This window comes from Glycine soja, chromosome 14, assembly GCF_004193775.1.
Source record: "Glycine soja cultivar W05 chromosome 14, ASM419377v2, whole genome shotgun sequence".
In the NCBI taxonomy this organism is placed as follows: Eukaryota; Viridiplantae; Streptophyta; class Magnoliopsida; order Fabales; family Fabaceae; genus Glycine; species Glycine soja.
Genome location: NC_041015.1, coordinates 42,912,107 through 42,984,195, shown reverse-complemented (window position 1 = coordinate 42,984,195; position 72,089 = coordinate 42,912,107). Strand labels below are relative to the sequence as shown.

The window sequence follows — 72,089 nt, the reverse complement described above, 5'->3', positions numbered from 1 at the left end:
CATCTGTCATAGTAACGTTGATGAAAGCACCAGTGTTAGGGCTGGTCTTCGAGACCCAGCAAGTCTCCCTGAAGAAGATGAGTAAGAGAGAGAGAGAAGATAAGAGAGAGAAATACAAGAGAGAGGAAAAAGAGAATTTGTTATTGCTTGCCCTTAACAGCGTGTTTTACATCCTTTATAGTTGGTTACAATGGAACACTCCTAACGGCTATAACAGTATCCTAACTGCTAGGTAGTTATTCGTCATATGCTTCCAATGGTTGAGAGTTTGAAGCTGCTCTTTCCATGCATGGCTTAGCTCTTCAGCACATAATCCTTCAGACGCGCGGGGATATTAACTTGCCTCTTGGGCTTTGCTGTTTGAGACTCTTTTCTGCTATTCTCACCGTTAGGTATATCAGATGGCTTAGCTCTTCAGCACATAATCCTTCAGACGCGCGGGGATATTAACTTGCCTCTTGGGCTTTGCTGTTTGAGACTCTTTTCTGCTATTCTCACCGTTAGGTGTATCAGATTATAATTTAATTTAAACATCAAGAGACAAGGAGAAGAAAAGTTTTGTTTGTTGGTGTGCAAGTCTTCTGATCTTTCATTTATTTGCATAATCATCCTCATATAGCTAACTACTAACTAGTTTTTCCGACTTTGTTGATTGAATATTGAGTTCTGCTTAAGCTACATGTTATGTTCACACCCATTTTTAATTTGCATACTGTACAAATCCTTGTTGCTACTCCTGGAAGGCTTAGAGATCATACTAAGAATACTGCTAGTTTTGCAACTAGGCTGATAGGTGTGAGGGTCTTGGTTCTTGATGAGCGGAATCCAAGAGGGCTAGAGCACTAACCGAGTAGTCAGAACAAAAATAAAAGCCCTCCTCATTCAAAGACGATTTTTGAAAACAATCATCTTTAAAATGTTTCTTATATTTATAAAAATGTAACCGCTTAAAAAATAACAACAAATTTGAAAGAACCGTTGTTAAGCTTCAATTGTTGAAACTATTTTATTTTTTTTTTAGTAGTGAGGGTATAGAGTAACCTAAGATAAGGAAAGTACATGAAGAATTAATTAATACTAATTGATGTTTAGAACATCTCCGGTGCTCTTCAATCTTCATATTAGTATCTCTTAAGGGAGTTCATACATGTAACTTCAATTTTAAAACAACTAAATAAATTTTCACTCTAACGAGAATTCCTATCAATAAGTTATTTTTTATTTTTTTATAGGCAAATAATAATTTGCCTAACGCACCAATCTCACCGCCTTCTCTCTCTCTCTCTTTAACATTTCATATTTACTCTCATACCTGTACACATACAAATGTTAAGTGATCCATAAGGAATAATTGTTTGCATAAATAACTCTCTCCAATATTAAATAACTTATAAAATATTGCTAAACAATCTATTGGAGATTTTCTTAAACATTCAAATTAAGTATAATTGAAGTTCTCTCTCAGTTATACCTTTATATAATATCCCATTACTACGGGTCCATCAAGATCTAGATATTTGATAAGAATATTTGTTTAAATTCAATTACAACTATTAAATATTCTTTATTCTATATCCATTATTAATTAACCTTAATATATCCGTGGCTTTTGGACTCTCAAAAAACATCTAATTAATACTTGTCATTTTTCAATATCTTTCTTCTTATTATATTACATTATTTATTATATTTATATTTTTTCACTTTTTTTTAACTCTAACTATCTGTCGAATAAATTGTTTGAAAATTAATTTTGATATTCATATGAAAACACTTGCCCACTTATTTTTTTTAAAATCTTAAATGTAGATTTAGACAAGTGTTTTTATTACATAAAAACGTACTTTATGTAAAACTAACACTTCATTTTTTTTTTGTTGAGACTACAAATACTATAAAACCATTACACAACAAACCTTTTCCTCGAACTACATACTTTCTAATTGTCAAAAAAAAAAAGAAGAAAAAAAAAACTACATACTTCTGGTTACTACTCAGTCAATATTCCTAACTTTAACAACTTTATACTAATAATACTAATCGATGACGTTAGGACATTATACTGTTTATATTTTTTTGTGATTTTTATAATATATATATATATATATATATATATATATTAATTTATTAATTAATATTATAATAATACCGGCTAACACTTTATTTTTCTGTAATAAAGCATATATAGTGCGAAACAAAAATTAAATATTTTAGTGCAGAAAAAGATATGACGTCATCGAAGAGATGAACTAAAGGTTTTTTTGTAAATACACTCTCCTGTTTTTTCTCAATATACACCACTTTGCAATTGCAATTTAATTTCTAATCTACACTACTTTGGATTTTGTGTTTTGATTCACACCATTTTGCAAATGAACGTGACCAAAATGAGATCTGACAAACTTAAATGAACGTGAATATACCCTCTCCTTTTTTTTAATTTAAAATATTATAAAATATAAATATTATATTATATAATTTTTTAATTGGTTTTAAAATTAATTATTCGTTAAATTAAATTTTATAATTTTTTATTTTTTAAAGAAAATGATATTATTAAATATAATTATTTTTATTTTATTATTTAATTTACTTAACATATTTTTTAGGTGAATATTTTTTATTTAAAATCTGAATTTTCTAATATAATTATTTTTAATAAAATTATATTACTAAATATAATTAGTTTTCTTATATCATTAGATTTAATTAAAAATTATAAGACTTTTTGTTTGACAATTTATTTATAGAAGAACATTATATTGCATTATCAATAAAATACTTAAATAATTACACTTGACTAAGGAAAAACTTAAGATGGAGATATATGGGGACAATTGTTTCTGTTATGACCATGTTGTCGACAAATTCCATATTTTTTTCTACTTTCCTGTTCATTTTCTTCTCCGTCCATTTCAGTAAAAATGCGAGTTGAAACGGAACGACCCTTTGCAGTCCTCTTTCTGTTGGATCAAGTGGCCTCAGAATAATTAAGAAGGGGGGTTGAATTAATTATTAATGTACCTTGACTAATTAAAACTTATCCTTCTTAATGTTACTAGATTCAATCAGGCTTTTACTACAAAGTTAAGAAAGTAAAGAACAGTAATTGAAACTTAACCAAAAGTAAAAGCGATAATTAAAAGTGCACAACGGAAATTAAAGAGTGTAGGGAAGAAGAAGACAAACACAACTGGTTCGGCAACAACCCGTGCCTACATCCAGTCCCCAAGCAACCACCGGTTCTTGAGATTTCTTTCAACCTTGTAAAAACCTTTACAAGCAAAGATCCACAAGGGATGTACCCTCCCTTGTTCTCTTTGAACAACCAAGTGGATGTACCCTCCACTTGAACTGATCCACAAGAGATGTACCCTCTCTTGTTCTCAATTTCAACAACCCAAGTAGATGTACCCTCTACTTGTACCACAAAGGATGTACCCTCCAATGTGTTAAGACAAAGAATTCTCAGGCGGTTAGTCCTTTGAATCTTTGTAAGGGGAAACAAAAGATATCTCAGGCGGTTAGTCCTTTGAAATCTTTTGTTTAAGGGAAAGGGAAGAATCAAAAGAATTCTCAGACTGAGTCCTTTGAATTCTCTTGGAAAGGGAGAAGGGAGACACAAAAGAATTCAGGCGGTTAGTCCCTTGTTCTTTTGGAAAAGGGAGAAGAGAGACACAAAAAGAATTCAGGCGATTAGTCCTTGTTGAATTCTTTTTGGCAAAGAGAGAAGAGAATGAAAAGATATAGCACACTTTTATTTTCTGCAGAAGAACAAGGTTTGGAAAATAGAAAACTTAGAAAGCTTTTGGCAAAGGAAGAAGAAGAAAGATGAGAAGCAAAGGTTTCAAGATCTCTCAAAAGTTGTTCAAGAAGTTCAAGTTTTTCACTGAATGCAAGTCAAGGTCTTGCTTTTATAGACTCTTCATGTCTGGTCAAGAAAACCATTGGAAGAGTTATAACCTTGAGAAAATCTTGAGAAAACCATTGGAAGAGTTACATCTCTTGACTTTTTATTCAAAACTTGTTACTGGTAATCGATTACCATAACCATGTAATCAATTACACAATGCATTTTATGAAAAGATTTGACTCTTCACAATAGAATTTGAATTTCAACGTTCAGATACACTGGTAACCGATTACCAATATATTGTAATCGATTACACCATTTAAAAATCATTTGGAACGTTGCAAATTCAGTTAAAACTTTTTGAAATCAAATTTTATCATTGGTAATTGATTACAGGAAACTAGTAATCGATTACCAGAGAGTAAATACCCTGGTAACTCAGAAAAATTTGAGAAAATTCTTTTTCTAAAACAAAACTGTACTATGTTTGGTTTTTGAAAAATCCTTTTCAATACTTCCCTTGTGAAGTCTTGACTTGTTGCTTCTTGATTTCTTCTCTTGAATCATGAATTCATCTTCTCTTGAATCTTGATTCTTCTTGATGTCTTTTCTTGAATCTTGAAATCAATCTTGATCTTGAACTTGTTGACTCAATCTTGACATCATTCTTTTGGGCTTTTTGTCATCGTCAAAACTACTTGTTTCATACTTGATTCATCATCATGAAGCTTGCTTCTACACTTTCTCCTTGGATCAGGACTCCACTGATTTCGTTCATATTCTTGTCACACTGATTTGTGTGGCAGTAAACCAAAGGAGTTCTCGTAGACGTGCAAAATGTCACTACTACAAAATCTACAATTAACATCGTTAAGTTAACATCGATTTTTGCTAAAATCGATGTCAACAAAAACGTGATGGCAAAATGGTAAATAATGAGACTTTATTAACATCGGTTTTGAAGAAGACCGATGTTAAGATAAATGTCGTGGCATAATTTATGAATATTGGGTATACGTTAACATCGGAATTGAAAAAAACTGATGTTAACGAAGTGACTTTAACATCGGTTCTGGAAAAATCGATGTTAACATTAATTAGTTAACATCGGGTTTTCAGAAAACTGATGATGTTAACGTTAACATGAATTTGTTAACATCGGTTTTTTTATTGAAAACCGATGTTAAACTTATAATTTAAATTATATTAGACGCCACCTATTTTGCTCATGCTTTCTTCTTCTCTGTGCATGTACCCTCTGCATCCTAAGGTTGTTTTTCATCGAAGCTTATTGTTCTCCATTGAGCTAAAGATCGTGACAACTCACCTTTTGGTTGTCCATCTGCAACTTACCTAGGTACGTTTGACTCCCAAGTAGGTTTTTCTGTTTCTGCAACTTAGCTAGGTTTCATTGCCAAGTAGGTGTGTTTGTTTCGGGTTAACCCAAGTAGGTTTCATCTGTAACTTACCTAGCTAGGTTTTTTTCGTGGTTAACCCAAGTAGGTTTTTTGGTTTCTGCTGCCAGTGTCGTGCTGACCTGAGGTACGCTTCACTACCATTGTTGCTGTCATTGTTGTTGTTGGGTTCGAGGTAAGATTGATGTCTTCATTGTCTAATAGTCAGTGTATTTTTCTCTTAAATAGTCATTGGATTTTTCTAATCTTGCATCATGTTAGACTTTTGGTTTCTGCTAGTAGTGTCGTGGTGATTGTCGTATCGTTCCACTGGCGCCATCAACCTCCAAGGCTCGAACCACCGTCCTTCCACTCAACTGCGTAGTTGCACTCGTCAGCTCAAGCTACCACCGCAGCACGTCTCAGCCGCCGCCAGTTAACAAGGTATGAGCTCTACCTTAGTTTATTGCTCTTCTTAGTAAGTTCTTAATCAGTGCGGTGGGTTTGATACTATTTTCTTTGGGACAACCATTTTTGGACCTTAATCGGTTCTCTTCTTAGTGATAGTAACTTAATATATGTGGTGATGATGCATTGTGAGTTTGTGACCACTGTAATTTGCTTGACTAAAATGTTTGAAGTTTTGGGTATTGTTTTGTGCTTGATTCTTAGTCTGAGATGAGTGTCTAATAGTAGTGCATTGCGACCTCTCTAATTTGCTTTTAACTTCTTTATTCTGTTTATCCCATAGTCAGTATTCACAATTGTTTACCTTCTCCCAATTTGTGTGCATTTCTAGTTTCTAAGGTACTAATAGAAACTTCTTTTTTTGTGCATATTCAGAATTGTTATTGACAATCTTTTTCTTTTTTTGTTTCCTTAACTGTATGACATGTGCACATTCTGATGTTTTAACTCATGGATGTCATTAGGAAGTTTGAACTTGAAGAATAAGCTTATGGAATTATATTAATTTCTGATGGCACTAATTTGCAAGACTGAGAGTAGCATCTCAGAGTGGCCTTTAGTTCCAGTAGAAGAATTGTTTTCTCTGGTTGGCATTAATAAAATCATTTACGGTGCTCATTTTTCTACTATTTCCTAGATTAGATATTGTTTTCTATCTTTTTTTCTCCTTGGTGTTTATCACTATCCCAATTTCCAATTAGCTTTATTTCATTGTACAACTCAGGTTCATTGTATGTTAAGAAATTGAGATAATTACCCTTATTTGTAAGTGTATTCTATTAACAATCTCTGTATACATATCATTTAACTGAGTGTGTGTAAGTGTGTATTGACCATTCAAGAATATTCACACGAAATCAATCTTATTTTTATCTTCAACTATATTTTTCACGCCTCACTTAGGTTCTTGGCAAATGGTTTTTAAGAGTGGTAGCAGGCAGATATGTAAAGACACTAAAATGCTTTATTTTGTTTCCTTAGATGTTTTCTGCTTTTGTTCTCCAATTTTGCAGGCATTATGTGACATAGAAGCTATCTACACATTTGAAGGCACGTATGACATAAACACCTTGGTTACAGGCAGGGAAACTACTGGTATTTTATTTGCTTTAAACCAGTTGCTCAAAAAAGTAGGCTGTGAAAGTGTAAAAATGTGTTCCTCTATGGACTGACTTCATTGGTTTATGTTTTTATTTATAATAATGAATTAAATAACAATTCATAAGCATTAAATAATCATTCAAATGTGTGAATAACAAAGAAGGGAAATGAAAATTAATGATCTTGGGATATTCTTCCAGTCCATATCCATCCTTTGAGTTTTGATAACTTGTACATGCTGAATGTTTGAACTTTGAAACTGCTGCTTTAGCATTAGGCATTGTGTTGAGGAAAGGACCAAAAAGACCCCTAAGGGAGAAATTTTCTTTGATGCAATGTCAAAGTGAGTGGGACATTGAAAAGTAATTTTCAAGGTTCCACATCCTATACATCCATCAAAGTTATTCACTAGAAATTAGAAAACATGTCTTAATATCACAAAAGAAAAATAAATAATCCTTAGGTATCTACTACCTACTTACTATGGTAAATATAGCAACCAATTGAAATCTGTGGTAGCTGCTTGAGTAAAGAGAACCTGGAGTGCTTTCCTCTATCTCAAGAGGTACAAATATATTGATGTTTTTATCCTCTAGATAAAAGTATGCATTGCATGGCCTTGTTTTGTTCATCATTGTTCAATGGCCACCAAAGAAACTTCAAATAAAGAGAAACAACATTATAGGCAATGAACACGCTCACTGCCGAATGCACACCACCCATCATGATGATGCTAAAAGGTTAAATGCCTATGTATCCATCCTCCAAGTCACTTCAGGTAGATATTTTATTAAACTATAGTAGTACCAGTGGTACTATAGTTACATAACATGAGATATTTTAAGTACATGCATAAACAGTCTGGCAGTTTGAAGGAGACTAAAGTATTGAGTACAGTAAGTTCAATTTTGATTCTAAGTTAGAGAAAATTAGTTAATTTGGCAACAATGCCGAGCAGGCTCCTAGCTAGGTGAATAGGCATGATTACGACATGTACTTAAAAAGACATGTTTTTTGAACACTTGAATCCAGCTAGGAATGTTACTGCTAGTGACGACAATTGAAAGGTTTAGTTAATCTATGGGACTAATTTGATTGTTTCAATTTTGACACCGTGGAATTCTATGGAATAGTGGAAGTGGGGTAGTGAAAATTAGCATTTTGTCCCAGCTAAGCAGTTTTCTTTTGCTGGTTTCTCATGTCGTAATTCTATTGGTGGTGACTTTGGACAGTGTGTAGGAACTATATAAATCTTGGCTAGTTTTCTGTTTTAATAAGACACAACCAAAACCAAAAGAATATGAATAATTGAATATATTTATTGTGCAAAATTTCCCATCCTCCATTTTCTGACTAACCAAAACAATGACAATGAAGATATATACTTTCCAAACCGAATTATTCAGACACTCAGTGCAAAAATTGGTTCCTGGTGCTATGTGCTGTGCATATGGCATTACAAAGATGGCAGCAACAATGCCTAAACTAAGCCCGCTAAAATCTGACCATTAGACATGTACAATGAAATCCCATGTTTTTTGGGGAATCAAATATGGGCAACATTAACCAATCAACCACTCCACTAAACCAATCTATGAGTACGATGCACAAAAAACTAGCACCTTACACAAATAGAAATTGCAAAAATTAAAAGATAAATCTAGGTATTTGTTGATGCTGAAAACCTAAAGCCCAAACCCATTCCATCTTTCCTTCAAATCATGGCTACCTGCATGTGTGTAACAGACAAATTTCATGTACAAATATTTTTCTTATGCCAAACTAGATAGATCAATTTATCTGCAAAATATTTCACTGACTTTTTTCTTCCACTGAATTTTTAGGTGACCACCACTATTCTTCCACGGACTTCTTTCTCATCAGTGATTCATATGCTGATAAATTGGTTGTGATTCATATAAGGCAGCTTCTTTTTTTGTATTAGGTGATGATCATTTCTCCAATATCAATGATGTATATATTTTAATTTGTGTATACTTGACAAATGAGAATTGATTTGAACTATAGCTGAGTTTTGTTATATATATATAATATAGAACATACTTGTATCGAAGCATGATATGTCACTGTTGTCTAGTAAAATTGATGTTGTCTGAAAAACTTGATGTTTGATCACACGCACACACACACACACACGCACCCATGCACACACGCACCCACGCACACACCCACCCACACACACACATACACACACCCACACACACACCCACACCCACCCACCCACCCCCACCCACACACACCCACCCACCCACCCACACACACACACACACACACACACATACACACACACACTTTGGCTCAAATATTAAATGATGAAAAGACTTTTTCTTGTTCAAACATGACTCGTAAGCCATGTGAGGTGCTGAGTGACTTTGGCTCAAATATTAAATGATGAAAAGACTGTTTCTTGTTCAAACATGACTCGTGTAGGGGACTACACAGTTTGCTATTATATAGTGAAGATTTTTTTGTCTCCTTACCATCGTAGCATGATAATGAGTCATCAACTCTTATCTCACATGCTGCAACTGATTTATGTCATTCAGACTCTGACCTGGCACCTTTTACAGCTTCATTACATGTCAATAACTGAAGCAAGCATTTGTTTGTCTCCAATCTTCACTACTGTCCATGTTCTCACCCATGATTAATTTGTCATTGCCATCAAGAATGGTTACTATCTGTATTTGGTCTTAATTTTGGGTCAGAATGGATACATGCAGCTCCTAAGCTTACCAATCTCATTAACTCCTTCAAATTGTACTCTCCATTTAGTCCCATTTCTGCTAATGCCTCAAGTGGCCTTCTCACCTCAAATTCATCAACCTTGTTTACCAATAGCACCTCAAGTTGCCTAAAATCCACAACCTTAAGTCCACTTACAATCTTAAGCACCACTACACACACACACACACACACACACACACACACACACACACACACACACACACACACACACACACACACATAGAGAGAGAGAGAGAGAGAGAGAGAGAGAGAAACACACACATAGAGACACACATACACAGATATTTCCTATTTTGGACCCTCAGGATGTTGTAGAAATTTTTAAAATTTATTCTGATCAGTTAAACTAATATTTATTTATTTTTGTGTAAATATGTCAGCTGGGTTGGTTTGATTCTTTTTTTTAAAAAACAATCAAGACCTTTTCTTGGAAAACTGGGTTGCTCGTTTCATAGACATACCCTAAGGACTAACCACAAAAATTGGCTGGCTTGACCTAAAAAGCTTAGGAAGTATTTTTAGGAAATTAATTGGTAAAATAGAGCATGTGGGAAAATTACTTTTATTGAGAATCTGAGTTTGGTAAAAGTTATGTTGTTCCTTGGACCTTGAAAAGTGTCTAGTACTTTTGTTGATTTTTAGAAAATTCATCTACTATTTTTCAAAAAATTTGAAAATCTAATTTTCTGGCAAGAGAGTCTTTGGAGACCACCTTCTCACTAACTTGTTAATAAACTTAACAAGATTACTTACCTCTTGACAAGATCATTGGGCAATGCTTCATCAGTGAAAACCCAGTCCTTGTAAACAACAGCAGACATTTCCAAAGCGGTAGCTACCCCACAAAAATGTTTTCTCTATAATACACAGTCACACACTAATGACTGGACCAATTAAAAATATTATGACAACTGGAACTGAACTATGCTATGGCATTATTACCAGTTTTCAATTTAGCAATGATCACATAGTTTATCTAAGATTCATTGTGGTTTGGTTGATATTTTTAAGTAGTGCCTTAAACAATTTTGGTAGCTTTTGTTATGGACCAAATGTGTTTAGTAGCTTTTGTGAGCTCATAGTTTATGCTAATGGTTTCTATTTACTGTTAGAGGCTATCAAGTACCCCCAGTGCTTTGTTGTAGTAATATGTTGCATTGTTATATATACACTAGGTTTGTTGTGTTCCCCTGTTGGAGTAGTGTTGATTGGACCTGCATTAATCTATTTAGGTTTTGCTGATTTCAATTGGTCTGTGTTAGTATAGAAGAAAGCAAACATGCCATTAGTTTATTTGATGCTTGCATGCACATACACAATTTCCAAAACCGAATCTGTGGACAAAGTTTATATAAATTTCTTTGTAAATATTTATAAGATAAAATGAATTGATTTTAGTTTGTGTTGGTGCCTAGCTATGATGTGATTCATTGGGTTAGTGAAAATTGATTTGGCAGGGTCTGAGCAGAAAGCTAGTACATATATTGTCTGCGTTACTTTTTCTAGTTTCTTGTCCAATTTTTAGGTATCCCATTTCTTCAATTGTTGAATCTTTTATGGTGCTTGTTTATTGTCTTGGATACTGTATATACACTATGGCTTTGTCATTACAAAATATGCTTGCTTTGGTAGAATATAACATGCCAAAACCTATTCATTTTGTTAAAGTAGACTATAACATATATAGTTGTCTTCCTTTGAATGAGAATGTCTTTTGCTATTAATCGAAATCTCATTAGCATATTTTTCAAACTTGAGTTGACTCCTAGAACTTACAGCTTTACAATCTTGTGTTGATTGACCTCAACACACACACACACACAAACCCTAATGACACACACACTCATCATACAAACACACACACTCATCACACACACACACACACTCATCATACAAACAAACACACACACACACACAAGTTTGATAACAAATTTGTTCAATTATACATGCAGAAATTTCTTCAATTCTGACTTATTAGCTGTGACAAGGTAGCTGGCCTCTTCACAAGGTACTTACCTAACTTTAACTTGAATTCTACAGTAGTGGTGACGACTTACTAATATTAGTGAAAACAAATTTTCCAAGTGTACCTTAGTTAATTTGTTTAGAGTTGTAAAAAATGAATAATTTTTAACTTGAGTTATTCCTATTTTAAATTTTCAAATATGCTTCCATGATTGTCTTTGTATGAGGATTATCTTCTTTTTTATATAAATTTTGGGAAGTTGAACAGTAGTTAGTTTAATGTTGGTATTTTATGGGCAGTGTAGTTATTTAAGGGTACTTGTTAGTGTTTTAGGGGAATAAGAAAGGCAAGTCTAGTCTTTATCAAACGCCTAAATAGAAACTCAAGCCCTTCTTCAAGATCTTGAGTATGAGACTCGACTTTCTCCAATTAGTTTTGCAGCTTATTCATGCTTTCAAATTTACTTGTCTTGGCAAACATGTAGGGATAGAAATAGGGCAGAGCACTATCTATGGCCTATCCTACATCAAGCCCAAGGCAAATAATCTTAGAATGTTGAAGTCATTTTTGCCCATCATAAGCCTGATTTCTCATCTTCCATAAATTGCAGCAGGCACAATGCCCCCAACAAATGTTAGTCGTGGCGTTGATTTTTTTCCTTTGACCATAGTAGCAAAAAGCTTTTAAAACTACAGTAAAACATCTGGTAGTGAAAAAGAATAATCAATCTCATCATCCAATTGGTGTTATAGGTTGCAGTGAGTAATCTTTGATTCAAGCTGGGCTAGTTGTTCTTCCTCCCAAGAAAACAATGCTCTACTCCAGTCCCAGTTCCAATTCCAAACTCTTTTTTGATTTCATCTAGACCATAAAGTATCTTTATTTGTTGAGATACTGAATAATCTAGAAAACATATCCTTCAATATCTCTTTATCTATCCATTTCTATTCCCAGAATTTTGTTGACAAAACTACCTAGTCTTGGGCACCACAGCCTTAAATCCACAGCTCCTAACCTTAATTAAAATCCACTCCCTCAGGTTGCTCATATTGTTGATTACATGATGTCCATGCTCATTCCATGACCTCAATCGGGACCTATGCTAGCCAGTTGTGCACTTGCCCTTTTATTAGTTTTGGGCAAGCAATGCAATGCTAGAGTTACCACCCACAACACTCGTTTACAGTTGAGACATATGGTGAAAATGAATTGCAGATAGAGAAGTGGATTGCTGAGTGTACCTTCAGCTTTTTCAGCTGGCTATTCATTTTTTGCAAGTGACACTTCCCTTTCTCTAACCTATTAATGTGTTCCTTGAACCGCTGAATTTTCTGAGTAACCAATTTCCATTACTTGGTTCTCAAAAAATAATGACTTAGGAACACTGAAATGTTGACACCCCCCAAAATTCATCTGTTGATGATGATGTTGTTGCGCCTAATGTTGGTGTATGTTAATAGTTGTAGGAATTTGCATTTGCAACCAATGTTCCTACTGTGAAGGCATGACCATTGGATCCATTCCCATCAGGTCCTAATGATGAGTATCACCACCAATAACAACATTAACATTGTGATCTTGCTGATCTCCTACATTGATCACACCTGCAGGAGCTAGAAAATTTTCTAGGTTTTCCCCCAAACTAAGTTGTTGCTTCAAGGGGGTGTCCATGGACCGGCTCACCTGTTCTTAAAGAACAAACTTCCTCCAAGACTCACTAATACTATCATTATTAGTTTTGTTGCTCAATGTGCCATTATTCAAACTACCATTGCTACCAAGAATAAATGAATTATTATGATCAGATGAAGGGTCTTGAAGAAGTTGTTCATCTCTGATCAGTTGAGATCACATTTTTCTGAACCTCATCCAAATTCATACTATGGAGAGGCTTCCCTATGTTTCCCAACTGATAATGGCTCTGAACCTCATCATGAAGGGTGAGGAGGCTATAATATGAGCCTTTTCTAACCATAGGTGGATACTGTGGACCCTGTGTTCTACTAGGCTATAATATCAGCCAACTTATCATGTTCTTGTGAATGACTTGTTCATCCCATTCCTCATGCAGATAGAGAAGTGAAGATGCAAGTCATTTCACTATGCTATACCTATGATGGTCTGACACACACACACACACACACACACACATAAACCGTAATCACACACACACACACACACCCTGATGAGACACACACACACAAACCCTAATCACACACACAAACCCCAATCACAAACACACACACATACCCTCGTCACACACACACACACAAACCCTAAGCACAAACACACACACCCTCATGACACACACAGAGACACGCACACAAACCCTAATCACGCCCCCACACACACAAACCCTAATCACAAACACACACACATTCCCTCATCACACACACACGCACACACCCTCATTAAAAATGCACACACATACACACACCCCCTCATGACACACACACAAACCCTAATCATACACACACACACACACACACACACACTTAGTCAACCTTACTTCCGACCTAGTCAACCTCCCTTAGCTTTCTTGTATGTCATGAATGTAATATGCTATACAAACAACTGTTGATGTCGATATTTGTCTGTAATCGAAATTTAGATTTTGTATGTTCTTGTACGTCATCAATGTAATTTGCTATATAAACAATTATTGTTCATGCTGAGTGAACCTTAGATTCCCATTTGAGACTGAATGCAATGATTCTTGCGGACAGTTTGCATTAGTCATTGTATTTAGTCTTGAATTTTACATTTGGACAGTTTGGGAAGACTGGTATTTTTATGTTAGATTCATTCGTTAAGGTTATTATTATTTTCATTAATTTGATGAAATTTCGATACAATGCATTTCAAGTTGTTCTCTGAGTGCATACTTGATAATCGGGAAATTAATTTCATCGATATCATGTCGTGTACTTGGAGACCAATGCGAAATGCTGTCGAAATTTAGTCAAATTTTTTAAAATAATGCTAACCCTGACGTTTGAAGCTAACATAAAAGATAGTCTTCCTAAATGGGATAGGGCCACACTTATAAATAAATAAAAAAGTGAGATTTTCATGCATGGAATTGCTTAGATGGATCAAAGTTCGATGAATCAAAGTCGCATGAGCCCAGAATATGAGGATGGCGTCGAGTAGTTCTTGCAATTTGCTTTAGAAAGAGGTCGACCGAATGAAGAAGGAAAATATTATTGTCCTTGCATCAACTATTTCAATGGAAGATGCCAACTACTGGACGACGTACGGGAGCATTTATTGTGTGATGGGATTAAGAAGAATTACACAACGTGGATATGGCATGGTGAAGTGATAGACATGCAGAGTGGGTCTCAATCTGAACCGTTTGATGTAGAAATGGGAGATCGCTTGGAAGACATGATTCGTGACCTTGGACAAGAGTCTTTTTAGCAAGCACACGCCTCTGTGTATGAAGGATTGCAGAGTGATTCAAAGAAGCCTTTGTATACGGGGTGCAAGAATTCCTTAACCCTATTTTCTGTGGTGTTAAGCCTAGTTAATGTGAAGGCCAGGTATGGGTGGAGTGACAAAAGTTTCACCTCATTGCTTGAGGTAGTTCACAATCTACTTCCAGAGGACAACACGCTGCCTAAAACTTACTATAAGGCGGAAAAAATATTGTGTCTGATGGGTATGGAGTATCAGAAGATTCATGCTTGCCCCAATGATTGCATACTGTACAGGCATGAATTCCAAGAAATGTCCAAATGCCCTATCTGTGGGACTTCACGATACAAAGTGAAGGATGAAGAGGAAAGTAGTTCTGATGAAAACTCAAACAAGGGCCCTACAGCGAAGGTTTTGTGGTATCTTCCAATCATTCCAAGGTTTAAGCGTCTTTTTGCTAACGAGGACAATGCAAAAGACCTTACATGGCATGCAAATGGAAGGATTTCTGATGGAATGGTGCGTCATCCGGTTGATTGCTCGCAGTGGAAGAAGATTGATGGTTTGTATCTGGATTTCGAGAAAGAGTCAATAAATCTTAGACTTGGATTAACCATTGGTGGAATGAATCCATATGGCACCTTAAGCACTCAACACAGTTCATGGCCAGTTCTGCTAGTAATTTACAATTTGCCTCCTTGGTTGTGCATGAAGCGAAAATACATGATGTTGTCTATGATAATATTGGGCCCAAGACAGCCAGGAAATGACATTGATGTTTATCTAAGTCCATTTGTTGAAGACTTGAGAAAGTTGTGGGACGACGGGGTTTTAGTGTTTGATGCGTTTCGCAAGGAGACGTTTCAAATGCGTGCAATGCTTTTTTGTACCATTAATGACTTTCCAGCATATAGGAATCTCATCGATTACAGTGTTAAGGGTCATCATGCATGCCCCATTTGTGAAGAAAACACAAGCTACATACAATTAAAACATGGAAGAAATATAGTCTATTGTAGGCATCGCCGTTTTCTAACACCCAATCATCCTTACAGATGATTGAAAAAATCTTTTAATGGAAGTCAAGAGCACGATATTGCGCCAATACCGTTGACTGGTGAGCAGGTATACCAGCGGGTTCAATAGCTGAATACTGTATTTGGAAAGACCCAAAATAAGGATAAAAGTAAGACTTGCATATGGAAGAAGAGGTCCATTTTCTTTGATCTTCTGTACTGGTCTGATCTAGACATCAGACATTGTATTGATGTTATGCATGTCGAGAAAAATGTATGTGACAGTGTGATTGGGATGCTCCTTAACATTCAGGGCAAGATGAAGGATGGCTTAAATACCCATCAAGATCTAGCTGAGATGGGGATACGATCACAGCTGCATCCAAGGTCTGATGGGAAGAAAATTTACTTGCCCCCAGCTTGTCATACTTTGTCCAAAAAGAAGAAGATAAGTTTTTGTCAGTGTCTTCATCAGGTGAAGGTTCCACAAGGATACTCTTCAAATATTAAGAGTCTTGTGCAGTTGAAGGAGCTTAAGCTTGTAGGGTTAAAGTCTCACGATTGTCATGTGTTGATGCAACAATTGTTAGCTGTGGCTATACGAGACATATTTCCAAACAAAGTTAGGTTAGCCATAACTCGCCTATGCTTTTTCTTCCATGCCATATGTAGCAAAGTCGTTGATCCTGTCAAGTTTGATGAGCTGGAAAATGAGGCTACAATTATATTGTGCCAGTTGGAGATGTATTTTCCCCATGCCTTCTTTGACATCATGATTCACTTCATTGTGCATCTCATCAGAGAAATCAAATGTTGTGGTCCTATTTATTTGTGGTGGATGTACCCGGTTTAGCGATACATGAAGATCTTAAAAGGGTATACGAAGAATCTATATCATCCAGAAGCATCTATTGTTGAAAGGTACATTGCAAAAGAAGCCATTGAATTTTGTTCAAAATATATTGAGAAGGCTAAACCTGTTGGCCTTCCTGAGTCTTGACATGATGACAGAGTGGCTGGTAAGGGTTCAAGAGGACTGCATGTGATCACTCCAAGTCTAGAAGATTTGTTACAAGCTCACTTGTATGTCTTGAACAACAGTAATGAAGTTTTGCCATACATACTTAAGCATGAAGCTTATGTCAGACAGAATAATCCAAAAATGTCAAAGAATTGGGTGTTGAAAAAGCATAACAAGACTTTCTGTGATTGGTTTAAAGATACAATCTTTGCAGATGAAAATGCTTCAGAAAATTTAAGAAAGCTAGCAGATGGGCCTAAAAGAAATGTTTTAACTTGGCAAGGATACGACACAAACAAGTATTTATTTACACAAAAGCACAAGATGAAAAAAGTACAATGCAAAACAGCGAGGTCACCCTAAGGGCTAAATCTCAACACTTCACAAGTGTGCATGACGCCAATCCCTGTGTAGCTTCCATCCTTTACTTTGGGTTCATTGATGAAATTTGGGAGCTTAACTATGTCAAATTTACTGTTTATGTTTTCAAATGTAAATGGGTTGACAACAACACCGGTGTGTACACCGATGATATAGGATTTATGTTGGTAGACCTAAAGAAAATTGGTTACTACAATGACCCTTTCATCATGGCAGAACAAGCTAGATAAGTATTTTACGTGCAAGACCCTTGTGATGAAAGGTGGTGCGTGGTTTTACAGGGCAAAACAATTGGTGTTAATGTAGAAGATGATGATTCATACATGGACACCTATGTTAGTCCTTTGTCCACACAAATCACTCCTAACATTGTCGGAGAAGAAGAAGCTGACAACGTTCATGCTAATCGTAATGATCATGATGAAGGAAAATTAATTAACATCGTCTAATGTAAATTTGTATTTATATATTTCATTTTGATACATTCATTTACATAAGTCATACAATTGTTTTTTGTAATGTTTATTAATCTGTGTTGCTTGTTGCAGGAAGTAGCTACCGAGGTGGTTCAAAATTCAGTATCCACGTGAAGCATCAGCTTTGTTTATTGAGGTGAAATCTGAAGACCAATGTATTTATCCCATTTTATAGTGTTATACATAGGATGTGCAAACAAATCAATGAAATTTCAAATACACACTATACAGAATCAACATTTATATATACATGCCTCACTACATCATAATTCTAAAATCTTCAAAGTTTGCCACACAATACCCTTTATCATGCAGCTTTATCTGATAAATTTTATACGTGTGAAGTTTGTTTGCTTTTTTTTAAGTCACCATCTTCATCATCTTTGTTCTTGACATTATTCTCTGAACCACCCTCAGTTTTCATTTGTGAATTCTGTATGCTTTGTTCTTTGTCCTTATCTTCAAATTTACTCACTTCATTATAGTTGCTTTTGATGTTATTCTCTGCACTACCCTCATTTGTGGCACTAACTTCTTCATTTGATAATTTTTCCTTGTGTGTTTCAATTCACCCTTCGTTGCCCTTATCTTCTTACTGTTGATTTATAATTCACTAGCTGCAGCATCTTTGATCTCATCATTTGGTAGGCCAACTTCAGTTTTATGTTTCTAAATTTTCCATATTTTAAGTTTTTTCAATCTCTTCACAACCTTTATTTTCAACGGGAACAGATTCCCTATCAGATAAAGGATCATGGCTTCTCCACCAGCCTCGCCTCCTCCTCCTCCTCCTTTTCCTCCTCCTTTTTCGGAAGCATCAGCTTCGCTGTCTTCCATGAAGCGACACGGAAAGCCTCACATCTACGATCCTTGTCTACTAGACCAGATGGTGCTGAGAGACCAGTGGTCCACGTTGATCCTGCTACTGGCAAAGCCGACGATCCCCACAGGAATAAATTAAGAACATATTTTGGGATTGTGGCGCATGATAAGGTGGACATGACGTACAAGAACTGGAAGGAGGTCCCTACTTCTTAGAAGGACTTGATTTGGGAGGATATTCAGGATTTTTTCTTTTCTTATTTGATGTTCTTTAATTAATAGCCAAAAAATACATTATTGTAACAAATAAACCTTATTTGTTATTGTCAGGCGGAATTTGAAATCCCAGAAGCTTCTGACAGTAGGACGAAAAAAAAGTTACTTCAGACTGTTGGTGAGAGATGAAAGCAGTTTAAATCAAACCTCACGAAGAAATGGGCCCTTGAAGCCGATCAGGACGGTGTGGACGACACTGTTTGTGAGAAATACGACATAAGCAAGGAAAAATGGGCCCAGTTTTGCCAGACTCGCAGAGACCCTTCTTGGGAGGTATGTACATTGTCATTTAATGTGTTGTTAAAAAAACATTAACTTGTTATAATTCATTCTAGCAATTTGAAACATTATTGTTTTATTTTTGCAGGATGTGCGGAAAAAGGCATAGGCAATCCAGAAACAGAACACTGCCCCCCATGTCTTGTCTCGTGGGGGTTATGAATATTTGGAGCAGAAACTCCTGGCTGAGAAGACCAAGAAGAAGCTGGAGAAAGCTGGACAGTCAGGAAGCATTGATGGCATCATCGACCCTCCATCCCCCGTCAAACGCCACGTGAAGTGGAAGATGGTCCGCGTGAAGACAATAGGGGAGATGACGACTGAGGCCGCAAAGGAAATCGCTGAGAAGATCGTAAGTAATTTCCAACTAACCATTAGAATTATATTTCAATATTTTGTGAATTTCATGTACAACTGTGTCTTTTCTATGCAGGATTCCTTTGAGGAGCGGGCGACACAGGGATCCTTCATCCCTTATGGGCATCAGGATGTTCTCACCGCTGCTATTAGACGTCCAGAGCACCCTGGACATGTCCGTGCTGCTGGATTCGGTGTCACCATCAAGCAATACTTCGGATCGGCTCCATGGACGTCCCGCAGCTCTTCCTCCCTGCCTCTTGAAGAATTACAGCAGCTGACCTAGTAAATCAGGGACCAGCTAGAGGAGTCGATCACAGAAAAAGTGACTCGACAACTGATGGCATCGTTCAGCCAGATGCAGTCCCAGTTTCAGTCTTAGATGCAATCTCAGGGACTTGCACTGCCTCCAGAGCCTCTGGTTGGTCCCTCAGGTCCTCGAGTAAGCCCAAAGGAGAGTTGTGTTGATCCCTCAGGAAACGATCCTGAGACGGGTGACTCAGATAGGTGCGGCTTGTACATCGAAGCAAATCCTGCCCGCCTGGTTACCCTGGGGAAAGTTTATGAGGGATCCACTATTGTTCATAACACTCCTTTGTTGCTTGGCCAAGTAAAGGTAGGTGCGAAGGAGGTTAAAGATCCAAATGCTGCAGTTCCTGTACCCACTGATGAGGTTTCCTTAGTTGGGCAGACAATTCACACCTTCCTTGCTTGGCCGACACATCTGGTCAAGTCTTTATCACAACAGGTACTTTATTCTTACTATATGTTTCTTCTTTTTCAATTACTTCATTCAGTGTGCCTCAAATTATCCCCTTTAACTTTATTTCATGAACAGCCTGTTGTGTCTTCGGCAAAACCACCTGAAAAGTCGGATCCAGAGGTCGATGATCTGCTTTATCTGATGACATTGACCATCCCAGAGCTTTTCTTGAGGCCTTACCAGGTTACATGGGATGCCACCATGTTCAAGGCCTTTAATCCAGACTTTCCGCTCTACATAAAGCACAAAGACCTCTCCGAAATCGCACACGGTGGTCAATGTCTCAGCATATCAGTGTTATAGTTGTGGATTCTATAAGTCATTTTCGATTACTTTTAATTACCTAAGTTATTGCTTTCAATTCATACATATTTAACTTTGACTTAACATAAACAGGCATCTGACTAAAACAAGTATGCGAGCGGGGAATTTTGATATCTATGGATTCCTCGAGCCACAGTTCATTCAGAGGTTTGGGCAATCGCAGTTTGAGACTGGAAGTTACACAAAGAGTTGGATTCAGAGTTCAAAATGTGATGTCTACCTTGGAGCCTACCTGAATGAGTAAGTCACACAAAATAACTGAATTTAATTAATGTTTACTAATATACTAACCCATATTCCTCCCCACTGCAGCAGACACTAGCAGATGGTGGTCATCATGCCCAAGGAACACATAGTTGTCTGGTTTTGTTCATTGCATAACAAGTCAGACAACTACTGACGTGAATCTTACGGGGCGGAACGTTTGATACAGGATTGTTGATGGAGAGGGATGCCACTTTCAGAGATGGAAGATAAGTCACAGTGACGCCACAAGGAATCAACCTTGATAAGTCAGAATTTGGTTCAACAGGAACCCTGAGAGAAGCTTTCCACATATTTGAAAAGAATTCCAAAAGTGTCTTCATTCATTTTCACGAAAATATATATAGTTCACCAAACCCTAAAAATGAAAATTGGTGCAGCTGAAAAGGAATAGGTTTCAACCACAACCACAAATTTATTTATTTAATTGCAATAATTAAATAATAAAATAAAAATAAAAAATAAAAATAATGGAGACATGGGCCTTCAATCATCATCAATGGCAGCTATACAAATAACTAGCCTTATCTCTGTGACATGTTGGGCCTATTTAAGTCTGCCTCTAGTCATGGGCCCTTCAAGTGCTTCATGGTCCTTGCCCTTAGTTGTGTCCTCATCACTGTGTTGGGCCTTTTTAAGTATGCCTCTGGTCATGGGCCCTTCAAGTGCTTCATGGTCCTTGCCCTTTGTTGTGTCTTCATCAACTACCTTAAGGGGATCATTAACAAGTCAGTGTTATTTTCAATGCATTTGCATTCAAATACCTCAACAACACCACTTTTTAATTGTTACTCACCTGGAACAGTGCTTTAAAAGGTGTTGATGATGCTCTACAGCATAAATCAAAGGCTCCTGCTAGGTGAATTGTCATCAAGGTACGTCATTTACATATAACTTCCACTTATATATACTTCTTATGTGTCTGTACACTAATTGTTTAATTAATATCCAAATTTCATTATTTATTTAGTGTAATAGACAAAAAGGAAGTACTGAGTGCGGCTATTATGTCATGCACTAGATGTCCACCATCATTTTAGGAAGTTTCAGGAATAACTGGGAAGCGGTACGTTTATTTCAAACAAATTCAATTTTTTTATAATTTGTATTACATTATTAACTTATTATCATTTATTTCATGATGCAGTATTTTAACGATCCTAGACCATTGGAGCCAAAGAGATTAAAGACGTTGTGGATCCAGTGGGCACAGTATTATCTCCGAGTTAGAGCTCAGAGCTAGGATTTAGGGACATTAAGTTTAGCTTAGTTTACTTTGGTTTAACATTTTTGACATTTCCTATGTAATTTGAACATTGAATTCATTTGTTGATAGTTGTTCATAATAAATCAATTATTCAATGTTTATTGTGATTAAAATTGCTTGAAAGCATAATAAAATGTTTATTTGCTGTGAATTGGGTCTGAAATTGCATTTTACAGGTACAATTTTGGGTTTATTGTAAAAACAGAAAGTTTATATACAAAAAAACTTGAAAACAACATCGGTTATTAACAAAAACTGATGTTAATATAGTAAACAAAATCTGTTATTTACAAAAACCGATGTCAACATGCACCTTAACATTGATTTTTCAAAAAATCGATGTTGGTTATTTCTAATAACATCGGTTATTTATAAATAACCGATGTTAATGTACAAACGTTAACATCGGTTATTTATAAATAACTGATGTTAATATACAAACTTTAACATCGATTATTTATAAATAACCGATGTTATATATAACTAACTACAACAAACTAATTGTATAGATAATGGACGTTCACATCGATTATACATGAAAAACCAATGTTAATATAATACTTAACATCGGTTTTCTATAGAAAAACGATGTTAATATATTACATTAACATCAGTTTTATAGAAAATCGTTGTCAACGTTCATCATGCATACACTTATTTTGTTGTAGTTCTTGGTATATAACATCGGTTATTTTGAAAATTGATGTTAGAATTTTTATGTTAACATCGGTTTTTCAAACCTGATGTTAACAATATTACATTCAACATCGGTACTTTCAGCGTTGGTTTTAAAACCGATGTAGAATGCCGTAAATAACCGATGTTGAAAGTGTATTTTCCAATAGTGTGTGTTGAAAAGTGAATAGCATCGGCACATAGTTCATGGGATCAATATTGACAGATTTACAGACAGTCATGACGTGAGAACACGGTAAGTATTTAGTCTGATATTCACCACAATCACACTTTTGGGATTGTAACATTACTCTAAACCTTCAAGGTGGTCTGGGTGTTTGAAGTGGAGATTGAGTCTCTATTATAATAAAAGTGTGATTGTGTCTGTCGAGTTCATTTACAATGTGGGTATTAGATTCTTGTTGACTGCTATTCATTGCATCAAAGACGACTTCAGAATACTGTGAGCTGGAGTTGATCATTGCCTGAGTTTGTCGACTTCTAATAGCGAAGAGTTGTGTAGTCTTGAAATATGTCTCCTCAACCAATGATGACACTGGCAAATGTCTTGTGTTTTTTAACATGGAATTAACAGACTCAGACAAATTGGTAGTCATATGTCCTCAATGTTTCCCCTCATCGAAGCATTGTACCCAATTTTGTTTGGTTAATTGATCAAGCCATTCAGCTGCACTTGGCTTATTCGCACGGATATCCCCAAGATGTCGCCAGTGCATCTTCTCAGTGTATGAGTAACCTGTAAATACTCAATCAATCTATTATGTTATAAAATTTGATTGAAAGTAAAATTTAAAGAATAAAATTTTATACAATTTGCACACATCTTTAAAAAAAATAAATGTTGCATCAGTAAAACTGACATGACATGGACAACTCAATTTTTTTTTCACTCTGATAATTATAATGGACTTCTGCTCCATCAATTACCAAGGATAAATCACTGTCAAAATTGACAACAATCGGCAATTTGCACATGTCTCTAAAAAAATTAATGTCACACTAGTAAAAATTGACATGACGTAGACAACTCAATTTTTTTCACTCAGTTATTTTTTTCACTCTGCAATTTGCACATTATGGACCCTTGTAAATATGCTTAAGTGTTCATTTACCTGTTCATCTAAATGCATATTTAACTAGTGACTCACCCAATTATAACCAAATTCTATAAATACCACTACAGCTAAAGACATTCGTAACAATTTCAAATTTTCATCTCAATCCCTACCACAATATGTCACCTAACTGCATATGTTTGTGTTTACTACGATGGTCAAATTTGCAATACTAATGAGGGCACTATCTTCATTAGTAACAACACAACAACTTTCATGGTTAACAAGGTCATAACCTTTACACAATTGCTTGAACTTGTTCACCAAAAACTAAACATTGACCCACAACAACATATCCAACATCTCCACTTTGGATGCCCTATATTTGAGTCAGGACAATGTTATATGTACACATCTTTTATTCTGCGAGATGATGTTGATGTTTGACAAATGTTCAACATTTTTTACAACAACCCATCACTACCGTTTGTGGAGTTATTTGTCATAATCTATGACAATAATAACCCACCAACCAACCAACATGACTCAACCTCCAATCTTGAGGACTTATCAGATGAATACGAGAATTGTTGGGTCAAAAACCATGATAGTGATACTGACTCCTCTTCCGGGCCTAAACGAAGTAATATGTCTCCATCGCACGAAACAATATTCAAACGGGATTGGTAATCTATGGATCATTCATGTCTTAGTTATTTCTACTTTGAAGTTTTCATGTAGTGTTTCTGTGTTTAGTTATCACTTTACGTATTAAAATAATTGTTTTCTTTAAATTTAAATTAGCAATTTTCAGTTTACCCACTTTTACTGCAATAGGTGACATGGTAGCATAACTGTCAAAATTCACAACACTTTGCAATTTACACTACACTCTTTCTAAAAATTAAATGTCTCACCAACAAAACTAACATGAAATGGACAACTCATAATCTATTTTTTCACTCTGAAAATCATCATGGATGTTTGTTGCATTAATTACATCAGAAAGATCACAGTCCAAATTGACAACACTTTACAATTTGCACTAGTCTATAAAAAATTAAATGTCTCACCAGCAAAACTAACATGAGATAGACAACTCATAATCTCATTTTTCACTCTTAAAATCATCATGGACATCTGTTGCATTAGTTACATAGGAAAATCACTATTCAAATTGACAACACTTTGCAATTTGCACTAGTCTCTAAAAAAATTAAATGCCTCACTAGCATAACTGACATGAAATGGATAACTCATAATCTTTCTTTTCACTCTGAAATTATAATGGACGTCTGCTACATCAGTTACTAGGGAAAAAGAAACATTAGATTCCAATACACACCAACGTGGCAAAATGCTCATACAACTATAAATAACACAAAACACGCTTAATAGAAACACACAATTTCACACAACATACCTTCATAAACCAAATTCAATCTTATCACTATATCAGTTTTGGGAGAAACAAGCAACCAGACCATTGCTAACTTCATATTAGCCTTCACTTTTCCAAATGGATCAATCACTCACAACCAAACTGGTGTTTATTTTCAAAGTCCCACTCTGACACCAATGTGAGTTCCTAATGACTGTTCTTTTGATACACTCAAGTGTAGAATGCACAACACCCTTCAACTAACCAACGATCAATTAGTGGATGAAATATACTACCAACAATCATTCATAGATGCAGGTCAACAATATTTTTTTCAATCTCTACAGTTGAAAAATGATGATGATGTTTACACAATGTTAATGTGCAATGAGCAATACTCGTGTGTTGGTCCTATAGAATTATTATGTACCACCATTAGAACACCAGATGTTATACTCAACCTGTTTCAATCAACTATCACTCCTACTCATGATGCAATTATGTATTACAATGGGAAGTGGAACATACCACGTCAAGGTGCGTTTTTGGGTTACCCCTTTATTGGAACAAATCCAATAAGATTTGGCATTCCTTCGAGATGTAGCATGGACAAACTCAAGCATTTAATCAAGTAAGTTGCACCTATAGGGATTTCCCCTTATGGAATTCATGAATCACAATTGGTTAGACGATTGTTCTTTCGACAACCAGGTCATGCTAAGTATTCAGAAAATTTAATTGAACATGAAATAACAGAACTGAAAAATGAGGAAGACGTGCTAAAGGTGTTAGCACAATTAACTATTGGAAACGATTCCGCACAATAGAAATTTTGGTTACTTTTAACAAACCAGTAATCGAAATAGAATAAGACATGTATCCTGCATAACATATTTCACATCATCATTAGTCAAACTAGCATAATATATTTTTAGAAAAGAATAAAGAATTTTAAATGAGATTAAGTCTCAAATTGATAATTATTTTTATAATCAATTTAAAAAATTGAAACTTGTATAAATACTTTGAAATCTATTGAGTGTTAAAGGTCCTAATTACTGTAAAAAAAAAAAAAAAACCCTTTTGTTCTTTTGTGGCACCAATGATATTGTTTGTTGATTGTTACAAATATTATACTTTACTTTTCTATAGGAGTAGTTCTCCCTTTGACAAGATAGGTTGTTGTTTTGTTGTTTTCTTTAATTTAATTACACAAATATACTTTAACTTTAACCATCAGGTGTACACTACTAAAAAATACATTTTTAACATCGTCATTTTAACATCAGTTTTTATGAAAAATGATGTAAAAAAATTATGTGACATTTTTGTTAATAATTTGAACTTGTTAACATCGGTTTTCTAAAAATCAATGTTGCTCACATATGTTAACATCGGTTTTCTAGAAAACCGATGTTGCTAACAAGATGCTAACATCGATTTAAAATACAATGATGTTGCTAATAGGATGCTAACATCGGCTTCTAGAAAACCGATGCTGCTAACTACAAATGTTGCACACTCTCTCTCGTTTATTAAGATAAAATGACTTTGATTCATTTGATAAACACTCTCGCTGCTCCGCTTCGTTCTTTTTCTCCTCCGTCGTTTTTCCGCAATGACATTCTTCTCTTCATTCTTCTGCTACCCCGAAACCAATGCTTTTTTCAAACCCTAAGTTCCTTGTTTCCTCCTCCTTCTTCACCCCAAACCCTCCAAAAACCCCTCAGAGGTGCGTCTTCACGGCCTTGCCAATCCCCTCCAAAAACCCAAACTTTAGGTCCCAATTTTGGAACTTGGGCCTCACCTTCAAGCTCTCTACGCCCCAAACACCTTCGATGACGGCGAGAGGCACGGAGGGCAACGTGATGGGGCTGTTGCTGAGGGAGAGGATTGTGTTCCTCGGAAGCAGCATCGACGACTTTGTGGCTAATGCTATCATGAGCCAGTTGCTATTGTTGGATGCCCAAGACCCCACTAAGGATATCAGGCTCTTTATTAATTCCACTAGTGGCTCTCTCAAGTTAGACGAGGTTTTTGACTTGTTGTGTTGTTTGAGTTCCTTTTTTTGAAATGGTATATCAAATGTATATGATAAAGGGAGTGAATTGGGCATAGAAGAGTAAAGGGTAAGTGGTAACCAAATATTTAATTGATTATACTACTACTTGAAGCTTGCTTTGAATGAAGTGACATAAAACATCAACAGGTTCATTCAATTGAACAAGGAAGAGTTCTATGGTTAATTTGGGATGGTCTTTATTTATGCTTCTTATGGATTTCTGATAGTGTTTTGGTATATCTAAAACCCTTCATTGGGTCGTTGACAGTGAAAGTCCTTTTGTTTTCATGCCTGTAGTTTATACTATTCAATATTTATACAATTCGATGGTTTTCAAATGTTGATGATATTATTCCTCTCATTTTAGTTGGGGCATTGCAAGGTCTTTCCTGGTTTCTACTGAAGTGCTTTTCTTAGTGGTAGCTTTTGCATTTTGAGTTTGCCGTTTTAGGAGGAGATATTGTCCCCTGAATAAGAACTTTTAGTCTACAAATGAAAAAAAAAAAAGTCCTTAATGAATTTTTAGGAGAAGTTTCATATAGATCCATAGTTTTAGAAAGGAAATTTCCTACCGACAGGCCAAATAGAATTTGAGTTAAATTACATTTAAGATAATGGGAAATACTATGAAGGACACTTGTTTTGTTTTTCTCTTCTAATCATTAGTTTGGCATCCTAATAAACTAAAGTTCATAAAAGAAATTGAAAATTTCCAACACCCACTAACCCTCACCGGCTTTGTCCTTTGCACTCCAGAAGATATGGCCCTTCGCCGTGAAAAAGGGCTATGTTATAACTGCAATGAAAAATGGAACCCCTCACACAAATGTCAGGGACACATTCTATTACTCATTGTAGAACCAAATGATCTCGAGCCCACCCTTGACCCCCCCCCCCCCATCACTAGACCCACCAGATCCCACCTTTGACACTCAACCACTTCAAAACCTTCCACATATTAGCCTTAATGCCCTCTCTGGTCTGTCCACACCTGCAACCTTTTGTGTCCATGGTTTTATTCATCAAACTTGACTCACTGTCCTCATTGATAATGGGAGTACCCATAGCTTCGTACAACCTCAAATTGCCAAATTTCTGAGCCTACCCACAACGGACATTTCACCCCCTCAAAGTTATGGTTGGCAACAACTCTATCCTCAAATGTTGACAACGTTGCCCTTCTCCTATAGAGCCACACCTTTATGGTGAACCTTCACATTCTACCCATCAGTGGCGCAAATGTGGTATTAGGTGTAGACTAGTTAAAGGAATTGGGCTCAATAGTCACTAACTACACCTCCCTTTCCATGAAGTTTACCCATATGGGCCGCCTAATGGAGTTGTGCGCTGACGTTGTGTTTGGGCCTCTCAATGCTTCGACAAAACAAATCAGAAAGATGATCCACAATGGATCCACCTCCTCCTTTTTCCATCTGGCCCTCCAACCCACCACCACTCCAAACCCGTGCTAGGAACCACCCCACCCCATACCCGAAATCCAACAGCTCATTACCAAATTTGCCCCCATCTTTCTCACCCCACAGACCTTCCTCCACCTTACCATATAATGCATTGTATACCTCTCATCCCTTCCGCAAGTCCCATCAATTTTCACCCATATTAATACCCTTACTTTTAGAAATCCAAAATTGAGAAGTAGGTACCATAATTGCTCCAATCAGGTTTGATTCATGTCATCCATAGCCCCTTCTCCTCTCCGATACTATTACTAAAGAAGAAGGACAGTTGCTGGCGGATGTGTGTCGATTATTGAGCACTCAACGCCATTACAATTCGCGATCGTTTCCAATGTCAACTATAGACGAGTTATTGGAAGACCTTGGCAAGGCTTCCTGGTTCACCAAGTTGGACCTTCGTCAAGGTTTCCATCAAATTCTGATGGTTGAAGAAGACATTTCCAAAACGGGCTTCCGAACAAATCATGAGCACTACGAATACCATGTTATGCCTTTTGGATTGTGTAATGCCCCTTCTACTTTTCAAGCTACTATGAATGCTCGCCTTTAGCCATTCCTTCGTCGTTTTGGGGTCGTGTTCTTCGATGATATACTTGTCTACAACGAGTCTTTATCGGAACACCTCAAACACTTAGACAGGCTATTACAAACATTGTTGCAGGGTAAGTTCTATCTGAAGCACTCTAAATGTCTATTTGCCCAACACCAACTGGAATATCTGAGTCACATTATTTCCGACAAAGAGATTGAACCATGCCCATCAAAAATCACAACTATGATACATTGGCCGCCACCTGCTTCCCAAAAATACCTTCGTGCCTTCTTGGGTCTCACAGGCTTTTACAGATGCTTTATTAAATGATACGCGACCACGACGGAGTAGCATTGTTGTAGGGACACGACATAGGTGTGGTGGCGAGCCATGGTATTGGGAACAATCGTGAAAGGATTGTCTGGTAACATTTCTTTGTTTCATATTATCTGATTTGCTAAATGAATGAATGGTTTAGTGTGTTTTGATATATATATATATATATATATATATATATATATATATATATATATATATATATATATATAGAGAGAGAGAGAGAGAGAGAGAGAGAGAGAGAGAGAGAGAGAGAGAGAGAGAGAGAGAGAGAGAGAGAGAGAGAGAGAGAGAGAGAGAGAGAGAGAGAGAGAGAGAGAGAGAGAGAGAGAGAGAGAGAGAGGTTAAGTGAAGTTGAAAGGTCAACTTTATCCAATTGGTTTTGAAGGGTAAAAAGGTCTACTAAAAGTGGAGACACAAAACAGTAATCCAATTGGATATCCGCTTTATCTATTGGTATAAATATATGTTCGGATATAATTTGGTACACATCTTTACTTTAAAAGTTCAAATAATGTGCATATCGATATCCAATCAGGATGGATATTCCTCGTTCATGGTTCGAAGCAATACCCATAAGTATGGGATTATTTTTCATGTTTTTACTCTTGACTTTTTTTTTTTAGTGTATGACATGAGAGGTTGAATATGAATAGTGATATTTATATACAGTTTTATAACAACATTTCATTAATATTTATTATTTTTTCATTTTATATATCATTATATTATTTATCATATACTTACATTTCTTTCTCTCTTCTCTTCTCTCTATCACTCTCTAGGAGTCATATAACACTGAAGTGTCTATTGATTTTGTCCATTTAAAAAATATATACTTGTAATTTTAATGAATTATATATTCTAGTATACATATTTTTATAATTTAAATGTTTTCCCTTCATTTATTCACTCATCTTATTTTATGTTTTCATTATTTTTCTTCTTATCGGAAAAAATTCCAGTATAAAATAAATTTCCTTTCTAAAATAAAACTTTTAATAATAGCATTCTATCACTTTGTTTGGACAAAATTCTTAATAAGTATTTAATATGGGGAAAAGATAAAAAAAAAACCTTTTTTATAAGTTAAAATTAACTCATACACTTTAAATTAAATTAATTTTTTTCCCAAAAAGTTTAGATATATAAGGTGATATTAACTTTAAGTGACAAATTTAAAACATTTTATCTTTTTATTTTTTTTCTATACAAGTACTTCTTAAAAAAAATTAAATGGAGCCTAAATTAATTTGAGAAATTATGAGAAACAATTAATTTACATTTTAGAATTATAAATAATTATTTTGACATAATGTATTATTTGATATTTTATTTATGCGATTCTAAAGACCAAACTGATAATTATTGTGCATGACTAAAATGACTATTGTTTGTGGGTTTTAGGAACTAAAATAAAAAATTATAACCGTACCCATAATTTTAGGAAATAATTTAGTGAATTATTCCAACTTTACACGTGTACAACATATAGGACATGCTTCTGCGTAGATTTATCTTTTTTCGTGAACAAATTAATTACATGTTTGTTTGTTTCTGTGTGTCCCTGTAAGTTGGTGGCATCATTGAAATGTATGTAAACTCAGTGATAACTACCCCATGTCACGGGGGGATCTTGCCCATCAACTCATGGACCACGGCAAGTCTACGCGTATTCCAGGGACATTTGGTGTTTTCCATTCCTGTTCCCTTCAGGAACAAAGACATTATTAATTAGCACACATTTAACATAAGGGGACCAATGGAATGAATTTTCTGCCACAAAGATTTTCACAAGATAAGATAATTCGAGTATTTTTAGCATGAAATGGATAAAATTTTTAAAATTTGTGAAAATCTATTCAGAAAAAATTAATTAACATAAAATTTTGACCCAATAAGGCTAACACGAACAAAGAAAAATATATTTGCTGAATAAGTATTTATCTCGGTTATAAGTAGCTATTTTTTCCAATTGTTGGGATCAAATAGGATCTAACCGTTTGAACTCGTAAACTCTGTTGTTGGTACTTCTGATACCGGTTTTAATATATATATATATATATATATATATATATATATATATATATATATATATATATATATATATATATATATATTCCTTTTGCCGATAGAAAAAAGTAATAACCATATAATAATAATTATCATTATTATTATTGTAAAAAGTATAAAATAATGTTTGTTCTCTCTTTCAAGTGACTGGCATTGAATAAAACCCCAAATTTGGACTGGTATGTAATTGCCTAATTGGTAGACAATGACTTGAAGAAATTTACTATAATTAGGCGTATGATACCTTCTCCTATCATTGTCTAAGATATTTAAGAAATTCAAGTATTGTTGACAGAATTTTCGCCACTAATGACAATGTTCGTCACGAATATTGATGTTATTAAAATCTCGGTGACAAATTTTTAAAAATTACATATAAATAGTTGTCCCTATTGTTAAGTTTTTTTTTTCTGTAAATAAATAGTACTTTAAATATATGATTATGGGTTTTGGAACTGATTTTTAATTTATTAAATGAGAAACAAAATAGACGCAATTTATTAAGCTTTTTATGGATCTTAATTAGTGTTTACAGTCCAATAAGCCATAAGCCCATAAGGCAATAGAAATGCTTCAGCTTGGTGATCAGAGGATTGGATCGAGGGGTCCTTGTCAAGCTCTCATGTTGTGGTTCCATCATTTTTAGTTAAGATAGGGAATGAGTTATCTCTGCTTGTATTTGATTGAATACTATTAGGGAAAATGATTTCCCAACCCTTTTTTATGTATTTTGTGTTTAATTTTATGATTGGATCAATTGTAGAGTTGTCTTAATGCATGTTTGCCCTTGTATGTTCTTCGAAATTGAATTATACAAATTGATGGTTTGACTGAGTTAAATTTATGCTTGTAATGTACGTATGTTATTATTCATATTGATTGGAGTAGTTAGGAATTAGTTTTGATAACCTTGAAGGTTATGACACCTAGTGTGAAAATTCTAGTATTGATTGATGTTGATTCATGAGTTAGGACATACTATGAAAGTTGGATAACCCTGACTTGTCACCAAAAGTCATTACTCTTGTGTGAAGGTGCTATATATATCGAAGGCATCAAGCATCAATATCGATGGCGATTCTTATTGAATTGGCATTGAACTTTGGGATGTTTTCAAGCTAGATTGGTAACACGAGTCTTAACTGATATGATAAGTGTGTCTAAGTGAATGTTAAATTGGCGCTTCCAAATACAATTCATTGCATATTTATCTTAATATTAATATTGATGTAGTTGTTGATAAGTGTGCCTAAGTGAATCGTATTTACCTATCTCATTCAAAACTGTTATGAAGATGGATTAACAATAGTTAGTTAACTAAGCTCTAGCCTTGTAACAGAAATCTGTTATAACCTATTAGTTGTGTGATACCCATTTTCTGTAACTAGAATTGGTGTATATAAGTCTCAGCTGATGTAATTCTTGTAGGACATATTCTTTAGATTCATTGTGATCAAATACAAAACTCTGAGTGCAAGTGAGGAGAGGCTATTGTAAACTTCCCTAGAAGTCTTGCTGTTGTATGTTGTGTAATTGTGATCAAATAATGAAGACAGAATCGGCTACAATGTGGATGTAGGGGTCTCAATTGCCCTGAACCACGATAATTTTCTTGCTGTTTTGCTCTTTCTTTACCACCTCTGTTCTTAGCTTTCTTGCTGTGTGCGCTTGCATATCATCATTTTTGCAGTAATATCATCGAAGCAATACAACAATTGGTATCAAGAGCCAGGTTCTTGAAGGGATCTTGCGATGGGGACAAGGTTTGATGTGGAGAAGTTCACAGGGGAAAATGATTTCAACCTGTGGAGGATCAAGATGCAAGCTCTTCTTGTTCATCAAGGGCTTGATGATGCACTACAAGGAGCCTCCAAGCTTCCATCTACACTGTCAGACAAAGAGAAGAAACATTTGCTCAGTAAAGCTCACAGCACAATCATTCTTTCTCTTGGTGATGAGGTTCTTCAAGAGGTAGCTGAGGAGAAATCTGCAGCAGGGATTTGGCTGAAACTTGAGAGCTTGTATATGACCAAATCCCTAACTAACAAGTTGTACCTGAAGAAAAGACTACATCAGCTGAAGATGGAAGAAGGTTCTTCAATCAAAGAACATGTTTCTTTGTTCACAAAGGCAGTTCTTGATCTGAAAAGTGTAGATGTGAGGATAGACAAGGAAGATCAAGCAGTAATGTTATTATGTTCTCTTCCATCATCCTTTGAAAATTTGGTGGACACTATGCTTTTTGGGAGAGATACACTCACCTTGGAGGAGGTTAAAGCTACCCTGAATTCTTGAGAATTAAAGAAAAAGATAACTGAAAATAAAGGTGAAGGTGGAGATCCCGAGGCATTGATGGCTAGAGGAAGATCAGAAAAGAGGGATTCAAAGAGCAAGAACAAGAGGAGGTCCAAATCCAAGAACAAGAAGGCCTGCTACTACTGCAAGAAAGAGGGTCATTTCAGAAAAGAATGCCCTGAAAGGAAGAAGAAGAACAATGGTAAATACAATGATGAATCTGATATAGCAGTGGTGGCTGATGGATATGAAAGTGTTGAAGTGCTCTCCATCTCAACTGAAAAGCACAGTGAGGAATGGATTCTAGACTCAAGTTGCTCATTCCATATGACACCCAATCTGGAATGGTTCAACTCCTATAAGGAGATAGATGGAGGGAAGGTTCTCATGGGAAACAATATGGCATGTAATGTCATTGGCATTGGAACTATTAAATTGAAAATGCAAGATGGATCTGTAAAGCTGCTCCCTGATGTGAGGCATGTTCCGGAGCTTAAAAGGAACCTGCTAGATCAATCTGGATGTTCATTCAAAGGAGAAGGTGGAACTTTATAGGTATTCAAAGGTTCATTACAAATAATGAAGGGTACAAGGAAGAATGGCCTTTTCAAACTGCAAGGTAACACTATCTTGAACTCAGCTGGCCTAGTTTCTATCTCTGAACCAAATGCTTCCAAGCTTTGGCATTATAGATTAGGTCATGTGAGTGAGAAAGGGCTAGAAGAACTACATAAACAAGGATTGATCGGTAATGGGAATTATCAAAAGCTAAGTTTTTGTTAACATTGTGTATATGGAAAACAAAAGAGAGTTAGTTTCCATAATGCAACTCACACAACTCAGGGTATCCTAGATTATGTACACTCTGATGTTTGGGGGCCAGCCAGGGTACCTTCATTAGGAGGAGTAAAATATTTCATAACTTTCATTGATGATTGGTCTAGGAAAGTTTGGACTTGTTCGTTGAAACATGAAAATCAAGCTTTTAAGTGTTTCAAACAATGGAAATTGCTTGTTGAGAATTAAACTGGTAGGCATGTGAAGCTGTTCAGAACTGATAATGGCCTTGAATACTTAAGTGAGGAATTCAATGAATTTTGCAAAAACAATGGAATAAGAAGGCACAAAACTATTAGATTGACCCCTCAGCAAAATGGCCTTGCTGAAAGGATGAACAGGACCATTTTGGAGAGGGTGAGATGTATGTTGTCTAATGCAAAATTGGCAAAGAGTTTTTGGGGAGAGGCTGTGAATACAGCATGTTATCTAATAAACAGATGTCCTTCAAGTGCAATTGAATTCAAAACACCAGAGGAAAGATGGACAGGAAAAGCTCCAAGCTATGAAAACTTAAGAATTTTTGGATGCACTGTATATGTTCATTCTAATGAAGGCAAACTTGAACCTAGAGCTAAGAAGGGAATCTTCTTAGGTTATCCGGAAGGAGTGAAGGGATATAAAGTGTGGTTATTGGATCCTGCAGGTCCCAAATCTATTATCAACAGGGATGTCTTGCTTGGAGAAGAAGACATGATAGCAGATTATCAACAGAAGTCTGATTCAGTTCAAAAGGGTGTTCAAGCTGAGCAAAACAAACACTCTGATCAAGGAATTAGGTTGGAGGTGGAGAAGCTTGCACAAACATCAAGTCCAGTAGAGGACAGAAATGAAGCATCTCATGATGAACCTATGATTTCATCAATTCTTGAACTTGTTGATACTTCATATAACCTGGTCAGAGACAGACAAAAAAGGCAGATTAAAGCTCCTGTAAGATTGGGTTATGCTGATCTCATAGCTTATGCTTTGAGTATAGAAATTGATGATCAAGGCTCAGAACCAATTTCTTACAAAGATGCAATTTCCAGAATCGACAGTGATCAGTGGAGATCAGCAATGCAAGATGAGTTTGACTCTTTAATGAAGAATGATACTTGGAAACTTGTTGAAAAGCCAGCAAAGCAGAAAGTTGTAGGGTGTAAATGGATTTTCAAAAGGAAACCAGAAGAAACAGGAATGGATAGCTACAGATACAAAGCAAGGCTTGTGGCTAGGGGTTTCACACAAAGAGAAGGAATTGACTATAATGAGATTTTTTCTCCAGTTGTGAAGCATACAAGCATCAGAATCATCTTGGCACTAGTTGCAGTTCACAACCTTGAATTAGAGCAAATGGATGTAAAAATAGCTTTTTTACATGGGAATCTAGAAGAAACAATCTATATGAGTCAACCTGAAGGATATGAGGTAAAAGGGAAAGAGGAGATGGTATGTTTGCTGAAGAAATCTCTGTATGGACTGAAACAGTCCCCAAGGCAGTGGTACAAAAGACTTGACTCTTCTGTAGTGTCAAATGGTTTCAGCAGAAGTTCCTATGACAGTTGTGTCTACTTCAGAAGGTTGAAGCCTGATTGTTTTATCTACTTATTGCTCTATGTAGATGACATGTTGATTGCAAGTGCAAATATGGAAGCCATCAAAGAATTGAAGAATCTGTTGCAATCCGAGTTTGAAATGAAGGATTTAGGGGTTGCAAGGAGAATACTGGAATGGATATTATCAGGAAAAGAAATGAAGGTCTGTTATATCTATCTCAGTCAAGCTATGTGCAGAAACTATTGAGAAGGTTCAATATGCTTGATTCAAAACCTGTATCAACACCTATTGCTGGACATTTTAAATTGTCAATCACTCATTCTCCACAAACAGAAGATGAAATCAAAGATATGAGTAGAATCCCCTACTCGAATGCTACAGGTTCACTTATGTACGCTATGGTCTGTACAAGATCAGATTTAGCATACTCTGCTAGCATTGTAAGTAGATTCATGGAAAATCCTGGAAAACAACACTGGAGTGCCATAAAGTGGATCTTAAGATATCTAAAGGGTTCAAAGTCTGTTGGTCTGGTTTATGGAAGAAATTCAGAAAGAATCAATGGTCTGTCAGGCTATGTTGATGCTGATTATGCAGGTGACATTGACAAAAGAAGGTCCTTAACAGGATACTTATTCACTTTGTATGGAAGTGTCATAAGTTGGAAGGCTAATTTGCAATCAGTTGTGGCTCTATCTACCACTGAGGCAGAGTATATAGCTCTCACTGAAGCTAGAAAGGAAGCCATATGGCTTAAAGGTCTTGTTCATGAGCTCGAAGGAAAGATTGGTCCTATTGAAGTATGGTGTGATAGTCAAAGCGCAATTGATCTCTCTAAAAACCAAGTTTTTCATGAGAGGACAAAGCATATTGACATTAGGATGCATTACATCCGAGACATCATAGCACAAGGTGAAGTTGAAGTGAGGAAAGTGGCTGGAGCAAACAATCCTGCAGACATGTTGACAAAAGTAGTTCCATGTTCAAAGTTTACTCATTGTTTAAACTTAGTGAACATTGGAACTTGTGACACTTGAAGTCTCTGTAAGAGACTGGAGGAAGGAGAGCTTGCTGGTCCTAATATTGAAGATCCAAGGTGGAGATTGTTATGAAGATGGATCAACAATAGTTAGTTAGCTAAGCTCTAGCCTTGTAACAGAAATCTGTTGTAACCTATTACATGTGTGATACCCATTTTCTGTAACTAGAATTGGTGTATATAAGTCTCAGCTGATGTAATTCTTGTAGGACATATTCTTTAGATTTATTGTGATCAAATACAAAACTCTGAGTGCAAGTGAGGAGAGGCTATTGTAAACTTCCCTAGAAGTCTTGCTGCTGTATGTTGTGTAATTGTGATCAAATAATGAAGACAGAATCAGCTACAGTGTGGATGTAGGGGTCTCAATTGCCCTGAACCACGATAATTTTCTTGTTGTTTTGCTCTTTCTTTACCACCTCTGTTCTTAACTTTCTTGCTGTGTGCACTTGCATATCACCATTTCTGCAGTAATATCATCGAAGCAATACAACAAAAACCTTTTATGTAAATCTTTTTCAAGGTAAAGGTCACAATTGATATACATGTAAAAGCAATTCAAAATTATAAAGTTGGCTTCATGATTGAAATGAGAAGGAAATAGGGAGAGGTTCGGAGTTCAAAATTTTCTTCCACTAATAAAAATCAGTAAATTAATAATTAACATTAACTAATAAAAAAACATGTAAAATCAATGTTGAAGTCAGAAAGGATTTATAAGAATATTCTAAGATGGGTCAAAGTAAATTATGTATGACTGAGAAATCTCTCAACAAATTAACAATTAACATTAACTAATAAAAAAACATGTAAAATCAATTCAATAGTCAAAAAGGATTTATAAGGATATTGTAAGATGGGTGAAAGTGGATTATGCATGGCTCAAATCCTCTCATAAAAAATATGTTTTTTTTTTAAACATTGTACTTCGTAATTACTCTTGATCAAGCTTTGTGATTCCGTGTTATAGGTGTATTTAATTTGCCTTGCCACTAAGTCATTTGTCGAAAATTTAAGTTGCAGTCATTTTACATGGACCTTTGGGTTGACACTGTACTAATTTGAGTTTAGGTAATAAACCAAGATGTTTGGAGTGGCACATACGAGTTATCAAATTCAAAACATACTTGTATTTTGTAAAGTAAATCAGAAGTAAACAAAGATAATACTTTTACAAATTTTAGACTTAATTATATTTTCAATCTTCACATGTGATTTTCGTTCTCTTAACTTCAATTACTTGAATTTAATTCTTACAGTTTCTCAATTCTTAAAATTAATAGGAATTTAAAAGTGTGACATGACGTTAATTTGTAAAAATTGAAAGGAAAAAGTACATAAACACGTAAATAGAAAATAAAAATTAATTTTACATTTTGACATGATATTTTTTATTTAAATATTTATACATTTTTATTTTGTAATATCACATCATATTTTCATTACATTATTTATTAAACACAATTTTTAATAATTTAAAATACATTTTTCTTTAATTTTTATAATTGAAAATATAAAAATTAAATATACCAAAACTAAAACTATATAAAGAAATTAAAGTATAGAAACTAGAAGTATTTTTTTAATTATAATATGAAGTATTCATTAGCTTTATATAAATTGTTATTAGAAAATTTAATTGAACCATTTTTTAAAAGTCTCTCCCAAGCACATATTTTTCATCCACCGATACGTCTCGTATCTCAAAATTTACTTAACCAAATCAGTATCATGCTAAGGATAACAGAAAACTCCCTTCCCACATAGATGGAGAACTTGCCAATGAACTACGTATCATTCTTGTACTCTAGTGTTTTTTATTTTGTCTCTTCTTTTGCCAATTGGGATATTGCATGAAAGGTTGAAAATGAACAGTGATATTTAGACACGTTTTTATAACAACATTCCATTTACACAAGTTATTTCTTTATTTTTCTTTGTCCTGTATCATTATATCATTTACCATACTAACATCCCAACCACAAAATCCCTGTTGCCAAATGCAAATCACCACCTTGAGGCATTCTCGATTACATTATTTTTCATCTATTTATCTTAAACTACGTAACTTTTGAGTAAAATTAAACCTTTTTATCTATTTTTTTTTTTTTGAAAATTAAAATCAAGACTTATGAGTTCTGAGTAACTTGTTTTAAAAATAAAAATTTTAGTGAAAAGGAAAAAGATAATACGTCAGTGAAGAAAAGAACTAGACGACGTGGAGAAACGCCTCCGTAAGCAATCCCTCTCTATATGAATACCCCAAACCTCTCTCCCCTTTTGAAGACCAACTAATTCCTTAGCTTTTCTCTCTGTAACTCACAATGGCTGCTAGCACCAAAAACGGCGACGTTAGTGACTGCGGCGGGGACCTCAAGCCCCCTCTCCCGTTGGACTTCTCCAGCGACGAAGACGATGAAAACGACGACGTTTCATATCTGAATGAGTTGATACAAAAAGCGAGAACGGAGATTGAGGACTCGGTTCTGGACCCGCACAACGAGGGAATCCCGGACAAGTGGGTCCCACGGATTGCCTCCCTGGTGCGGCTCACAGGGAAGCACCCCTTCAACGCGGAGCCCCCACTCCCACTCCTCATGCACCACGGCTTCATCACCCCAGCGCCACTCCACTACGTCCGCAACCACGGTCCAGTCCCCAAAGCAAATTGGGAAGACTGGACCGTGGAAGTAACCGGTTTGGTCAAGCGACCAAACCGGTTTAGCATGAAAAACCTTGTGAAGGATTTCCATCACCGCGAGTTTCCCGCCACGCTCGTCTGCTCGGGGAACCGCCGCAAGGAGCTGAACATCATGAAGCCCACCTCCGGCTCCAGCAACACCGCCGGCAGCGCCTCCACCTCCGTGTGGCGCGGCATCCCGCTGCGCCACGTGCTGCGCCGCTGCGGGATCCTCGCACGTGCTAAGGGCGCGCTGCACGTGTGCTTCGAGGGCGCCGAGGATCTCCCCGGCGGCGGAGGGTCCAAGTACGGAACCAGCATCTCCAGGGACCTCGCCATGGACCCCACGCGTGATGTCATCCTCGCATACATGCAAAACGGCGAGCACATTCCGCCGGATCACGGGTTCCCCGTGCGCCTGATTATTCCAGGGTTCATCGGTGGAAGAATGGTGAAGTGGCTCAAACGCATTGTCGTTTGCGAGCATGAGTCCGATAATCATTATCATTACAAGGATAACAAAATGCTCCCTTCTCACGTCGATGCAGATCTTGCCAATGAAGAAGGTATCTTTCTTTGTACTCACGCGGCTTTCAATTTTTTTACGTTGAATATGAGCAGTGATTATAGACATTCATATATATATATATATATGAATATTATACATTAAAAATGTTTTAATAACCTCGATCTAATTTTTTTTGTGTGTGTGAAGGTTAACCTTCATTTTTTCGAAGTATTGACCTCTGTTACAAAGAAAGATAAATTAGAAACCTTTTACAAAAGTTCAGATAAATAAGCTGACACTAATTTAAGCAAGAAATTTAACTCATTTTATCATTTGATTTATTTATTTTCTTTAAGTACTTCTTAAAAGAATTGTTTAAATAGAACCTAAATTAATTTGATAAAAATATGACTACTAATTAATTTAGTTTTTAGAATTATTAAAACATTTTGGCATTATCAAGCATTTGTTATTTTATTTGAAAGAATAAAATGATAGATTATTATGTGACTAATTAAAATAACTACGGTTTGTTGATTTAAAGAATCAAAATAATATTTATTTATAATTTTAAACACTGTGCTCATAATTTAGGAGATGATTTAGTGAATTATTCCAACTTTGCATGTGTAGTCTGTCATATGACATGTTTCTTCCTACGAAATTTTCATGGACACAAACTATAATTACATTCTATTTTGGTGTGTCCCTGCAGGTTGGTGGTACAAGCAGGAGTATAAGATCAACGAGTTGAGTATAAACTCAGTGATAACTACGCCTTCTCACGAGGAGATCTTGTCCATCAACTCATATACTACGCAGAGGCCTTATGAACTCAGAGGCTACGCATATTCCGGTGAGTTTTGGTGTTTTTCATTCCTGTTCCTTTCAGGAACAAGTACAGTAATTAATATTAGCACCATTTAACATAAGGGAACTGATAGAGTGAATTATCCGCCACAAAACTTTCACAGGATAAGATGTTACGAATATTTTCAACATTAAATATATAACTTTTTATTAAAATTTGTGAAAATTTATTAAGAATATATATATATATATATATATATATATATATATATATATATATATTACTATATTATTAATATGGAATATTCATGAACCTGATAAATTTTAGACAAATTTTTTTAATCATATTTTTATTTACTAATCATATTGGCTGAACAAGTATTAACCTAATAATAATAATGATAACGAGTAGAATAATGTGTCTGCTCTCTCTTTCAAGTGACTGGCACCGAACAAAACCCTAAATTTGGATTGGTGTTGCGGCTGTAAGATGCAATTGGTAGACAGTGGATGTAAAGTGACTGAGAGTGTGGTTGTACGTGTGCAGGTGCTGGAAGAAAAGTGACTCGTGTTGAGGTAACATTTGATGGTGGAGAAACGTGGCACGTGTGCACATTGGACCATACTGAGAAACCAAACAAATATGGCAAGTATTGGTGCTGGTGCTTCTGGTCTTTGGAAGTGGAGGTGATAGACCTGCTTGGGACCAATGAGATTGCTGTTCGAGCTTGGGATGAAGGCCTCAACACCCAGCCTGAACACCTCAATTGGAATCTTATGGTACCTACACATCTCTGAGAAACTTCGATCATTTTACAAACTATGTACAAAATATGTTTAATTTCTGTATTCTTTTTTCCTTTGTTAAATAATCAAGACTAGGATATAGTGATAAATATTTTTAATGGTTTTGGTGAATTGTGACAAAATGTTTGGTGATTAATAGATTTTTGTCTGTTTGGTTAAAGGTTTTATATAACTCAAGTATGAGTTATTATATTGTTGCTTCTATTTTAATTGTTTTTTTTTATATAATATAAGCTCAATGGAGGCAAGATAAATTAATTCATGGAGAAAATGACAATTGATTATTTTTAATATCTATTGATAGTGTAATAATAATCACATTATTTTACTGATTCACTACATTTTTTTTAATTTAAAGCCCTTGTTGATTTTTTTGTAATACATAAAGGAAGTCCAACAAAGCTTTTTGTGTTACATTAATTTGGGTATGCAATGATGTGTAGGGCATGATGAACAACTGCTGGTATAGAGTGAAAACAAATGTGGGCAAGCCTGCCAAGGGTGAGATTGGCATATTGTTTGAACATCCAGCTCAACCAGGAAACCAACCAGGTGGGTGGATGGGAAAGGAAAGACATTTGGAAAAATCACTAGAGAAATTACCAAGCATCAAAAGGAGTGGTTCCACTCCATCCATGAACATAACCTCAAAAAGGTTCTCTATTTCTGAAGTCAAAAAGCACTGCACCTCTGACTCTACTTGGATCATCGTCCATGGCCATGTCTACGACTGCACCCGCTTCCTCAAAGACCACCCCGGTGGCGTTGATAGCATCCTCATAAATGCCGGCACCGACTGCACCGAAGAGTTTGACGCCATCCATTCTGACAAAGCAAGGAGATTGCTCGAAGATTTTCGAATTGGCGAGCTCATGACCACAGGTAATATACATAGGTTGCAGATTTCTAATTAGCATTTTAGGAGAACTTTTTTTTTCCTTCATTTTTTATTAATTAAAATTTATTAAGAAATTATAAGATGAGTTTGACGTGATGGGCTTTTATCCTTTCAGTCGATTAGAAATATCTTTAATATAACTTTTCAAATTATAAAAATCAACGAGCATATCTTACACACCAGATATTTTACATAAATGTATCTTTTATTTTTATAAAATTATACGAGTGAGTTTTTAAAATAGGAGAACTATCATACTATTTAGAACTATCATAATCTAAACGAATTTTACGTGTAAGTATTAGTCATGTAAGTATTAGTCAGAACTATAAAATGTGGTGGTGATTCTAAACTAATTAATAATTTTTTATTAAAATATAAAATGAGATTTACATAACTTTGAAAAATCACTTTTTTTAAAATAATTTAAAACATAAAATGTGATAAAAAAAAAAAAAGATAATGTAATAAGTAAATTTGTGTTGATGGCTTTCTCTATATTCAATATGCAAATTTGCCAATTTTTTCTTTAGTATGGTCAAATTTATTCAATTTTGATTCAAAAAGTATCAACCTCCTTAAATTTCTCTAGCATCATTTTATTATTTGTAATTTTGTTTTGGTAGAAATTTCATTTTACTTCATTATGTAGAGATTTATATGACCTATTAATTCTGCATGAATAGACTACACCTCAGACTCAGAGCCTGACAACTCTATGCATGGCGATTCTGAATCCACCCATTTGGCCCCTATCAAGGAGATCACCACACCAAGACCACAACGCAAGGTTGCACTTAACTCACGTGAGAAAATCTCATGCAAGCTTGTGTCGAAGACCTACATTTCCCATAACACGAGGCTCTTTCGTTTTGCGTTGCCCTCGGAGGACCAGCTCTTGGGTTTACCCGTGGGAAAGCACATTTTCTTGTACGCCACCATTGGTGACAAGCTATGCATACGAGCCTACACTCCAACAAGTAGTGTGGACGAAGTGGGGTTCTTTGACCTTCTTATCAAGGTGTACTTCAAAGGCGTGCACCCCAAGTACCCAAATGGAGGACTCATGTCCCAACATTTGGATTCTCTCTCCATTGGGTCTATGTTGGACGTGAAGGGCCCGTTGGGCCACATAGAGTACACCGGAAGAGGCAACTTCATGGTTCATGGTAAACAAAAATTTGCAAAGAGACTAGCTATGTTGGCTGGTGGGACCGGGATCACACCCATTTACCAAGTGGCACAAGCAATTTTGAAGGACCCAGAAGACCACACTGAAATGCATCTAGTGTATGCTAACCACGCCGAGGATGATATATTGTTGAGGGAGGAGTTGGATGCGTGGGCAAAGACACATTGTGATCGGTTCAAAGTGTGGTACGTGGTGGGAATTGCAAAGGAAGGGTGGCAATACAGTGTGGGACGCATCACAGAGAGTATTATGAGGGAGCACCTTCCAAAATCATCGAGCGATGCCTTGGCTTTAACGTGTGGGCCACCACCCATGATTGAGTTTGCGGTGCAACCTAACTTGGAGAAGATGGGGTACGATATCAAGAACGACCTGCTTGTGTTTTAGGGCACAAAGAAGTAGATTACTATATTATGTTGACTATCTATGCATGTGTATTTTTATTGTTGTTTGTGTATCACCAATTGTTAGAGCATTGCTTGTTTCATTATTTGTAATGGTGAAAGAAAGAACAACTGATGTCTATATATAAACCATATTATCCTTTTTTTTTCTGTTTTAGCACCATTTTTGGTATTCTTTATCGGTAGTTTTAAATCCAAAATTGATTTGTGGATATCTTATATACTATTTGACATCTAGTTAAATATATATGATTTGATATGATATGAAGTGAAAAACAAAAATAAATAATATGTGTTGATAAAATGTTTATAACAATAGAGTGTACTAATATAATTGTTCTTTCAAATATTATACTGAGTAAATATCTTTGCATTATCGGAGTTTTATATTGTCATTCATTAAAAAATTGTAATGTATATGATAATTTATTAACTTTTATAATAATTACTTTTATAAATATGTGAATATTTTTTTTAAGTTTTACGTGTAAAATTCTATTCTATAAAAAAATGTAAAATTCTTTACATAACAATGCATAATCAATTCAACTCTTACACTTTATTTTATCTTTAAGTTTTCTGTTAGATTGGATTAGTTGCTGTATTGTTGCTTTTCTTTAATTTACACGAATATGGTTTAATCATCAGTGTGGAGTAGTTAATTCAACTAATCGGGTTACCCATGTGATGCACATGCTATTTTTTAATAGTTTATATTTAATAGCAATTAAATATAAAATATAATTTTATATGAGTTACACTAAAAATTAATTTTATCTGTATGTTCATTAATTTAAGAATTATAAAAGAAATTTAATGCAAAGAAACTTATAATATTTTTAGTATGAATGTTTTTAACCTAAAACGTTATTGTTTCCACAATTCTGTTAAGGATCTATTTGGATAAAGTTCTTCATAACTACTTAAAGGAAATAAAATACAAAGCTAGTTCATAAATTAAAATCAATTGATGTATCTAGCTTTTATAAAAGTACTTTTTTTGTATTGTGGAGGGTCAAGCCCAAAAGTTTATAAAAGCACTTTAATTTCATATAACTTCTCCAAAAATTAAGATGTATAAGTTGATTTTAGCTTATGCAAAAATTCTAATATAATATTGTGCCTTGGAACTTCTTTAGAAACATTTTCGGCAAAGAGAGAGAAAACAACATTATAGTTGCTTCTAAATTTAAAAGCTCCACTAATAACCTTAGAATACTACAATTTATAAAATAAAATGTTCACCTCTCATCCCTTTTGGAAACATTCACATTTAAAGTTGTCTTTCGTAAATAGAGAAATTAAGAATAAGAAACCATTTACTTAAATGTGGAAGAAGTGAAATTATAAATCAGTTAGTAAATAGAATTTAATATTCTTCAAGATCGATTTAAATTTCTTATATACAAAGGTCATTATATTTTCTTCGCTAATTATAAGATATAGTCAACAAATTCTTTTGTTTCTTATTATAAGATTTTATTTTATCTTTACTGTGTACTATTTTTTTTTACAAAAATATCCTTATTAATTTGAATCTATAACTAAATGTTACTCTTAATTGTCACATTCTTCCTCTTATAAAGATTGGAAAAGATGAATAGATTTTCTTAAATATTAAGAACAAATTGTATAAAAAAAATATTATGATTAAAGATAAATTTAATGTTAATATCTAAATTAATTAATTTTATTAATAAACGTAATTTAGTCAATTATGTTTAATTTTCTTCCATAAAAATCTTACTCATGATTTAAGTCTCTTAAAATAATGTACAATATATGCCACATTCAAAAAATATGTATACCCTATTAATTCACCCCTTGATTAATTAAAGATAAGATTCAATAACGAGGATTAATATACATATCAGAAATAATTAGGAATAATCATATACCGTGATCCACAATATAAAATCCATTTCTATTTAAGAAAACCTTTTCAATCAGCTTTATCATCAAATCAATTATATATGGATTGATCAAATCCAGACTTTTTTAAATAAATAAAAAATATATTTTATCTTTGAATAATCATTCAAACTACTATTACCACTTTTATTAGCCATTACATGATTAATATCTACAGTCATTTGCTGTAATGGATTTTAACTATTTAAAAAACTTACCATATCATATTGCCTCTTTTCATAGTATATATTTACTATAAATATATTCTTTTATCAAGGAGGTAACCTACTGATTAATCAATCAATTCTCAAATGCTGCCACTGAGTTCTAATGGCTTATGGATTTATCCATTTTAATTTTACATTCGTAACTTTATAATAATACAACATATTTTTTTGTTATTTTACCCATATTAACAGCTTTATCATGTCTAATGTACTTGCTAATTAATATTTCCGTTGAATAGGTACAACTTAATTGGGACTATATATTGTGATTGCCTTTTGGTTAGAAAAATTAATATACCGGGATTGTCTCTTCATATGACTCATTGATTACAAAAATATATTAGGTTTCATTTTTCCAATTAGATTGTTATTTATAAGACATTCTTGTTTATTTTGCTTGATTGTATGAACCTTATTTCCCTTTAAATTTCATCAAATTATATATCTAAGAAAATACAGAAGACTTTGACCATAGACATCATTGCTAATTTACGAAGGAAAAAGGTAGAATTATGAAAAGAAGACTAACAATGTAGGATAACCAAATAAAAGAAATATAAATTCATATTAATCATTATCATAATAAAACAAAACACTAGTCGATAATATTACAAAATGAAAAATATAATAGGGAATACCCCAATTTTCTTAAAAAATCGTAACTGAATGAGCGATTTTAAAATAAATAATATTTATATGCTATTATGGGCGGAGACTTGCGAGAATGTTTTTAGACAGATAATAATTATGTTGTTAATCAAACGTATTATGACAATTAAATGGATAAATTTGCTCCATAAAATTTGCAATTATCGATAAGAATCGTTTTCGTAATCAATATAGACGAGTAATAGGAGATTATATGCAGCATGACATACTAAGCATTAAATTTCGTAATTAAATGAGCAATTTTAATAAAAGAAAGTTGATTTTGCATGAATACTTAATGGTTTATGTGATTCTATTCGAGATTATGGTGGGATTAAATTTCGTAATTAAATGGACGATTTTAATGTAAGAAAATTGGTTTTGCATGGATACTTAATGATTACGTGATTCTAATGAAGATTATGGACGGAATTTATCACGCAAAATAGGCGGAGAAAAATCTGTACAGAACTTCTTCTTCACTTTAATATTAAGATATTTCAATATAGATTAAAAATAGTTAAGGAAAGGTTTACTAATTCAGATAAGTTGTGTATTTTGTCTATAAATTGTCAAAATGCTCACACATATATAGTTAAAATGAATTAAATTTACTCTAAAAAGAATGAATATTAATAATTCATATGAAAAAACATAATTTGATGAGAGAAGTAATCGTAAACTCAAGTTGTAAAATGTTTTAATATAAAATTAATGTTAACGTTAATAATTTAAGTTAATACTTAATAGTCAATACATGATGATAAATTATAATTTTTTTTTTAACTAGAATAGAATATTTATGTTTCTGCGGGTTTTTTTAATTGCAACCGCAGATATATGGTTCCTCCTAACAAGACCTTTGTATTTACGTGGGTTGGTCTTTTTTTGGCACACTTGTGGTTTGATTACATGTGCAATGTCTCTATAGTGGTACAAACTTTACATTTCGGTTTCTATATTTTAAAAATTATTTATTTTTATTTTTATACATATTAATTTAAACCCCTTTTAATCTTTATAAATTTAAACAATAGAGACTAAAAAACAAATATGTATAAAGACTAAAAAATTGAAAATAATATATGTAAGAATTAGAATGAATATATTTTAATTATAATAACTAAAATATAAACTTGTATAATTATACAAGCCTAAATGAATAATTAACTCAAAATTCTTTTACAAGTGCGAAATTAGATTGAATCATACGTATACCAGGAGGGGACTGCTGCTGCTGACTAGATGGTAACTAATGGCCATAGGTTACCGTGGGGGACACAGTGGTTCAATATTAAGCCACCCAATGAATGTAAACATTTGTTGTGTTGTGTTGTGGGCAGATTTTGTGTGGGAATTACTTTCCCACGTAGATATCGTGGATATATATTGGCTTTATGGGTCGATCCACTGTTCTTTTATCAACAAACAAAGTTCTTTACCTTCCAAAAAGAACTACAATAAAATATTGCTTCCGCTAAAATAAAAAAATAAAAAAATTACATATGGACAGAATAAAAATGGACTTTACTTAAAGAAATCATTATCATTGTGAGGACAATTGAGAAATCCCTTCCCACGTGATGCAGAACATGCCAACGAAGAAGCTATCTTTCTTGCACTCTAGCTTTTAAAATTTTATCTATTGTTTTGCCAAGAGATATTGCGCGAGAGGTTGAAAATGAACAGTATAAACTGATAATATTTCACACGTTTTTATATCAAAACTCCATTAAAGCATCGTGCGAGATTAAAAAAAAAAAACAAGATAATGTGAGTAGAGATTTTCCTTAACTAGTATTCTACTACTTCAAGATTAGTTTTATGACTTCTCAGTGTTGAAATATTTTGTAGTTAGAAAAATAAATAAATAATTTATTGGAGAAAAAGATGTGACGTAACTGAAGAAAAAATCTAAACGAGGTAGGTTTTCGTAAGTAAGTCATTCCTCATCTTTCACATGCCCCTTCCTCGCTCTATATAAATACCCTAACCCTAAACCACTCCCTTCGAAAACTAACTTATTTCCCTCTCACAATGGCGGCTTCCATTAGCAACCGTCAATACGGCAGCCACATAAACGACGTCGTTGGCAGAAACAAGCCGCCTCCGCCGTTGGATTTCGACACGGACTTCTCTTCCGACGAGGAAAACGACTACGCTTCATACCTCAAAGAGCTGAACCAGCTGATACAAAAAGGGAACGCCGAAATGGAGGACTCCATTCTGGACCCGCGCCATGAGGGCACCGCGGACGAGTGGGTCCCGCGTAATGCCTCCATGGTGCGGCTCACGGGGAAGTACCCCTTCAATGCGGAGGCCCCACTCCCGCGCCTCATGCACCATGGCTTCATCACCCCGGTTCCACTCCACTATGTGCGGAGCCACGGTTCAGTCGTCAAGGGCAAATTTGAAGACTGGACCGTGGAAGTGACCGGGCTGGTAAAAAATCCAACTCGCCTCACACTGGAAACCCTTTTGAAGAGTTTTCCCCAGCGCGAGTTTCCTGCTACACTCGTGTGCGCGGGGAACCGCCGCAAGGAGCAGAACATGGTGAAGCAGAGCAACGGCTTCAACTGGGGCTGCGGCGGCACCTCCACAACTCTCTGGCGCGGCGTCCCCCTCCGCCACGTCCTTCGCCACTGCGGCATCCTCTCGCATTCCAAGGGCGCGCACTACGTGAACTTCGAGGGCGCTGAGGATCTCCCCGGAGGCGGTGGATGCAAGTACGGAACAAGTATCACGAGAGAAGCCGCCATGGACCCCTCCCGTGACATCATCATCGCGTACATGCAAAACGGCGAGCTTCTAGCGCCGGATCACGGGTACCCCGTGCGCATGATTATTCCGGGGTTTATAGGTGGAAGAATGGTGAAGTGGCTCAAACGCATTGTCGTTTCTGAGCATGAGTCGGAGAGTTATTACCATTATAAGGATAACAGAGTGCTTCCTTCGCAAGTTGACTCAGAGCATGCCGATGCAGAAGGTATGTTTCTTTTTTTGTCGTACTCTAGTAGGTTTTGGTTTTGTTACTTAGTTTGCCCTAGGGATATTGCATGGGAGGTTGAGAATGGACAGTGATATTTAGACACGTTTGTTTGTTACTTAGTTTGCCAATGAAGAAGGTATCTTTCTTTGTTCTGTTGTGGCTTTTGGGTTTTAATTTTGTTACTTAGCTTGGCGAGGGATATTGCATGAGGTGGAAAATCAATAATGATATTTAGGCAGTGATATACAGACACGTTTTTTAATACTTATTATTTGTTTATCATATCAGATTATATTGTATCTTATTATATTATCTATCATCCATACTTTTTCTATATATTTTTTAATATATTTATAATTTATTTTTTTTTCTTTTTCTTTATTTTCTTCACTTAATTATGTTAATTTATATTTACATTCTTTTCTTTTTTCTGTCAGAACAAAATATATAAACTTGTAAAATATTTTCTTTCTAACATACAACCATTAATAGTAATATACTAACACTTTGTTTGAAAAAAAAATTCTTAATAAGCATTTAATGAGGGAAAAAAGAAAGAACAAAACTAATTAATATTTCATAAATTAAAATTAATTTATGCATCTTAACTTCTGACAAGTTAAATTAGAAAAATTTCTACTAAAAAACTTAAGTGTGACAAATTTAATTCATTTTTCTTTTTTTTTCCTTCTTAAAAAAGTTATTTCTATAGTTTTTCTACAATAATGTTTTTACAATTTTAAATTAAACAATGTACTCATAAGTTTAGGAAATAATTTAGTGAACTATTCCAACTTAGAGATGTGTGTAACATATAACATGTTTCTTCCAAGGAATTTTTTCATGGCACAAATTAATTACATGTTTGATATTTTTGGTGTGTCCCTGCAGGTTGGTGGTATAAGCCGGAATATATCATCAACGAGTTGAACATAAACTCAGTGATAACGACGCCGTGTCACCAGGAGATCTTGCCCATCAACTCATGGACTACGCAGAGGCCCTATCTCCTGAGAGGCTACGCATATACCGGTTAATTTGGTGTTTTTCATTCTTGTTACTTTGAGGAACCAGTAATATTATATTATTATATTAACACCATTTAATAAGCGTAAGGGAACTAGTGGAGTGAATTATCCGCCACAAAATTTTCACAAGATAAGATAACACGAGTATTTTTAACATTAAATCAATAAAATTTTATTTAAATTTTGGAAAATCTATTTAGAAAAAAAAAGATAAAGTATTGACACAATAAGACTAACATGAAGGGAGAAAAAGTAAAATATATTGGCTGAACATGTATTAACCAAATAAATAATAATAATAATATAATTTATTATTAGTATTAGTGTTCGTGAAAAGTAGAATAATGTTTGGTCTCTCTTTCAAGTGGCTGACACTAAATAAAACCATAATTGGTAATGAAATTATGGCTGTAATTAACATGCAATTGGTAGACAGTAACTTGAAAAAAGAGAACTGTGTTTATCTTTGGATGTAAAGTGAGAGTGTCATTGTACATGCAGGTGGTGGAAGAAAACTGACACGTGTGGAAGTAACACTGGACGTTGGAAAAACGTGGCGCTTGTGCAAATTGGACCGTACTGAGAAACCCAACAAATATGGCAAGTATTGGTGTTGGTGCTTCTGGTCTTTGGAGGTGGAGGTGATGGACTTGCTTGGGACCAAGGAGATTGCAGTTCGAGCTTGGGATGAAGGCCTCAACACCCAGCCTGAACACCTCATTTGGAATGTTATGGTACGAACATACCTCTGCCAATGTTGATTGAGTTATTTTTACTGTGGAACGGTCTCTGTACCAGTGCTCTTTTACAAATTATATATGAACTATTTATTCTGTTACCAAATTTCATTAAAATGTATTGATAGTGTAATCATCACATTATTTCAGTTATTCACTAATCAACCATTCTTATTTTAGATGTTTGTTGATTTTTTTAAGGTTTAATTATCAATTTAATTTTTAATTTTTTTATCTTATCATACTTATATATTTTTTATCACATCATAAATTTTATTATAATTATATTTTTCTTTTTTTTCTTTTTTTTTAAGTATTAGATAACATATTAGATGTTGATCAAGCATTTTCCTTTTATAAATTATACACGAACTATTTATTCTGTTAACAAATTTCTTTAAAATGTACTAGTATTGATAGTATAATCATCACATTATTTCAGTTATTCACTGTACATATCCATTCTTATATAAAATCCTTGTTAATATTTTTAGGGTAAAGTACATTTTTTATCTCTTTAAAATATGTGAAATCTCGAAATTGTTCTCTTCAAATATTTTTTTTCTCATCTCAGTTCCTTTAAAGTTTTAACAATATTATTGTTCGTCCAGTATATTAATTCTATCAATGATTCTGCCGACTTGATATAAGATTGAACATTCTGTTTAAATAATTTGTACAACAAGTTAAAATGTTGGCCTAACATAATAGATATGCTGAGAGTTTTAAGTTTTAACATACTAGATAAACAATGTTAAAATTTTAGAGAGATCAAAATGGGACGCAAATTTTTGGAGGAACCAATTACAAATTTCAAGGGACCAAAAAGTATTTTCCCGCTTCTTTTCACAAGTAAAGCAATTCTAATGAATCCTTTTGTGTTATGTTTTGGGAATGCAATAATGTGTAGGGTATGATGAACAACTGCTGGTTCAGGGTGAAAACAAATGTAGCCAAGCCCCACAAGGGTGAGATTGGCATAGTGTTTGAACACCCTACCCAACCAGCAAACCAACCAGGTGGTTGGATGGTAAAGGAAAAACATTTGGAGAAATCACTAGAGAAATTACCAAGCCTCAAAAAGAGTGGTTCCACGCCATCCATGAACACGTCCTCAAAAATGTTCACCATCTCTGAAGTCAAAAAGCACTGCATCTCCGACTCTACTTGGATCATCATCCATGGCCACGTCTATGACTGCACCCGATTCCTCAAAGACCACCCCGGTGGTGTTGATAGCATCCTCATAAATGCTGGTACTGACTGCACTGAAGAGTTCGATGCCATCCATTCTGAAAAAGCAAAAAAAATGCTCGAAGATTTTCGAATTGGCGAGCTCATGAGCACAGGTAATATATACAAGGTTGCATGTGTTCTTATTAGTCTTTGAAATGTTCCACTTTTTTTATTATTAATTAAATTTTATTAAAAGTTATACGTTCAAGTTGTTAAAATAGAGAATGATCAAGTTCACATAATTCAGAAAAATCCCATGTTTTTTAATCATCCCATACATAAATGTGATAAATAAAATGTAACAAAACGGGTTGTGAGCCATTTTTCTAATATATTAATTTGGGCAACAGAAATAGTATTTAAGGATATTTTATTTTATCGGTATGCAAGAAAGATATTTTATATATTATCAATAAATATAAATTCAATTTTCTTATGATTTTTAACTTATTTATCTTACATGCTGATTTTTTTTATAAATTATTTGAGTTTAATTTCTATGTATAAGAAGTTTTTATACAGTCAAACAATCAAAAATAAAAATAAAGTATATGTATTGATGGTGTAAATAATTTTTATACTATCACTCAGTTATTGTTTATTATGAATATTAATTTTTTTAAATTTTATAATATTTATATTAAAAATCATGTCAATCATAAGTTTTTTATTGATGGATACTGTAATTACATTAATAGTTTATAGAAACGAGACAAATATTAGTAAGTGTCCGAATAGTCAACCACCGATAAAGAGATAATAAATTGAAAGTTCATTAAAAGTATCATTAATGCATCTCTAGTCCGATTTCTAATATATTATGTGAATTTAAATAGGACACTGGTTAGAAGACACTAGAAATTAAGCTTGTTTGAAATCATGTGAAAAATTATTTTTGAAATAACATTATAAAAGTCAATTACAAAACTAGCATGCATAACAAGGTTCTAATTAGTTGATAATTTATCATATTTTTTATTATAAATTTTAATTTGTTAGAGAATTTTATTTTATTTAGTTATGTATTGATTTATAAGGTGTGTTAATTATGGATGAACAGGTTACACCTCAGACTCATCACCGAACAACTCCGTGCATGGCAATTCTGAATTCACCCACTTGCCCCTTATTAAGGAAATCACCACAACACCACCACCACCACCACGCGACGTGGCTCTTAAAACACGTGAGAAAATCCCATGCAAGCTCGTGTCGAAGACTTCCATTTCCCACGATGTGAGGCTCTTCCGTTTTGCCTTACCCTCAAAAGACCAGCTCCTAGGTTTACCCGTGGGGAAGCATATTTTCCTATGTGCCACCATCAATGAGAAGCTATGCATGCGAGCCTACACTCCAACAAGTAGTGTGGACGAAGTAGGGTTCTTCGATCTTGTCATAAAGGTTTACTTCAAAGGCGTGCACCCCAAGTTCCCAAAGGGAGGACTCATGTCTCAGCATTTGGACTCCCTCTCCATTGGGTCTGTGTTGGACGTGAAAGGCCCATTGGGCCACATAGAGTACACCGGAAGAGGCAACTTCTTGGTTCATGGAAAGCAAAGATTCGCAAAGAGGCTAGCCATGTTGGCTGGTGGAACTGGGATCACACCCATTTACCAAGTGGCACAAGCGATTCTGAAGGACCCAGAGGACCCCACAGAGATGCATGTGGTCTATGCAAACAAAACTGAGGATGATATTTTGTTGAAGGAAGAAATGGATGTGTGGGCGAAGAAACATAGTGACCGATTCAAGGTGTGGTACGTGGTGGAAACTGCTAGGGAAGGATGGGAATACAGTGTTGGGTTCATCACAGAAAGTATCATGAGGGAGCACCTTCCAGAAACGTCAACGGATGCCTTAGCTTTGACATGTGGGCCACCACCTATGATTCAATTTGCAGTGCAGCCTAATTTGGAGAAGATGGGATATGATATCAAGAACGATCTACTTGTGTTTTAGGGCATGTTTGTGTATTGCTATTGTTGTGTGGTTAATGTATGTGTATTATTATTGTTGCTTGTGTATCAACAATTATTGGAATATTTCATGAATAAATAATATATGTGAAAAGACATATAATATGAGATATGAAGTTTTTTTAAACATAAAAAATTTATGTATTTATGTTTCTGCCGTGGATCTCTATCCCACAATTTGTTTTAATAATAACAAATAATATATATATATATATATATATGTTTTATTTTTTTAAAGATAAAAAAATCTATTATAAATACTGTTTTCAAGGTGGCATGTACCTTTCGAAAAAAAAGGTGGTATTTAGTGAATAAAAGAAAATATTTTTTCTTAAAAAGTATATTTTTTTAAAAAATGTGTTTTAAAAAAAAATTAATATGTTCATGGTAGTTCACGGTGAGTTAGTTATTTTAATACTAAATAGTAAAACCTTGAAAAACCAGCGAGTCAGTTATTAGTATAAAAGACTCAATAACTACTATGATATAGGAAATCTCTCCAGTAAAAATAACACATTTGCTAACCCTGCAACTTTGTGGAGAGAAATGGAAGTTAGACCTCAGAAAACTTTTTACAAAATGAAGACAAAGGAAGCGCTCACAACATCATCATGCAACAACTTCGGCATATAAAAGAAATAGAAAATAGATATGTTCATTTTGCATGTTTGAAACACCACACTTATAGAAAAATACAGTTTAGTGATCGAAATTCGAGTTCGAAAATATATTGTGACTAAGTGGAATCGAAATAGAGATCGAAACGTTTCAGTCGTTATTTGTGACCGATTTTCACACTGAATTTATTTATGGTAATAACTTGCGTCAGCCATCGAAAGGAAGGTCGCCGAAACATTTGGTCGCTAGATATATATAACTACTAAAGTAATATTGCGAATGAATTAAACATCGAAATGTACTTTGATATAGCGACCGAATCATATTCGGTGGCTGTTATGATATTAGCGACCAAATACAGTTCGGTCGCTAGGTTATGATGTTATCGACAAAATACTTTTCAGTCTCTATAAGACAAAATTATATTTGGGATTAGCAACCGAATTAGAGACCGCATCCTTATTTATGTAAAATAGGTTAAGAAACTAATATTTAATTTTCTATAAATTATAATAAATATTTAATATACTTAAATACACTTTATACTTGAAAAGTATTTAAATTAATATACTAGTAATATTTTCAAATTAACAAACCAATATTTTATAAATTATAATAAAATATAATATTTTTAATTATACTGATAATTTTTAATAAAATTAACAAACCAATATTTACATTATTTGATTATGATTAATAAATCATGCTTATCATTAGTCTTTTAATTTGTTTTTTGTAAAACAATTATTTATTTATATAATTATTGAAAATTTATAATAAAAAAATACCATTTATATTATGAAAATATGTCATAATCAAAATTTGTAAAATTAAGTATTTTAAAATATAAGACATAAGTGTAACACTAATGATTCATTAAGGTTCAATACGGTGTAAGTGAAATTTATGCAATGATGAAGACCATATATATTTAACTTTAGTACAACATGTGTTCTAGGCAAACCCAATAAAATGCAATGTGTGTAACTTACTATGCATTTACTAAAATCTCAATTTGACTTAAATTTAAGGCTTAATTGCAAAATTTGTCCCATAATTTTGCCTATTTCATCAAATCGATCCTCCTATTTTTTTAATTCACTATATTGACTATACTAAAAAGTTACCAACATTTTCTTAAAAAATAAGAACTTTAAAAAAGTTTGAGGAAGGACTAGAACTATGATCCATGGAGTGAGAAGCACACTCACTCACCACTACAACCATGAACTCATTTGAATTTTGGTGTAAAATATAGTATTAATATAATTTTATGTAAAAATAGTTTAAAATTCAAATTTTATTCTTTTTTAATGTATTATATTTTATAATCTCATATATTATCTATTAAAATATAATATATATAAGATTAAATTCTATTTTCACATAAATTAGAATATGTATATTTAAATAAGTTTAATTCAGATAGAATTTAATCTTATATATTACATAAGTATACATATGATTAATTGAAACCCAATAAGACTTAATCAAGGCTTAATATCACTTTAGTGTAACATATAGACTAACTAATTAAAATTTACTAGTGTGTGTTCCCATGTGATGCATAGGTTGATAAATTAATAATTTTATCATTTTATAAAAATTAATTTAAGATTAAATATATTTTAAAAAATAGTAAAATTAATTATATTAGGAGGAGAAAGTCATGCACTAACCTATATAAATGTATATTATACTCTCACTTTTTTTAAGATATCACCCTCACTTGATTATGTACAAGAGTCAAGCTCAAGTTTTTTTTTTTAATTTCATATATCACATGTTAAGCTCTTTTGTTGATTATCTTCTATAAAAATAACTATTAAATATTATATTAATATAGTTATAAAATAATTTAAGAAAAATCAATAAAGATAATTGAGTGATAATTAAGTTAGAAAAATTAATAAAAAAAAATTAAATTTTAGCCACATATATTACCCATGAAATATGCATGCATGGAAAATGTAAATTTCACTTATGGATATTACCCACACAAATAGAAATGTGTTAGTCCACTGCGATTCAGTGAATTTTTTGGCCAGCAGGGCTAGACCAATCTTGAGATGAGCCGCTATTTTCATGGCCTAACCCAACCCTCTACGGGCCAAATGGGCCGGCCCATGAGCTCATTCATTTAAAAAAATGAAAAAAAATACAAAATAAAATTATTTTAAAAAAATTGTATTCTTTTTCATATTTAAATTGAGCTAAAATAATTAATTAGCAAAATGCTTAATTTACCTTTTGGTTATTAAACTCAATCATTTTTATTTATTTTAAATTTCTATTTTAAATATTTTTGAGCCATTGTTTATTAAGAAAAACAATATATTACCATCCTGCAGCTATGTTCGGGCTATTCTGACCAGCCCATTGGGCCTAACCATTTTTGGCATCTCGGCCAAAAAATTATGTATCCATCCGAAAGTATTAAAATTGACTATCTAAGTCAACAGAGCTAATTTTGTGGCACATTCCTTCACCCCTCCACTCAAATGTTGATTTGAATATTTGGTGCAAAATATAGTATAATACAAGTTTTATACGAAAAATAGTTCAACATTCAATCTTTATTCTTTTTAATTTATTGTCTTTTTAATTATAATCTTATATATTATCTATTAAAATATAATATGTAAGATTAAATTCTATTTTAACATAAATTAGGATATTTATACTTATATAAACATTATTTTTATTTTATTTATTATATTTATCTTAGATAGTGAATTTTAAAATATAGGGAGACTCAGGTAGTGAATTAAAAATAGAGGGACCGATTTGGTGAAATAAGCAAAATAAGGGGACTAATTTTGTAATTCAGCCAAAATTGTATATATAAATTAAAATAGTTATATCGTGCGGGAGTGTTTTTAACTATTTTTAATTAACGGGAGTGTTGTTAGAGATTTTCTCAACTTCTTATATTCTTTAATATGTTATTTACATTTTTATTTCTAAATTACATTTGAATATATTTTTAAATAACTTATCAATAGTTAAAATAATTTTTTATCCCAATATGAAGTATTTTGCATAAATCTAAAAGATAATTTATATTTAAACATATTTATTATCTCAAATTTTATACATTAATTTTTAATTCAAAGAATTTAATATTTTAATAATAAATATGATGTTAGTAAATCGTATATTTTTTAGAGGAAATATTTATTATATTATACTAAAAAAATTAGTAATACATATATAAATGAATAAGTATGAGCACGTGTGAACAGTAAAATGGCAATCACACTCGCTTTCTCTGTAGTTTTGGATTCTTTTCCTTTCATTGCACATATAAATAAATAAATACTTCCATCTCTCTCATCCCACTGTTACAATTTTTGAACAAATGAGGGTGTTGTTTGTTCGCAGCTCAAGAAGTTCCACGTTTTTTTTTAATTTCATGACTCTGTCATTTTCTTTTCTAATTGCAGCAGATGGTGTGGAATGATTTCTCCCCCCTAAAGTATATTCCTTTCAGCTTGTGATTTTAATTTTCTAGTTCATTGTTTGGTTCTGCTTCACAGGAATGGTAGATTTGTGGTGAAGAGGTTCCACATTGGTCAGGTAATCCTCAGATCTAGCTTCACTCTAGCTCGTTAACACCAATTTCATACACTGATTCATAGACCAAGCAGTGTTCTGTGCTTGCTTGTAGCAGACCTTGTTTATTGACAAATTCTAGGGTTTGAAAACAGAAACACTTTGTAACCAAAGAAGGACACCTTCACAGGAGTAAGGTTAGAAACTAAATGTCTATGGTTATGATTGCTGCAGATTTAGTTTCCTTCCTGATTACTGCAGATTTAGTTTCCTCTTTAGCACTAATTCTACCTATAAATCTGTGGGTCAGTCAGTGGGTGATGGTTAACAAACATTGTAGATAGAAATCATAGAATCATATATTTACGTTTACAGCTACCTCACATAGGCCTATTTGGGATTAATTTGAAAATATTTTAGGGGTTAAAAATATAAATTGATTTTATTGGCCTATAGAATCATATATTTATGTTTACAACTACCTCACATTCTGCTCTATGTTGACTTTCATTTTGTGTCCAAGAAAAAAAAGGAATGAACTCTTGGTTCCACATGGTATTTGGTCAAAGCTTAGAGCAGAATATGAATTGCGAAACAAGCTCTGGAGCATGCATTTGACTCAGCTTATTAGTGTACATTTATTTTCTTATAAGCAAAAGATAAAAAAAGGTAAAAAGTATTTATTGGTTTGGTTTATTCCCACACTGTACACATGTTGACAATCACAAGAAGTTTAAAAAGAAAAGAAAGATAGAGAGAATACTTTTAGTAGTAGTTATTTGAGTATGGAGTTAATGACATTTATGCTATGGGATTGCGTGAGGGGCCTGAGGTCCAAGCAAGAATGAATCGTCGATGCATAATTGATTTAACTATGTTCGTTGTCAATACCGATATCAATGCATTCAATATAGCTTGTTTGTTACCCACGATCACATCAAAGTAAACCATGTCACTAAGGACCAAGTGACCGTGTGGAGCCCAGTCCCAACTACACTTGAGAGTTGAGATAACATTACAAAACTCCATAGAGATTGAATAATAAATTGTCTTGGACTTAATTATGCAACACCCTTTCATGACTCACTGTGTCAACACCACTGTTTGAAAATAACTAGCATAGAAATGACTTGCTCTTATCAATCCCGAGGCAATGTCCAGCCCTGGAAGGTTTAAGGTGCTTCCATGCATTTTAGCTAGCATTTTACATACATCACATATTAAAGGCATATATAGTATTGTTCTCCTTATGTTTGATGTAGTGTTATGTCGATCGCATTTAAGGTATTGTTTGTTTTTACACTTATAGATCTTTACGATTTTGTCCTTTAAAATATGTCTCAGTAAATAAGGGAATATCGTTATTTAGTCTTGATTATTATTTGATGTTGGATCTCAAATACTTGGTAAAACCAGATTCCTAGTCATCAATTTCTTTTACTTTTACCTTAGTTTTTTTTAGTGTTCCAACTGCCAATTATTGTTTTTACAGTAGATGAATCATGAATAAAATGGGTGAATTGGTTTAACCTTTCATAATAGATTAATGAACCTCATTCTTAATATGTAGTGAACAACAAGTGTACCTTTGTGTAGCAGTTGAACTAAAACTTTCCCCAACACAAAAACCTGCTCCAAGTCCACCCTACAAACCTAACCAATGTCACGCATCATTCTCATCTCTCTAATATCCGAAAACAATGCTGATTTGCTAGCCAAGCCAATAGCATCAATTTACCTCCTTTGTGGAATATATCACCAAAAGACCTTTCTAATCCCAACCAAATTCCTAGACCTCCTCTGTGTTGCATAATATTATGATAATAACTAATAATTACGTAGTGTGTGCCGATAAGATTTTAATGCCATTCGTTAAGAAGAGGTTAAAGTTATTTCTTAATATTCATTGATTCATTCTCAAGCTTTTAATTTGTTCCTTAGAAGTTAGAAGTACTGAGTAATTTGGATACTCACGATTATTTACATGCACTAACCCATTAACAATAAGAGTAAAATGATTATTTAGGAGTAGATTGAGACAGGTCGTCCACAAATTAATTTTAGACCAATTTAAAATTTTGTATATATATATATATATATATATATATATATATATATATATATATATATATATAATCTATATATAAGAATTTTTAATCAAGTAAATGGTAAGTTTTAGAATGAATTATTTAATGAAATGTTATTGAGTGATTTAAGGGTAAGCTTGAGTTACACTTTAGTAAAATCATCCATTAAATTATTTCTCCTTCTTTTATCATATATGTTTGTACATATAGTGAGTTAATAAATAAAAAATCATAGTTGTTGTTTAACAGATTTATTGACATTACTTAAATAAGATGATAATGTAAACACACTTCAGGTATCTTACATGAAAGAGTATGGTGAAGTCTCACATTACTTAAATCATAGTTGTTGTTTAACAGATTTATTGACATAGTTGGTCGACTAACAACTAATGATAAGACAATGCTTGCTTATATGAAAAAGAATATGGTGAAGCCTAAAAATATTCTTTTGACATTGAAAGAGCACAATGAAAAAAATGTTACAACCATCAAACAAGTGTATACTGCTAGAAATACATATTGAAGATCTCAAAGAGGCCTCAAAACAAAATGCAACATATAATGAATTTGTTAGAATGTGATATGTATATTAATTGGCATTTGATGAATGATGAAGTTGTGCATGACATTTTTTGGACACATCATGATGTGATAAAATTGTTGAATGCATTTAACATAGTGTTGTTCATGGATAGCACTTACAAAACCAATAGGTATAGGCTACCTTTACTTGAAATTATTGGTGTTATGTATATTGGGTTGACATGTTCTGCCTAAATGTGAAAATAACTTTGTGTGAGCACTTGAAAGGTTCAGAGACCTTTTTCACATATTTGATGGATTCCTGAAAGTGGTTGTCACAGACAGAGATCTAGCCTTAATGAATATTATAAAATGTGTTTCCTGAGTCACATAATTTGTTGTGCCAATTTGTGCTTTCTGAAGATAAATATAAAATAAAATACAAAACACGTAAAATGTAAAAAAAAAACACACACACACACACACACTATTTCATATTGATAAGAATGTGAAAGCAAAGTGCAAACAACATGTAACTCCCAAAGAAACATGGGATCGAGTGATGGAGGCTTGGGGTACTATTATAGATTGTCCTACAGAGTTTGACTATGAAGACAGTCTGACAAAGTTTGACGTCTGTCAACCATGGCACATGTTCGTAACATATGTGAAAGATACTTGGTTGATCCCTCACAAGGAAAGATTTGTAAAGACATGAACAGATAAAATCATGCACTTGGGGAACACATCAACCAACAGGTTTTTAACTTATAATCCATGATCTATTAAAGTAGTGTTTGTTTAAAATCTTCATTTTATTAAAACGTTTGTGTCAAAATTTGCCTGTAGGGTTAAGTCTAGGTTGATGCAGTCTAGCATAAGAGATTGTGTAAATGTTGGGATATAATGAAAAACAAGAATATTATCAACCATAATGAAATTAGATCATCATTTAAGCATAACATTCACATTGTCAGTCATACATTTAATGTACAAATGTACAAGAGACTATGTGGATTTGTTTCAAGTTATGCATTGAATCATATTGTGGATGGGCTGAGTGAAGTTTGTTGGTGTAGACACGTCTCGTTGTAGATACATTGTAATATCTACCCATGGTTTGTCATGTGCCTGTGAACTAGCTAGGTATGCTTAGGTATCATACCACTTGAAGCAGTTCATTTGTATTGGACTAGGCTAAGTTTTAATGACATGGGGTCTAATGATCAAAATGAAGAGTTCTTTGTGCAACAAGAATTTGATGTTATCAGTTGACGTTTGAAAGAGGTTGACAAAGCCGACAAGATTACTATTAAAAGTAAACTTCATGAAATTGCATTCCCTAATATGACTTCTATGTGTCCACCTATTGACAAGGTCAAAACTAAAGGTTCCCAAAAAGGTCGTGCAGGTAAAATTGAATGGTCAATGAGCATCATCGTTCTTTCTTTGAGCATGTGGAATACATTACATTCTATGCATCAATGTTCATCCACATAAAGGTCACACAGTACACCATCCCAGCAACCAACGTGCAAGAGAAAGATTCACATGTTAGATCAATTCCATGAAGTGGTTCTGATGCAATCCTACCTCCCAAGGGTATTGGATAGAAGACTCCAAGAGGATTGTGCTAGAGATACTAAAGAATGCCCTAGGATTCTCATGAACCTTAGGGTAGATTTTTTAGACTATGGCTCAAGGTTGGATCCATTCTTCTTTGTAAATATTAGAATAGGTTTTTCCTTCTTTTGGGCCTTGTATTTTGGCCATTCTAGTAGTATAAGATTTTAGCCTTGTATTTCAGGGCATTTTGAGTAGTCTTTGTAGTAGAGACTTTTTTTTTTGTATTTTTATGTATTTTTGGAATAGGGGTGAGCTTAGCTATTATAGGGGATGTGTAGCTAAGCTTTAGCTTCTCATCTCAAGGAGGTGAGCTTAGCTATTAGAAAGGTGTGTGTAGCTAAGCTCTAGCTTTTTTAGGAATCTTCTCAAGGAAGCTTCTCAAAGAGGTGAGCTTAGTTATTAGAAGGGTGTGTGTAGCTAAGCTCTAACTTCTCAAGGAAGTTTTCTCAAAGAAATTTTTCAAGGAAGTTTGCTTAAGAAAGTTTCTCAAGGAAGCTACCTAGTCTATAAATAGAAGCATGTGTAACACTTGTTGTAACTTTGATGAATGAGAGTTTTGTGAGACACAACTCAAAGTTCAACTTCTCTCCCTTTTTCTTCCTTCAATTTCGTGCTCCCCCCTTTCTCTTTCTCTCCCTCTTTCTTTTCCTTCATTGAAACATCCTCTCCAAGCTTCTTATCCAAGGCTCATCTTGGTGGTGAAGCTCCTTCTTTCATGGCTTATTCCCTAGTGGATGGCGCCTCATCTCACCTCTTCTCCTTTGTCTTCCGCTGCATCTCCATGATGTAAAATCACCATTAAAGGACCTCATTGAAGCTCAAAGATCCAGCCTCCATAGAAGCCCCACAAGAAAGCTTCCATCAAATGGTAATCAGAGCATAAGAGCTTCAAGTAGGTGCTCCTTAAACCTCCATTGATTTTTAGTTTTACCTTCTCCTCCATTGTTGTTTCTTCATTTTTCTCCATGTATCTCCTCACATGTCTTGTGCTAAATGTTGTTAACATGATTCTTTAGAATTTCCACCGATTGATCTTGCTACAGAAGCTAGATTTCATTTTCTATGGTTCAAATTTCTAGATCTTGTTCTTGAACCATGAATTGTGTTGAGTTTAGGTTCCTTTGAGTTTTGTCTTGTTATTTTTTGTGGCTGAAACCTAAACCATAAAATTCTTACAAAAATATTAAAGTAGAAGAAAACCTCAAAAATCTAGAGTGACTTGTTCACCTATTGTAGTTTTGTCATAGAAGTCATGTCTAGTCATGAAACTTGTCACATAAGATTTCTTATGTTGTGCTGAATTTTATTTTTCTTGTTTCTTTGTCTAACTCATTTGTTCATGAGTGTATGAAATTCTCTTAGCCTATTATTTGATTTGAGCCAAATCTTTCATGTTAATTAGTCCTTAACATGTTCATGCAAAATTCTTAGAAAATCTTTTATTGTGAACCTTTTCTTGAACTTTTAGGTTTCCTTATGATTGTGTTTATTGTGAATTTGAGTTTTGGTGATTGAATTACTGGCTGAAATGTTGATCCTAAGTGAATATTGAACTTCTAAAACTGTGGTAAACAATCATAGTGAGTTCAACATACATAGGAATTTTGAAAGTAAGCCCAATGCAATCAATATACCATGCTTAAAAAAAATCGTTGGTGCTGGCAGCTTGGACATACAAAGTTGTAAATTTTTTCTGAGAATTGGTTACTTTGAATTTTGAGCTGAAATGTTTACTGAATTTGTTAGACATCTGGAAAAAGTTATAAAAAAAGAACCAAGTGATTTGGATAAAAGGAAAAAAATACTAAAAATCACACAAGTTGGCGGAAAAATCAGTATCCAGGAAAAAAAAAGTGAAAGGGAAGTGTGTTTGTTGTTTTGGCTCAAAATTTATTCTATAATTGGTGCCTATGTTATACCAATCTTAGTTCCGAAATTTCAATTGAAAATTACTGTGAAAACAAGTGCCAAAGCTAGAGGTTTGTTGAGTGTTTTTTACAATTTTTTTACTCTACTCTAGAGTCATTCTAAGTTTCTCTTTGAGTCCTGGTTTACTTATATGTCCTTTTCATTGCTTTAATTGTTGAGTAATCCTTGAAAAATTGTCTTGTTAAAAATCCATTGGTTTAACTTTCATTTCATGTTTTTTTGTCTTTGGTGCCATTCCTTGAAGAATTTGAGTTAAGAAGAATGTGGCCAACCACCTTAAGAGATATTGCACTAATAAGCACTCCAAATTGAGTGAATCACCAAAGAGAGAATAACCACCAAAATTGAGGACCGTTTTTTAATTTTGTAATTTGCAATTTACTTACATTCATTGCTTTCAAGTTTTGTAACAAAAAGGCCTTTCATTGGAAGTGTGTTGGGAGCCTCCAATAGGATACCAAACTTACATTTCTTGCTTACTTTCATAGCTTATTTCCTTTACCTTCCATTGTCAAACCGCCTAGATAGTTTTTCTTTTACCAATTAGTTTTTTCACCTTATCTTTCACACATTTTTTAGTGTTTATTTTGGCTAGTTTCAACCATAGTTTCTTTTACCTTTTGTTTTCAAACCTCCAACAAGAAAGAACCACAACTTAGGAACCAACATGAGTCATCATTCATTTAGTGTTAATGGCAAGGGTACTAGTCATAAAGACCCTTTATCTAGAATCTTAGATGAGTTGAGTTCCCTCAAGTTATGGAAAGAAAAACAAGAGAGAAAATAAAAAATAAATAAAAGAGCGGAAGAAATAAGTCAAGATGAAAGAAATAAAATAAGAGAGGAAGAAAGAAGAAAAATAATGAAAGAAATGAAAAGAGAAAAACATGCCTCCTATAGTAGTCATAACTCTTGTAAGAGCCTAAGTGAAGAACTTCATGACTATTACGAAGGAAGGCATAGGTCACATCTTAGACCTCACTCCCATAGAAGAGAAAATGAAAGAAAGCCTCAAGAGGCTAACATTAACCTCCCATACTTTCATGGGAAGGACAATGTAGAGGTTAACTTAGTTTGGGAAATAAGGGTAGAGCAACAACTTAAAAAGAAGTCTACATCAAAATCTTATGGCTCTCACTCTTATCCAAAGAAAGACGAAGGTTAAGGCATCTTAGGGGTGACACCTTCTAATCCCAAAGATGATAAGGGGAAGACAATAGAAAAGCAAGCCCCTAAGGCTAGTATGCAAGAGAAAACTAGCTCTATAAAGTGCTTTAAATGTCTTGGAAGAGGACACATTACTTCTCAATGCCCCACCACAAAAACCATGATTATGAGGGGCTAAGAGATTTATAGTAGTCAAGATAAGGCTACTCCTTCACCTTCCTCTAGTGAAAATGAAAAAGCAAAAGGGAAAGAATCTAGTGAAGAAATCTACCCCCAAGAAGAAGGACAACCATTAGTGGTTAAAGAGAAGTGTAAGGAGGTAAGTGTCTCCTCCAAGAGGTTATCTAAGAAGGAAACTCATTTTACAATAAAGACAAACATTAAAGAAACTTTCCCTCTTAGACAACCTCCACATTTTCTCTTTTGTAAAAAGACACTTGCTAGTATTGCCACACCTCTTTGGCTTGAGTTTATTCCTCAAGTAAAGAAGTTGTTGGATGAGGGTTTAGTTCGCAAGAACTTAAATCCTTGTGCTTTGTTGGTGTCCAAAATAGGTATTATTAGGCACCAAGTCCCTAAAATAGGTGGTATGATGAATGTTTTGAGTGGTGCAACCCTCTTTTGTAAATCACTCGTGCACCTAACATCTTCATGGCGTGTGTACATAGGGACCCATTAGGTAGGTTTGTTCTTATTTTTAGTTTCAATACAAACTTAGGTACTCATATGGGACACCTTAGGTTTGTCATATTTTTTGGTAGGAATAATCAATATGAAAATACAGAAAAATGTATGTTTTATTACATTACTTTTCTTAATTTTTCAAAATAGTGATCAAGGGGTTCCCTTGAACCCTAAGAGAATAAAGGTCATTCCTGATTGGCCCACTCCACCAAGTATAAGGGAAATCTGGGGCTGCCATGACTTAACAAACTTTTACAAAAAGTTTGTCCCTTATTTTTCTATACGTGTAGCACCACTCATTGAGTTGGTGAGTGTCGCAACCTGTCCTTCGGCGGGAGGGCGACGCTAGGGCTCACGGGTGCGTCTTCCATTGGAGGAAGATGCGCGGAGTTGCCACCAAAGTTTATTCGAGGAAAATGTCAGAAAAATCGGAAAGACGTGGTCTACGAACTTTAAGTGTGAAAGGTTCGGGAGTTGTATTTAAGCACGGGGAAGGTATTAACACCCCACGCGTTCGTCACAAGGGACGACAACCTTTAATCGAGTGTGCAAAGATGACTTCAAGTTGTTTTATTTTTCCTTTTACGTGTCTTTTTGTGTTTTTATGATTTTTATATTTTTTATCTTTTTGTGGTCGACAAGGGTGTTTCCCTTGCTTCTATGTATTCCTCAATTGTGATAAGGAAATCAGACCTACGTAGTTCTTTCAAAAGGGGCGAATCAAGTGATTCTTTTTACTTGGAAGGTGGTCATTTAAGGCGTTGGACCTTAAAATGATCCATTTTACTTGGTAAGAAAGCTAAGGCGTTGGACCTCTACCCATCTCACAAGGTCGACAAAAGTCGGGCTTTTGCTCCTACGTTTCCTCCATCGAAGAGGAAATCAGACCTACGTAGTTCATGCAAAAGCGGTAAAGTTACATGTTGATTTTATGCTTTTGAACGGTCCATGTTAACCGATAAAAGCAAAGAGGATCGTTTAAGGCGTTGGACCTTAAAATGGTTTTTAGTGATTTTTTGCGAACAAAGCTTGATTTGTGAGTTGATTTTAGCCTTAGTTTCACTTTGGTTATTAGTCAATTGGTCCAAGGAAACTTCCAAAGAAAAACGTCCGATTGATTTTTTTTATTATTATTTTATTCAAAGATATTTTGATTATTTTATTATTATTTTGCTTTTTTTTTTGTTTAACCGAGATTACAACGTGAATGATCGGTTAAATTTTGTTTTAACAGTGATTAAACGAGATTACAACGCAAATGATCGATTGAAATTCATTTTATCATTTATTAGGTGAGAAAAAGGCTTAAATAAACGGTTAAATCACGTTAAAAACGGAAGAAAAGAAAACTGAAAGTAAGCGAAATTAAAGTGAAAGTACACAAAACAAGTAGGGACCACTAAGGGTGAAGACCGAAGAACGACGAAGAACGAACGAAGAACGGTGAAGAACGATAAATAATTTCCACATAATCGCTTACGGAAGCATTACAGAAGCACTTCGACTCAATTTTTTCTTCACAAAAACGTGTTTTTTGCCCAAAATAGCCAAAATGCATAGCTAAGGGGTGATGAGTATTTTTTGAAACAGCCTCCCTCCCCTATTTATAGGGAAAAAGAGAGGTGCTTGCCGCCCAGAGACTTAATGAAGAAGATTTCTAAGCGCTCCCGAATTACTAAGTTCACCCCCCTTTTCATATTTTACAGAAAAGTTACGGAAGCCTTACGGAAGTGTTTCGGATTTGATTTTCATCTTTTTTTCTCTCCCCTTTCACCAATGTGAAGTGAAATATGTTTACCCAAGGTTTTCGGAAATTTTACAAAAGCCCCGGAAACCATTTTTCAAAAACGTGGAGGAGCTTGTCGCCCAGTTGCTTCCTCCTTAAGCAACCCAACTTCCAAAATGTTCCAGAAGGGCCTAGACTCGAAATGCTATTTACACCCCAATCTTGATAAGTTCACCCCCCCTTTTTTCGTAATTTACGAAAAAGTTATGGAAGCCTTACGGAAGCCTATATGACTTGATTTTCTTCTTTTTTCTCTTCCTTCTCACCCATATTAAGTGAAATATGCTTGTTTAGGGTTATGGGAATTTTACGGAAGTATTACGGGTGTCCCGAAAGTCCATTTTTTAACAAAATGGGGGAGGTGGTTGCCACCTAGCTCGGCCAGGCGAGCTAGGTTGCTTCCACCTTAAGCAAGAAAATTCCCAAAAACCTCTAGAAGGCCCAGATTTGAAAATTACTATTTGCACTCCTCATTTTACTAAATACACCCCCTTTACCATTTTTTTGCTCATTCTTTTTTTGTAACGTTACGGAACTTCATGAATTATGTAACAATACTTGTTTTCTTTCCGTAATGTCACGAAAATTTACAGATTATGCAACCATCCCTTCTTCGACTTTTGGAATGCTACGAAACTTTACGAATTGTACAATAGTGTTTCCTTTCGACTCCCGACATGTCGCGAAACTTCACGGATAGCTTAACGATGGGTGTCAAGTTCCTCGAAGCGGTCGAGCGAAGGTTGTATGACATCAAACAATGGTCCCCGGACGAAATTAGGGTATGATAGTGAGGAACCATGTTCCCTCATGGGAAGATGTCCATGAAAGGGGTTTTCAGACCTTACCCTACTCTAACATACCCAACACCACTAATACATATGTTTTTATTCTTTTTACAAGTGTCGAGGGAAGGAGCCCAGAGTATGAAGAACCTCGGGATTTGAGGTCAAATCCTTTTCAAGGTGGAGGGGATGATGCAATCCTGCCCCCCCAAAGGTATTGGATAGCAGACTCCAATAGGATTGGGCTAGAGCTACTAAAGAATGTCATAGGGTTCTCATGAACCTAAGGGTAGATTTTTGAGCCCATGGGTCAAGGTTGGATCCACTCTTCTTTGTAAATATTAGAATATGTTTTTCCTTCTTTTGGGCCTTGTATTTTGGCCATTCTAGTAGTATAGGATTTTAGCCTTGTATTTCATGGCATTTTGAATAGTCTTTGTAGTAGAGACTTTTTTTGTATTTTCATGTATTTTTGGAATAGGGGTGAGCTTAGCTATTATAGGGGGGTGTAGCTAAGCTCTAGCTTCTTTAGGAATCTTCTCAAGGAAGCTTCTTAAGGAGGTGAGCTTAGTTATTAGAGGGGTGTGTGTAGCTAAGCTCTAGCTTCTCAAGAAAGCTTCTCAAGGAAGCTACCTAGTCTATAAATAGAAGCATGTGTAACACTCGTTGTAACTTTGATGAATGAGAGTCTTGTGAGACACAACTCAAAGTTTAACTTCTCTCCTTTTTTCTTCCTTCAATTTCGTGCTCCCCCCTCTTTCTTTCTCTCCCTCTTTCTTTTCCTCCATTTAAGCATCCTCTCCAAGCTTCTTATCCAAGGCTCATCTTGGTGGTGAAACTCTTTTTTCCATGGCTTATTCCCTAGTGGATGGCGCCTCCTCTCACCTCTTCTCCTTTGTCTCCCGCTGCATCTTCATGGTGGAAAATCACCATTAATGGACCTCATTGAAGCTCAAAGATCCAGCCTCCATAGAAGTCCCATAAGCAAGCTTCCACCAGGTTCATCCATACATTATAGACATTGTTGATGTAAGATTGGATGGTCATTGTGGCTATCGAGCTGTTGCAACTTTACTTGGTATGGGTGAAGATTCTTGGCCTCTAGTCCATAACAATTTGCATAAAGAGTTGAGACAATGGCGTGACGAGTATACAAATATCTTTGGAGGATATGATTGCTTCTATCAGATAAAGCAATCTTCTCTTGTTGATCATGTCTCAATAGTTAGTGTTTTATTATGTAGAGATAAAACATTTGTACTTTAGCTTTCACATGATGTGACAATGTTTTCTATTAAAAATAGGTTGATGTGGACAAATAGATGACTATACCTGACATGGGATATATTATTGCATGTCAGTATAATGTGATTCTTGTTTTGCTATTGATAACTGCTAAATTTAGGTTTTATTGATAGTCAAATCAGACAAAAATGATTAAATTTCCTCTAGTTTACTGTTGCTTTTAATAGAATAATGAGGATTTTTATGTCATTTTAATTCTTGACCATCAGGATTCAAAAGAAGGGAAATTACAAGTGTTTTGGAGTTAAATTGATGCAGAAATGGAAGAAAAATCCTTGAAGAAGAAGTTGAAGATTGGAACATCTAGCTTAGCAGTCAACCCAAGCTTAATGCGAAGAAAACCCACAAAGAAACCTGAAGGTGTGCTTAGCGCGTTGCCCGTGCTAAACGCGTGATCACCACCATACTCGCTAAGCGCAGTTGTCGTGCTT

General features: G+C 34.4%; 3 protein-coding genes across 3 annotated transcripts; all 3 read left to right on the top strand.

The window, feature by feature from the left end:
- Positions 1-27,187: 27,187 nt before the first annotated feature.
- LOC114384082 (ATP-dependent Clp protease proteolytic subunit-like) lies at positions 27,188-29,439 on the top strand. The gene is made up of 2 exons (XM_028343757.1): positions 27,188-27,382; positions 29,116-29,439. The coding sequence occupies exons 1-2, from the start codon at positions 27,188-27,190 to the stop codon at positions 29,437-29,439; spliced, it is 519 nt and encodes a 172-aa protein (XP_028199558.1).
- A 10,288-nt stretch (positions 29,440-39,727) lies between these two features.
- Positions 39,728-44,989, top strand: LOC114383521 (nitrate reductase [NADH] 2-like). The gene is made up of 5 exons (XM_028343204.1): positions 39,728-40,786; positions 41,444-41,584; positions 42,086-42,318; positions 42,789-43,227; positions 43,930-44,989. The coding sequence occupies exons 1-5, from the start codon at positions 39,865-39,867 to the stop codon at positions 44,820-44,822; spliced, it is 2,628 nt and encodes an 875-aa protein (XP_028199005.1). The 5' UTR covers positions 39,728-39,864; the 3' UTR covers positions 44,823-44,989.
- A 4,640-nt stretch (positions 44,990-49,629) lies between these two features.
- LOC114383053 (nitrate reductase [NADH] 2-like) lies at positions 49,630-55,701 on the top strand. The gene is made up of 5 exons (XM_028342644.1): positions 49,630-50,611; positions 51,506-51,646; positions 52,144-52,376; positions 53,290-53,728; positions 54,676-55,701. Exons 1-5 carry the CDS (start codon positions 49,663-49,665, stop codon positions 55,572-55,574), a joined length of 2,661 nt encoding a protein of 886 aa, XP_028198445.1. The 5' UTR covers positions 49,630-49,662; the 3' UTR covers positions 55,575-55,701.
- The last annotated feature ends 16,388 nt before the right edge of the window (positions 55,702-72,089 follow it).

Bases quoted from the DNA above. Each gene is read 5' to 3' on its own strand.
- LOC114384082 (XM_028343757.1), top strand. From the start codon at position 27,188: ATGACGGCGAGAGGCACGGAGGGCAACGTGATGGGGCTGTTGCTGAGG. The intron at 27,383-29,115 runs GTTTTTGACTTG...TGTCATCCATAG, and splicing joins GCTCTCTCAAGTTAGACGAG to CCCCTTCTCCTCTCCGATAC.
- LOC114383521 (XM_028343204.1), top strand. From the start codon at position 39,865: ATGGCTGCTAGCACCAAAAACGGCGACGTTAGTGACTGCGGCGGGGAC. The intron at 41,585-42,085 runs GTGAGTTTTGGT...GTACGTGTGCAG, and splicing joins CAGAGGCTACGCATATTCCG to GTGCTGGAAGAAAAGTGACT. The intron at 43,228-43,929 runs GTAATATACATA...CTGCATGAATAG, and splicing joins TGGCGAGCTCATGACCACAG to ACTACACCTCAGACTCAGAG.
- LOC114383053 (XM_028342644.1), top strand. From the start codon at position 49,663: ATGGCGGCTTCCATTAGCAACCGTCAATACGGCAGCCACATAAACGAC. The intron at 50,612-51,505 runs GTATGTTTCTTT...GTGTCCCTGCAG, and splicing joins AGAGCATGCCGATGCAGAAG to GTTGGTGGTATAAGCCGGAA. The intron at 53,729-54,675 runs GTAATATATACA...ATGGATGAACAG, and splicing joins TGGCGAGCTCATGAGCACAG to GTTACACCTCAGACTCATCA.